General features: G+C 36.7%; 3 protein-coding genes and 1 non-coding gene across 53 annotated transcripts; 1 reads left to right on the top strand and 3 right to left on the bottom strand.

Moving 5' to 3' along the window:
- Positions 1 to 10890: 10890 nt before the first annotated feature.
- On the bottom strand, positions 10891 to 11340 carry LOC146907367 (uncharacterized). Its single transcript, XM_085729091.1, has one exon. It carries the CDS (start codon positions 11338 to 11340, stop codon positions 10891 to 10893), a length of 450 nt encoding a protein of 149 aa, XP_085585217.1.
- Positions 11341 to 17910: 6570 nt separating this feature from the next.
- LOC146907366 (small nucleolar RNA R71) lies at positions 17911 to 18017 on the top strand. The gene has a single exon (XR_015020831.1). It is a non-coding gene; the product is annotated as a small nucleolar RNA R71 (small nucleolar RNA).
- A 21381-nt stretch (positions 18018 to 39398) lies between these two features.
- LOC146907365 (microtubule-destabilizing protein 60-like) lies at positions 39399 to 47175 on the bottom strand. 50 transcript variants are annotated; one of them, XM_085722734.1, is made up of 14 exons: positions 47036 to 47175; positions 46537 to 46594; positions 46302 to 46449; positions 45884 to 45952; positions 44452 to 44508; positions 44220 to 44351; positions 44021 to 44130; positions 43172 to 43385; positions 42927 to 43004; positions 42240 to 42380; positions 40533 to 40631; positions 40391 to 40450; positions 40138 to 40232; positions 39399 to 39816 (listed from the first exon to the last, which is right to left on the bottom strand). In XM_085722734.1, the coding sequence occupies exons 8-14, from the start codon at positions 43205 to 43207 to the stop codon at positions 39702 to 39704; spliced, it is 624 nt and encodes a 207-aa protein (XP_085578860.1). In that variant the 5' UTR covers positions 43208 to 43385; positions 44021 to 44130; positions 44220 to 44351; positions 44452 to 44508; positions 45884 to 45952; positions 46302 to 46449; positions 46537 to 46594; positions 47036 to 47175; the 3' UTR covers positions 39399 to 39701. The 50 variants fall into 50 exon arrangements, with proteins under 50 accessions (XP_085578860.1, XP_085578853.1, XP_085578852.1 ...); XM_085722727.1 differs by having other exon boundaries at positions 43172 to 43739; positions 46537 to 46585; XM_085722726.1 differs by having other exon boundaries at positions 46537 to 46585.
- A 5946-nt stretch (positions 47176 to 53121) lies between these two features.
- Positions 53122 to 55741, bottom strand: LOC146907364 (uncharacterized). The gene is made up of 3 exons (XM_085729090.1): positions 54881 to 55741; positions 53548 to 54795; positions 53122 to 53466 (listed from the first exon to the last, which is right to left on the bottom strand). Exons 1-3 carry the CDS (start codon positions 55739 to 55741, stop codon positions 53122 to 53124), a joined length of 2454 nt encoding a protein of 817 aa, XP_085585216.1.
- Positions 55742 to 68083: the final 12342 nt, after the last annotated feature.

The raw sequence follows: 68083 nt of genomic DNA, 5'->3' as shown, positions 1-68083 counted from the left end.
TTACCCTCAATCTGTATGAACACTTTTCCTTCTCTCTCTTAAGCCTCTCTATTTGCATGAATGTAGGCATAATTGATTAGTTTTATGGTCAAGTTATGGTCTTGTGAAAATATGGATAAAAATTTCATATATAAAAAATTGAAAATTTGTGAATCAGTTTTATTTGTATAGACAAATGTTACTATATTAGTAACGGGTTTTGTTACAAGCCATCCTTTGGTGGTGTCTTTTAACAAGTCACACCTTAAGGTGTAATTTTCACTTTTTAGTTATAACTTTGCTAAAAGACACCTTCATAAAAGTAAGTTGGTGTCTTTTCGCAAATGCTCATAGAGTAACTTGATAAAAGACACCTTCATAAAAGGTGTCTTCTATCATAACCCATATATATATATATATATATATATATATATATATATATATATATATTTTTTTTTTGAAAGGAAAAGAGCATGCTTATAGCATTTCATTAATAATAAGAGAGTTTATACAACGAGGTACACGATAATAAATATTGGGACTAGCTGATAATGTGGCAACCCCAGCAAGGGTGTGAGCTACCTCATTTGCTTGTCTCCTGTTAAACTCGACCTTAGAGTTTGAGAAGTTTGTGTTAAAGAGACTCTGACATGCTGAAATCACTTGGCCAAATTCTGTAACATCAATCCAACGATGGTGAAAGGCATCTGTTGTAATCTTTGAATCCAAGACGAAATCGACGTTGTCAAATTGCATGTCACTTAGCCATTGTAAGGCATGGAATAAGCCTAGAGCTTCTCCTACGGCAACAGAACACATGGGAGAGATAGATACAGTTTTAGCCAGCACAAATGTTCCTTCGTCATCACGGACACATATGCCAATACCTGTTCTGTTTAACTGATCCGAAAACGAAGCATCAACATTACATTTCAGACGACCTCGTTGTGGCCGCTGCCACCTGACCGAAGCCATATCACTCGTTGTAGCAGAAGAATTTCGTGTTGTACCTGAACCACTTTGTCTTACCGGGATTGTTGTCGTCATCTGATCATTACGAACTGAATTTGTTGAAGTGTTGTTACGACTAGCTGCTGGAATAGTGGCGTTAGCTGCATACCAATCCTCCATAATATGACAAGCTCGATCGACTACATTAGCACAAGTTTCTGTGACATCTTGCCAAAGCTTGATATTTCTATGCTTCCAAAGGCTCCATAGGACAGCTGCAAATCGTTGACTAAATTCTCGTGAAAGTTGATGTAGCAATTCGAAGATGGCATCAGCTGCTGAATTCTTTTCAAGAAACACCTTATGAACTGTATTCCAAAGACCGGTTGTACGCCAAACCTGCACAGTAAAAGGACATTCGAAACAAATATGAGCAAGATCCTCATGTGGGCCATCACAACTCACACAACTTGTGGGACATTGCACTCCTTTATCTTGAAGTCGAACTCTGGTAGGTAAGCACCCACGACACATTCGCCAAAGTAAATTCTTTATTTTTGGCGGCACTTTTAGTCTCCAAATACCAGACCAATATCCCGGCCTCCGAAGGTGAGAAACATCCACCAATTCTTCCATACACAATCTGTAAGCACTCTTGACGGAATATAAACCATTCTTTTCAGCTTTCCATATTAACCTGTCATCCACCACCTGATCAAGTAACGGTGTTCGAAGAATAGAGTCGGCTATATCAGAACTAAAAACTTGTTGAATTACCTCCTGGTTCCAGCCTTTCGACGAGGTATTCATTAGACTACTCACAGAAAAATTTCTCACAAAGTTTGCCCCGACAATATGTCTGTCTATACGATCCCCATTCAGCAACCATGGTTCATCAAGTATAGATATACTGTGACCAGTACCAACACACCAACGCGCCCCACCGCGTACTATGAAGCGCGCCTTCAAAATACTTCTCCATACATAGCTAGGATTGTGACCCAAATTTGCTGTCAAGTAACTACATGAAGGAAAATACCGAGCCTTGTAAATACGAGAGACAAGAGAATCAGGTTCTGTCTGAAATTTCCAACCTTGTTTTCCTAACATAGCCAGATTAAAAGCAGTCAAATCTTTGAATCCCATACCGCCATGGTTTTTATGCATTGACAGCTTCTCCCAAGACATCCAATGGATACCCCGATTATTGGGCCCCCCATGACCCCACCAAAATGAGTTCATCATCTTCTCAATAGTAGAAATAATAGAAGACGGTAATAGAAAGATACTCATAACATACGACGGTATAGCCTGCAACACAGATTTGATCATGACCTCACGACCTGCTTTAGATAAACATTTACTGCTCCAAGAATTTATCTTATGCCAGACACGGTCCTTAATATATGAAAATACTGCCGTACGGTTCCTCCCGATCATCGAAGGAAGACCTAAGTACTTTCCTGTACCAAGTACAGCCTGAACTCCCAAAATATCAGTGATTGAATTTTTTAAAGCAACAGGAACATTTCTACTATAATATATCTCAGATTTAGGCAAACTAATAGCTTGACCAGATGCTGCTTCATACATTGTGAGAATATTCTGCATCACCTGAGCCTGACGCTCTTCTGCTTTAAAGAAAAGAAAACAATCATCAGCAAAAAGTAAATGAGACACTGGTGGCGCACCTCCACAAATGGTTGTACCCCTAATGTCTCCTCTAGACTCAGCAGTTCTGATAAGAGAGGAAAGGCCCTCCGCACAAATAATAAAAAGATAAGGAGAAAGAGGATCCCCTTGTCTCAAACCACGACCTGGAATAACAGGCCCCACCACTTCATTATTAACAAGAACCGAATAATCAGCCGTCTCAACACACATAGTCATCCAATGAATCCACTTATTATTGAACCCCATCTTAAGCATGACCTCCTTTAAATAATCCCAATCCATCATGTCATAAGCCTTACTAATATCAAGTTTAAGTGCAACACAACCATTTGTTCCCCTCGTCTTCGTCTTCATATAGTGAATAACCTCAATAGCTACCATGGCATTGTCCAGGATTGACCTACCCGGAACAAAAGCAGATTGGTTATCACAAATGCACTTAGGTAACACGACTTTCAGTCTATTAGCAAGCACTTTGGAGATAAGTTTATACAGTACGTTACACAAAGCTATAGGGCGCCAATCCTTCATAGTAGTCTGAATGTTACCCTTTGGAATGAGAGCTATATTTGTTGCATTCAAAGAAGCCGGAAACTGACCTGTTTCTAACCACTCACAACAATCCTTAAATATGTCTTCACTACAATTGGACCAGAAATGTTGATAGAACCCTGAGTTATAACCATCAGGACCAGGACATTTGTCTGGGTGCATCGAAAAAATTGCATCTCTAAATTCTTCCTTTGAGAAAGGTGCAGTAAGTAAAGCATTATCAGTGTCAGTAATAGAGTGTCGAATGACATCCACCACAGGTGTGGTATTACTGATCTTTTTTTGAAATAAATCCACAAAGTAGTTCTTTGCTAAATTACTCATTCCAGGATTATCAGTAACTTTGACACCTTGATCATTTTCTAGAGAGAGAATGTGATTTACCTTTTTTCTAGCAGTAGCAGAGGCATGAAAAAATTTTGTATTTCGGTCTCCTTCCTTATACCAATGAGTTTTTGCCCGTTGACGCCAATATGCATCCTCTTGCATTAGTAACTTGGCCATCTGTTTACGCAAGGACAACAACTGAACTTGATCTGCACCTGTGTTATTAATACGAGAAAGGCATAGCTTTTTGCGACAATCATCAATATCTTTCTTCAATTTGTTACAATGCTCCCGACTCCAAGAATGAATATCCTCTGCACACCTGTTGAGACGGGTAATGACCGTATGGTCATTATGCAACAACCAACTGTCTTTCAACATATCATCAAATCCTGGTTCAAGCTTCCAAGAATTTTCAAACCGAAAACTACGGTGACCACGAGGAGGCAGAACAACAGGAGAACGATCAAGTAGGATTGGGTAGTGATCCGATGCTGGAGCAGCAAGATTTTCTAGTTTGGCACTAGGGAAGAGGTCAAACCAAGCATTATTAGCTAGTGCTCTATCAAGTCTTTCTTCAACCGCACGAGGGGTGCCTAAACTCTTAAACCAAGTAAACGGATAACCCTCAACCGGAACATCAGATAAGCCAGAATCCATAACAGCCTGACGAAAGCCATTAATCAACCAGTTAGAACGATTCGTCCTACCACGTTTCTCACTCGCATCCATGATATCGTTGAAATCACCAAAAATGCACCAAGGACGAGAGGACTGTTGAGACAACTGCCGAAGAAAATCCCAAGCAGCCCGTCTCCTACCCCCATTAGGATAACCATAGTAACCTGTCAGTTGCCAACTGCCTTTTTCATCATCTAAAATTTCAACAGTAATATGATTGTTCGAATAATCAATGACTTGACAATTAACAGAAGATCGCCAATAAAGAGCCAAACCACCACCTCTACCAATACGATCAACAGAAAAACAAGCATCAAAACCAAGAAGGTAGCGAAATTCTTCAATTTTATTTCGGTGTACTAGTGTCTCACTTAAGAAGAGGATAGTCGGATTGTAGTACCGAACAAGATATTTTATGTTAGGAACTGCGTTCGGGTTACCCAATCCCCGGCAGTTCCAACTAATGACACTCATAATTCACCCCAAAAAATAGAAATCACCCTTTTTCCCCAAGGCAAAACTTAACAGCAACCGTTAACACAATGGATGAAACAAACAAGCAAAGGAAGGAATGCCGTAATCAACAACCGTTATCACAAAGTTGATAACCCAAAGGAAGCAAATAAATGTATCAAAGTGCCTAAAGGTAACAATTGATGCAATATTGTAAAAGTCAAAACGGTGATGTAATGATGATAATGATAGGAGATCAAAACAAATGGAAAAAGGGTGTAATTAAATTGAAACAACAAACTAGGAATGGTAGAGAGATTGATTATACAAAAATCAAAAAGGGGAAGACATAAACACCAGAAAACTAACGTTCAGGATAAGTATCTCACTGAACGAACGCAACAACACTCACAAGGGCGGCGACAAGGAGAGTAACCATGGGAGAGAAAAAAAGGTGTTCGATAACTTATTTGACTACACTAAATTGGAAGCCATGGAATCAGAAGAAAAAACTTCTCACAAGGAGAGAATAACAATAACTACTTCTCACCAAATATGGGAGAGAATAACAATAACTACTTCTCACCAAAGATGGGAGAGAATCAACAAAAAGAAACCAGCGTGAAAGAGGGTTGAATCGGCGGTGAAACGAAGTGAACAGAAGCAAGAAGGAATGAAAACTGGATGAAAGGAGGCGACTCTGAAACCTAGCCGGGAAGAGTTTTCAATCGCATGGCAGAAAGGTTTTCAATCGCATCTTAATACTTTAAGCAAATAATAGTTTATTGTATATATATATATATATATATATATATATATATATATATATACATATATATACACACACATACATACATACATACATATATATATATATATATATATATATGTATGTATGTATGTGTGTGTATGTATTGTTTATGGAGTAATCTATGTGGTGTTTGATTATAAATTAAAAGAAATGCATATAAGGTTGAACTTGTTTGAAAATTGCACTTTAGGTTTTCAAAATTTCTCCCAGACATTTGAAAAAAGACCAAAACACCTTCAATAATAGTCAACCATCGTTCGTTGTTGAACGACAGTTGATTGCCGTTCCAACAGTACTTAAGTGTCGTCGGGGTGTTCAGGAGAAATTTTGGAAGTCTTAAGAGCAATTTCCAACTTGTTTTATTCATGTGAAGCTTTTGCTTTTTGTCCACAAGCACTCGTCTGTTCAGTTCTTCATGATTTGGTCCATATTGTGAGATGAAACTTCAGTTGCTTGTATTTACACTCTCATTTTTAATACAAAAATTTTCAGAATTTTACTGAAGGATAATTTATTTGATAATTTCTCAATCTGCCCCCTATATTCTCATATGCCATTCAAATAAAGGATCATAAGGGTTCTCTCGTTTCGATAGCTAATGAGGAGCAAACTGAGAAATTATTAATTAATTTTATTCGAAAATAAGTACGAAAAAATCCAATAGGTTCTGTATCCTCAACCAAAGGCTCAATTGTTCAAATACTCAGTTAAGTGATAGTTTAAGGAATCAACAATAACTCGAGTGTTTCAATCTTTTGACCATTGCAAAAATTGCAAGGGTCAACAAATTTCACATCAGACTAATTTGCTCAGCAGATTAAGTATAAGAATGCCTTAATGGCCATCAAGTGTTGCTAAGGACTCGTTAAGAAGTCTTCGAGTTACTTCTCTCCTGAAATGTAAAGATAGGTCAGGAAAGACTAATGACAATAATGTAATAAAACTTCGTATTGATTATGTACAAGCAAGCATTATATAAAAGAGGCAGTACCTATAAAATCTAGAAAAAGAGGGGAGGGAAAGTGCACCAACAATAAAATCTTACAAATTAGACCAATCAAGATTCAAATGAAGGTTGTCAAGCTGGGAGGATTCTCTCACAAATGAAGGTTATTTGAAGGTGACATGTGTTTGAAGGTGAGAAAAACACAAGAAGGGGGGTTGAATTGTGTTAGATTTTTCTTCGTTTGTCCTATCTGAAAACACTGATCAGAAGCAATTAGAGTACTGCTTCTGAAGTGATGTTCAGAACTAAAATGCAGCGGATAAAACAGAGAGAGAGAGAGAGAGAGAGAGAGAGAGAGAGAGAGAGAGAGAGAGAGAGAGAGAGAGAGAGAGAGAGAGAGAAGAAAGACACAAAGCAATTATACATGTTCCTTCCACAAACCGGAAGTAGTCCTGTCCCCCTTGCACTTCCAAGGAGAGTTCACTAAAATGTAATATCTGATTACAATTGCTCAAGCACACAGCAAGAGACTTCCTTTGCTCAAGCACACTTTGCAAGAGTCTTCCTATGCTCAAGAACACAATCAAGAGACTTCTATGCTCAAGCACAACTGCAAGAGACTTCTAAACAAACAAGATTACAAAGAATATGTTTGAGTTTTAACACTTGATATACAATCAGGGGTGCTCACAATACAAATCAGATACAAACTCTTAAGACTTTAGAATTTCAATGATATGAACTTGAAAACAGAAATTCTAAGTGAACTTTTGAATGCAGAACAATTTCAGCAGAGTTTTGGCACTTGTAAGTTGTAGAGTCTTATTGGAAATTGTTGCCATTCTCTAAGTCTTCATCCTTTATATAGAGGTGTGAAAGAGACGTTGTGAAATTACCAGCACATCAAAATAGAGTCGTTTGAAGCTTGATCAATCAGCAATGATCTTTTGCCTGATTTGGTTATTGTCTTATGAAGGATCAATTTTAAATCCATTCCCATTGTGAAGGAACATCTTTGCAGGCAAGGTTGTATCCAGTGCTGTTTTTCTTGTCTTGTAGCAAGGACACTGCAGAGTAGTGGAGATAGTGGTTGTACACTTCGTACAATTGTACCATATCAACGCTTTTTGAAGATAAGCATCTAATGCCTTCAAATCCTTTCAAAATGACCGTTGCTTCACATTCCAAGTCTTCTGCCATGCTTTCGAATCCATTAAATAGCTTTTGAAGCTTTAATTCTTTCATCTTGATGAATTACAACTTCTGGTGATTTCCAGCTTCTGATGAGGTTGCTTCTGATGAACTTGCTTCTGATGAACTTCATCTTCTGATGACGTCATCTTTTCAGGAGCACTATTGTCTTCAGGAGTGCTTTTTCGTCAGATGCTTTAAGCTTCATTTTTGTTGATTTCTTAGCTCTCTTTTGTTCATCCAGAACCTTTGTATGATATAAATTTTTGTCTATGGTCCTGTACACTTGAACAAATATTAGCTAGTCCAATTGACAATTTTTAATACCTTGTTATCATCAAAACTCCCAAGGTTCATTGTTAAACACATTTTGTTCCAACAATCTCCCCCTTTTTTGATGATGACAAACAATAGTATTTAAAACTTGATCAATTGTTGTTATTCTAATTAACAAGTTGACTTTGGGGTTCTGAGGTTTGTAAGCTCAGAGTCTGATGTTTGTAAGCTCTGACTCCCCCTGAGTCTGATAGTCTTTAAGGTGAGGTTTGTAAGCTCCCCCTAAGTTCTATCCGGGTTAATTAAATCCATTTAACGCATAATAATATTTCAAAATGAAAAGTGGATTATAGATGAGAAGAATGATTCAATTAATTTTATTTGAAATTTGATACTCCTTCTTCCGTTCAGAGCTTATACCTTTCAGGTAATAAAGATAGATGTTTTTCAAAGTAATTTTAAAATAACATTAATGGGGCTCAGAGCCTTTAAATACTATCACATATACTCCCCCTTTTGTCATTAATAAAAAGAAATAAACAAAAAGAAGAGATGAGAAAAACATAGAGTAAAAAAGGTTTAGAGTAATATAAGCACATAATCAGAGCATATTAACCTTTTTCAAAGTAAAAACATAAATGCAAGATTAATCAGAGCATATCTTAAGAACAATATTAATCAAAGCATAACCAAACATGCGATGATATACAATATTAATCAGAAACAAAAATAGAGTTCAGAGCTAAGATAAGTTTCAGAAGCATAAAACAAATAGCATCATAAAACAACTAAGGTGTGCATCTAAGGGTTGGTTGTTGTGAATGTTGGATCAACACCATCATGCGAGTAATGTCCTCAGATTGCTTCTTCAGGAGCTCAGTTTGTTACTTAACAGTTTCCTCAAGAGCTAACTGTCTCTGAAGTAGCAAATCTTCCCTAGCCTTAGATTCTTCCTGTTGTTTTTCCAATTTCTGCTTCAGCATCTTGAAAACCTTTGCTTCTCTTGATACATACTCTGACTTTGAATAGAAGGGCTCATTTGCTAGATAAAAAATTGGACCTATAGCTTGCTCAGCTAAATGCATATTCTCCAAGTCACGTTTCACTGCAGCAGCTTGAATCCTAAGACATTTTTGGCTTACAACATCTAGCAGTTCAGAAGCTTTTCTCTTCAGAGATGTCCAACGATCCTCATAGTCAATAGATAGAGTTGGAACTCTTCTTAATTACACTAGAGTTTTCATTTCAGTGCTGATCTTTGATAACTAAGATTCAAAGTATTCATATTCTAGGATTTCTAAGGGTGGTTGTTAAAGAATCTGAATATCAGTTGAAGATGAAGGTTGGTCAGAAACACTAATGGTTTGGTTTTGAATTGGTGCAGAATCTGGGACAGACACAGAAGGTTCAACAACTGTCTCAATAACAGATTCTGGAATGGTCTCTAGTTGAATAGATTGTGGTATTTGTGGGGTTGGTGGTTGTTGTTGTGGGCTTTCTGAAGTGACTTCTTCATGAACAACTGCTTTATAAGTGACTTCATAGGCTCTTTGTAAGTTAACACCAGGGTTAGATGATGATGTTTCAACAGGAGTGTCAGATATGATCATGTTGAGAGGCTGAATGATTTGTGGTTGATCAGGATGGTTTGGGGGTAGTCTACTGCTTTTAAGCTTATGTAATTCTCCTATTCTTACTTGAATAGATGGATACGTTGGTTTAAAAGGAGAAACATGTTTTGAAGGCTTTTTATGGAGCTTGGATGATGATGACTGGCCTTTTGGAGTAGTTTTAAGAAGGGTGAGATGGAGATTGAGGGTTCTGAAATCTGAGTTACCTTGACTAAGTTAGCAGCCTCTGAGGTAGACTTTGGAGCAGCAACTTTTGAACCAGCAACATTGTCCTCCTGGACATCTTCAGTACCACTCTCCATCATCATTAAAGTCACAGCTTCTGAAGATGCTAGCTCCTGTAGATCTTCAGTGACTTTAACAGCCTCTTGAGCCAAACTACAAGCATTTTCTTGTACAATGCTTGAAGAAGGAACTTCTATACCTTTAGCAAGTTCCCTGATCTTGGCTAAGGTTAAAGGATCTGTAGATTTCTTCCTTCTTGCTTCTCTAGTTACGAACTCTGAAGCAATTTCAACTCCCTCAGATTCTTCAATCACATAGGTTGACTCCTTCAGCTTCCTTATTGCAGGCTTCCTCTTCCTTTTGGGCACTTGAGAACGCTCAGGAGCAGACACAGTTGAAGAGGCAGCAGCTTTGCCACTTCTTGTCTTCCTGTTCAGGACCACATCTGTGTGCAGGTCCTCAACCTCTTCCTCTATGGATGGCATTGCAGAACCACCAATCTTAAGCTTCTCAGAAGCTTTGTCATTCTTTGCTTTCTTGGAAGGTTTCTCAGCTTCCAAGTACTCTCCTTTAGAGGTTGCCTTCCTCTTTGATTTTCTGCTCTTAGCAACTGGCAGAGCACCACCATACATGGTTTCAGGAACATCTTCCAATCTGATCTTCTTGCCAGTGAGAGCAAAATGTTCTTGTATATAGTACATCTGAACATCCAGAGGCTCTTGCTTGCAGATAGGTGGGAATCCTTCCATCAGATTTGAAACAGCATCTGATTCCCTCAAATCTGTAGGAAACTCTATGAAACTGTCCTTGGGAATCAACAACATATTTCCAAGAGTCTTTCCATTGATGACTTTGCCTGTGACAGTTCGCAGATGACTGTCATTGTATATCTGAACTTCACTGATAGCACTCATAATTCCTCCTTGGTGAAGAATCTCTGAGATAAGTCTTCCATATGGCACCCATTGTCTGCCATTGTTCTGACTATTTAACAGCTCTTTAATCATGTGCCTGAAGATGTACTTAGGCACATTCACTCTAGTTTTGTTGATAAAGTGATGTAGAAACACACTATGCGCCGGAAAAGGTTGGTCACTACCTCCACCTTTTGGAAGTAGGTTTTCGTTTTGGATCTTCAGAAGCATCTTCTTTTCAATGCTAAGATCCGCATACTTACCTCCCTTGTTCTTTCCTTACAAGGTCTCATTCACAATTGGCTTCCATGGACTTGTCCTTGAATTGGGTATATCTGACCCATCAAATCTACCAGAAGTATCTCTTCTGAGTACTGTAACAACAACATTCTCAGAGATGAATACTGGGATCCCCAACACATTTGACCTTATCTCTAGACACGTATAGGGTTCCAAACCCATTTCCTCTCTTATTTTAGCATCCAACATAGGGTCTAAAAGAATCTTCTGCTTCTCTTCAGCTTCAGAAGCAGCCTTGATGTAGAGTGAGGCTCTAACCCAAAAGTGCCTTACCAACGCTTCATATGTTGGCCCATTCAACATATTGAAGTAGTCCATTAAATCCTGTGACACATAATAGCTTCTAATGTCGCACCCATGATATGCTAGAGAAATAAAATCAACTGGATTTTCTGTTTGAATAGTCAAATCCCACTCTTCCAACTTCATCGTTCTTCTAGCAATCTCATAAGCATGAGCTTCTTGTGAAGATGATTATGGAGCACCTCTCTTGTTGCGAACTAGATGATGCCATTAATGATGATGAATATTTAGGGTTCTAGGGTTTGATAGATAGATGGCGCTTACTTCGCAAAGAAAAGGTTGAAAGGAGAAAATGTTTGTTGTGAAGTGAGTATTGTGTGAATTGACTAAGTGTTTTGAGAAAAATCTTTGCAATTCAAAAACGACAAACAAACATAGCATTAATGACATTCAGGGGAGCGTGTTTAGTACATTCAAGACTATAAATCATCATTGCCCTCTTAAGTTATAGACTAATACAAATAAGCCACGTCAGAAGTTCTCAGAGTAACTGCCAAGTTAGTGGGCCAAGTGCAACCAAAAAGTAACTTCTAGCGTTTCCACTAACTCTGCTATTCAGAAGCACACAATCTAGCTTCTGGACTTCAGATGCCGACGTCATCATCAGAAGCATATTTTTCTCACAACCTCAATAAAGAGCTTCTGATGAACCACAACTTCTGAACTGACTTCAGAACTGATAGGGCCAAACCGCAAGTGCACGGCCTATCGCAGTAATAGTAGTAAGTAGAGTTATCGTTCCGCTAGGGAGTTGGTCAATCTAATTAACTTTTAGAAAATGATTAGAGGAGAAAGAAATAAGAAGTTGGATAGTGCAGTTTTTGAAAGTAAATAACAATAATATTAAAAAGCCTCGGGATCATTGGTTCATCATAATAACGAATCTTTTCACAAGCAAGCCTTAAACTTATAATTATACGTTAATCTTAATTACTAAGGACAAGTTTCTCTTTAGCATATCACAGCTCCTCTCGAAGTCAGTGAGTGTATCCCTCCAACAACCACACCTATTCTCATGGGTGATTGCCTTTGGGACCCTTGAAGATCGAAACTTTATGTGTCCCAAGGTTTGCTAGACTATTCTCATGTTTTGCAAACCTTGTCTAAATTCACTTGATCGGATATCAAAGCTCTGCGTTCGCTTTATGAATTGATATCTGTGATGATGAATTAACCATTATCAAACCCTCCGCGTTCGCTTCCACAGTTTGATAATAATTAATTCATGTTAAAACGGTGAATTTAGATTAGGAATTAAGGTAACAAATAATTAGGGTTTAAGGGTTGGCTTGATCCGGATTACGTCATTAGACTTATCCAACGATCCCAAGACAAAGAAGTCTACTCACTCATGTTCATCGTAGACATGGGGGAAGAAGAGAGAATGCGATAAAAGTAAATTGCAAAGGAAGTAAAAGGAAATAAAGACTTTTTATTGAAATAATACTTGAATTAAACAAATTAAAAGGTGAATGTTTATGGTGGAGAGCTACTCTATTTATAGCTTTACAATCGACTTAGAAACTAAGCAACTAAAAGGGTAAAACAGTAAAGCTGCAACAGGGTAACTTGGGCCCGAAGAAAAAGCAGCAAAAGAGGCTCCTGGAGGTGGCACGGCCGTGCCACATGTTGGCACTGGCCGTGCCAAGCTTCTGACTTGGTGGGAACATATTTTTGTTCCGTATCTTCGTATTTTTGCATTGTATTTGCTCCAGTCCTCTTTCTTTTACTCCAAGACACCTTCCACCATATATTCGTTCCTAAAATAAAATAAAAGACAATTTAAAGTAAAATATTCTAAAAGGAAATAAAATGCAATATAATTAAATCAAATCTTATTTAAAACTAAACTAAATAAAGCATTAAATTAGACTATCTATGACTCATCAAACTCCCCCACACTTGAATCTTTGCTTGTCCTCAAGCAAAAGGCAACAGACATAGCAGCAACAAAAGATTATTATGGCAATATTAAGAACACATGTCTCAAAAGAAAGGCTTTGCTTCAAGTACACTAATTACAATTTCAAATGCTCCTCATGAACCTATTCTACCCAACATCAAGTCTCAAGTGAGTGTGTGTGTGCAGTCCAACCCTTTTATTGCTCTTGTATAAGATAGATATTATGAGGAATAGGTTCTATCCTTAGTGGTAAAGTAACCGAGAAAAGTCTTTCTTCATTTCATATAAGAGTGATGGGAATTTAAGTTAAAATTAGATTAGATTAACAATTAAGCACAAGGGGCTGCAGATGCTTAGGGGCTATCTATCATCGTAGGAAGTCTTCTCGGATGTAATTGTCCTTTCCTCCTAGATTCAAAATCACCCTAAGTAGTGCTGCAAAATTATTATTTGTTTCATCTCCGCGTAGGAAGTCTTTTTGGATGTAATTGTCCTTTCCCCCTAGCATTGATGAATTTGTTTCACTTTTAAGTTCAAATTAGGGAGTCACCACCACAATTAGGAAGTTAGGGATTGTCCTTTCCCCCACATGTTGGTGCCATTCTCCCGCCCCATTATAACTTTAACAATTAAGAATATAACAATTAAGGACATTTGATTAATTTCCCACACAAACTTATATTACTTTTACTCTTAAGACTTTAAAGGGTCTAAGTTAACACTAAAGCTTGAGCGTGTTCCTTAAAATACCTATTCATACATTTGCTCAAGGATTGCAACCGGGTGCTTTTCTCATTGGAGAATTTCACAATAAAACAAGACATGGGTATAGCAAGAACATAAGAAAAACAAGAAACTACTTTTATGTACAAGAAGCGACCTTTAAGGAAGAGACAAAACAAAAAATTTTATGCCATATTTTACATTAGAAACAAGCTACTAGTCATGCCTCTTGCTATAAAAACAAAACAAAAGAATAAAGTTCAAGGGAGTTTGGAACACTACGACTCCAGACACTTTATTAGCCCCCCCCCCCCCCCCCCCCCCCCACACACTTAGGGGAAGCATTGTCCTCAATGATTCAAAAGAAAAAGAAATTAAAAAGAAGAAGAAGAAGAAGAAGAAAGAAAGAGTAGAAGAAGAGTAGTAGAGAGAGAGGAGAGAAGGGAAGAGAGGAAGAGGAAAGCTCACAATTTATTGAGGTCCATATGGAGGACCTTGAAGATTGAATTGGTGCATTATTCTTCGGAGCATTTCATTGTTTTCTTCCGACAAGCGGTTGCCCCTTTGGACATCATTTCTCAGCCCCAAAAGTTCTACACCTTGCCTTTGTTGCTCGGTGCTTATCCTCTCTACCTCGGTTCGCATCCATGCCCATTTTTCATCATCATTGAGCTCTCCGGTATCATGGTCATGGTGCTCCTCCTCAGGGTGCAAGTTAGCACCTTCTCCTTCGTCATGTTGCTCATGTACTTGTTCATTATCAAGATACAACCAATTCTCCTCCACCTCGGTGTTAGTCCGAGATGGGTTAGGAAGCAAAAACAGAATAGGCACATTAAGTTTAAGGGCATATTGCATTGGTGGATGATGTGTAATGAATTTCATAGAGATTAATGTCTCTATGTTAAGCCTATCGTTGCCCTGAATTTCATTTATCCCTTCCTCCTCGCTCACTCCAAACTTCCTAGCAATGAATGTGATAACACCCCCTACTACTATGTCAGCTACAAGATTAGGCTTAGTTCCTATTGAAGCAAGGTAGCCAAGCATGTAAAAACAAGTATTCACGGGATTATTAGTAAGCATAGCCCAAAGCATAAAGATTTCATCTGTCCTACATGTTCCTACTTCTTTTCTACCCCAAATGGTACAAGCCGTTACTCTCTGAAGGTACCTAAGAACCGGGTTGTGGATGTTACTAGCCTTGTTGGATAGTGAAACATATTGGTCTCGACCGGTGATGCGTGTCCAAAAGGCAGCAGGGTTATATGCTTCCGGCTTTAAAGCTTGATTCCAAGAGTCATGGATGAACCCCGCATTCGCGAAGCCCATTTCAGTACAAAAGTTTTCAAGGGACATCTCGTAATCAATATTCAAAAGCCGGAAGGAGACTCTATGATCGGGGTCATCTAAACTCAACTTATCTTTCGTGAATTGGATTGAACTTAAAAACTCATAAGTAAAATTTTCATACCCCCTCATAGGACTAAGCATCTCACCCCATCCTAATCTATGCAGCAATTTAAAAGCATTGTCCCTAATCCCTAATATATTCATAGTATAAGAATGAGGGTACCTACAAGGATGCAAAGGTTTAGTGATAAGGATTTTGTACCTTTCTTTTTGGTTGTTATCCTTGAAGCTGATTCCATGATTCTTTGCTGGTGCCCTTTTCTTTGATGGTGGTCCTCTGGAAGATGTTGCCGGTTCTTTGCCACTCCTTCTTGAAGCCATTAGACCATTGACCTTGGTTTGACTTTGTGGTTTTGGTGAAGGTTTGGGTTTTGATGATAATTTTAGTGGGAAGGGTTGGTTTTGGATTGGGGTTGATGTTTAAGTGAGGTTTATGGTTTTAGATGTGGAGATTGGTTAAGGTTTTGTGGTTTTTGGGTTAGGGTTAATGGAGATAAGGGTTTGGTGAATTATGTGTTTGAGTGGGTGAAAGATGTTTTTGATGGGTTATTTGTGTTTGGAATGAGGTTTAGAATTGATTGGGGGAAAGAATTGAGTGATTTGGTTAAGTTTTGAAGGAGATATGAAGGTTTGAAGATTTGAGGGTTATGGAGGTTTAGAGAGAGATTTAGAAGATGAAAGAGGGTTGTGAATGAGGAAGAAGGAAGGAAAAAAAATTGAAGGTTATAAGGTGTAGAAATCGGGCACGGCCGTGCCACCTATTGGCACGGGCCGTGCCATCTTCCTGACTTCATGCCCATTTTTTTCTTTAAAAACTTGGCACGGCCGTGCCAATGCTAGCACGGGCCGTGCCACCTCTCTGGTCTTGAGGGCTTCAAAATTCTTCAATTTCTTGATTTTTTTCGAACTACACTTGGACAATTACCTACAAAACAACTTAAAACAAAGAAAAACAAAACAAAAGCAATTAAATGCGTGGGTTGCCTCCCACGAAGCGCTCTTTTAATGTCATTAGCTTGACGGTTAGAAAGAGTCCTTAGAATGGATCAAAGATATCATATTGTGTAGATGACGCTATAAAACGTTCTTTCACAACATGATCGTTAAGCATGCAACAAGAGTAAAGAGCGGGACCCTTCATAACATTTTCCAACTTGTATCCTACCATTTGATCACTCACTTGAAAGACTATCCTACCAAGTTTAACATCAATTAGAGCTCCCGCAGTTGCGAGGAAAGGTCTACCTAGGATTATAGGGACGTCATCGTCCTCTTCAATGTCAACGACTACAAAATCAGTGGGGATGTATATCCCCTCTATCTTAACAGTTATGTCCTAGACAAATCCTACAAGTTTCATGGTAGAACGGTCAGCTAACTTTAATTCCATTTCGGTAGGTTTCAACTCTCCTATCCCTATCCTTTTAAGAAGAGACAAAGGCAGCAAACTAACACTAGCTCCTAAGTCACATAAGGCTTTGTTTATTGTTTCATTCCCAATTTCACATGGTATGGCAAAGCTACCTGGATCTCTAAGCTTAGGGGGTGCTTCTTGGATGATTGTACTAGTTTCCTTGGCCAAGGCTATTGTCTCATTATGCTCTATAGCCCTTTTCTTTGAAAAAATTTCCTTTAAAAACTTGGCATATAGAGGCATCCTAGACAAAGCTTCAGCAAAGGGAAGTTTAATACAAATCTTCCTAAGTATGTTGACAAATTTTTCAAACTTACCCTCTAGTTTAAGCTTTTCAGGATTTAAGGGGGATGGAGTTTTGTTTTCTTCAAGTGGTTTTGCTTTTTCTATCACAACTTTATCACCTAAGGGCTTGACATTTTCTTTCCCAATGTTTTTAACCTTAGCAAAAGTTTCGCCTAACTTACTACCCCCAAAAGATATGACATTAACTTGGGCTTTGGGATTGGCTTCGGTTTGACCAAGGAAGATTCCCGGTGTTTGGGAAGAGGTAGCCACTTGTTGGGCTATTTGAGCGATTTGAGTTTCAAGCATTTTAGAGTGAGTAGCAATAGAATCAACCTTGGTATTGAGCTTGGAAAGAGAATCATTCAGAAATCCAGTTTGGTTTTTAAGTTCTTGAAGTTGTTTGGTTTGGTTGGCAATAGAGTTTTCCAACAAAATTTCCAAATTGGATTTCTGAGTGAATCTTTGGTTGTTTGCATAACCGGGTGGTGCTACTTGTCCATAGGGATTTTGGTTTTTATAAAAATTTTGATTTTGTCTCATCCCTTGGTTGTATTGAGCATAATTCATTTGCTCAACACCATTAATAGCACTACCTAGTTGGCAATCAACACCAGCATGACCGGTTATACCACATATTTCACAAGAAGGAGTAGAAGTAGAATTGATAGCACTAACATTGAGTTTTTCAAGTTTTTCGGTTAGTGTATCAATTTTAGAAGCGAGGTGGTCATAGTTAGAGACTTCGTACATACCTGCCTCCTTTTTGGAGGATGAAGAACTAGTGGTGGATCTCTCGTCGGTCCATTTGTAATGATTCTGAGTCATGTCTTCAATCAAGGCATACGCCTCCATGTAGTTCTTATTCATAAGTGCTCCACCTGCAGCTGCATCAACAGACATCTTAGTGGTATAAGACAAGCCATTATAAAAAGTGTGGACTATAAGCCACTTCTCTAGGCCATGGTGGGGACAAAGTCTTAGCATTTCTTTGAAACGCTCCCACGCATCGTAGAGAGATTCCCCATCTTTTTGGTTGAACCGCGTGATTTGGTCTCTAAGTTTAGCGGTTTTAGATGGTGGAAAGAAACGGGCAAGGAATGCTTGCCTCATCTGATCCCATGAAGTAATGGAACCGACTTCGAGGGAATGGAACCAAGCGCTAGCTCTATCCTTTAAGGAAAAGGGAAAGAGATGAAGTCTTACGGCTTCTTGGTTCTCCTTCATGGTTCCACTAATTCGTAAGAAAACAGAGATGTGAAGATTGGGATCCTCAGTGGGGGATCCCGAGAATTGGTTTTGCTGCACCAAGTTAAGTAGGGCAGGCTTAATTTCAAAATTGTCATCCTCAACCGTTGGGTACACAATAACAGCTTGTGGCTCAGCCGTAGACGGCGTTGCATACTCTTTGAGAGTGCGATTGGCCATGGCGGTGTTATTTTGTGCTGCTCTCTTTCTTCTATGTAAGAACCTTTCGATCTCGGGTATGAATACCGTTTGATTTCTAGTTCTTTGCATAAAAGGTTGAGAACCCAAGAAGTTAACGATAACAGAAAAATAAAAAAAGAAAAGAGAAAGAAGAGAGAATTCTAATCACTAAGAAAAAGCTAATTAAATTAGTTAACTCCCCGGCAACGGCGCCAAAAACTTGATAGGGCCAAACCGCAAGTGCACGGCCTATCGAAGTAATAGTAGTAAGTAGAGTTATCGTTCCGCTAGGGAGTTGGTCAATCAAATTAACTTTTAGAAAATGATTAGAGGAGAAAGAAATAAGAAGTTGGATAGTGCAATTTTTGAAAGTAAATAACAATAATATTAAAAAGCCTCGGGATCATTGGTTCATCATAATAACGAATCTTTTCACAAGGAAGCCTTAAACTTATAATTATACGTTAATCTTAATTACTAAGGACAAGTTTCTCTTTAGCATATCAGAGCTCCTCTCGAAGTCAGTGAGTGTATCCCTCCAACAACCACACCTATTCTCATGGGTGGTTGCCTTTGGGACCCTTGAAGATCGAAACTTTATGTGTCCCAAGGTTTGCTAGACTATTCTCATGTTTTGCAAACCTTGTCTAAATTCACTTGATCGGATATCAAAGCTCCGTGTTCGCTTTATGAATTGATATCTGTGATGATGAATTAACCATTATCAAACCCTCCGCGTTCGCTTCCACAGTTTGATAATAATTAATTCATGTTAAAACGGTGAATTTAGATTAGGAATTAAGGTAACAAATAATTAGGGTTTAATGCTTGGCTTGATCCGGATTACATCATTAGACTTATCCAACGATCCCAAGACAAAGAAGTTTACTCACTCATGTTCATCGTAGACATGGGGGAAGAAGAGAGAATGCGATAAAAGTAAATTGCAAAGGAAGTAAAAGGAAATAAAGACTTTTTATTGAAATAATACTTGAATTAAACAAAGTAAAAGGTGAATGTTTATGGTGGAGAGCTACTCTATTTATAGCTTTACAATCGACTTAGAAACTAAGCAACTAAAAGGGTAAAACAGTAAAGCTGCAACAGGGTAACTTGGGTCCGAATAAAAAGCAGCAAAAGAGGCTCTTGGAGGTGGCACGGCCGTGCCACATGTTAGCACTGGCCGTGCCAAGCTTCTGACTTGGTGGGAACATATTTTTGTTCCGTATCTTCGTATTTTTGCACTGTATTTGCTCCAGTCCTCTTTCTTTTGCTCCAAGACACCTTCCACCATATATTCGTTCCTAAAATAAAATAAAAGACAATTTAAAGTAAAATATTCTAAAAGGAAATAAAATGCAATATAATTAAATCAAATCTTATTTAAAACTAAACTAAATAAAGCATTAAATTAGACTATCTATGACTCATCAAGAACCTAAAATCCTATTTAGGAGCAAGCAAGTTTTAGTCAGACACAAAGTGCATGTTCAAATTTTTCTTTATAAAATCAAATCTTTCAACAGTTAAAGGCTTAGTAAATATATCAGCCCATTGATTCTCAGTATCAATGAATTGTATATCTAAAATTCCTTTTTGAACATAGTCTCTGATAAAATGGTGTTTGATTTCAATATGCTTAGCTCTTGAATGCAAAATTGGACTTTTAGACAAACAAATAGCAGCAGTATTATCACAATAAAGGGGAATACTGTTAGCAATAATCTGATAGTCTTCCAACTGATTTTCATCCAAAGTAGTTGTGTACAACAACTTGCAGCTGAAATGTATTCTGCTTCTGCTGTAGATATAACAATAGTTGCTTGTCTTTTGCTAGCCCATGATATAAGATTATCACCCAAAAATTGACAATTGCCACTGGTTGACTTTCTTTCAATCCTATCACCAGCATAATCAGCATCACAAAATCCAACCAACTTATAATCTAAAGATTTCCTATAGAGGAGTCCAAGATTAGTTGTTCCTTTCAAATACCTAAAGATTCTCTTAACAGCAGTTAAATGAGATTCTCTGGGATCTGATTGGAATCTTGCACACAAGCATACACTTAATAAAATATCTGGCCTAGATGCAGTGAGGTATAATAGAGAAGCAATCATACCTCTGTACAGTTTCTGGTCGACTTTTGTTTCAATATCTTCTTTGCTTAAAGTGCAGGTTGGATGCATTGGAGTGTTCATCACTTTACAGTCTTCAAGCTTGAACTTCTTCAGAAGCTCCTTTGTATACTTTGTTTGATGAACATAGACTCCATCCTTGCTTTGATTAATTTGAATTCCAAGGAAGAACTTCAGCTCTCCCATCATACTCATTTCAAATTCATCCTGCATTAACTTAGAAAATTCCTTGCAAAAAGATGCCTTAGTAGAACCAAATATTATATCATCAACATATATTTGCACAACAAGAATATCTTACTCAAGATTCTTTATGAAGAGTGTTGTGACAACCTGACCTCATTTAAAATCATTTTTGATCAGTAAATTACTTAGTCTATCATACCAAGCTCTGGGAGCTTGTTTCAAGCCATATAGTGATTTCTTAAGTTTGTAAACATAGTCAGGATGCTTAAGATCCTCAAAACCAGGAGGTTGCTTGACAAACACTTCTTCTATGACTCCATTTAGAAATGCACTCTTGACATCCATTTGATATAATATTATGCCATGATTAACTGCATAGGAAAGAATTAACCTGATTACTTCCAATCTTGCAACTGGAGCAAACGTTTTAGTATAATCAATGCCTTCTTGTTGACTGTAACCTTGTGCAACAAGTCTTGCTTTGTTTCTTGTTACTTCACCTTATTCATTCAACTTGTTTCTGAATACCCATTTTGTTCCAATAATGTTCTTATGCTGAGGTTTGGGTACCAGATCCCACACATCATTCCTTTGAAACTGATTGAGCTCTTCTTGCATAGCTAGTATCCAACCATCATCTGAAAGTGCTTCATCAACTGTAGCAGGTTCAATCACTGATAACAATCCTATCATAGACTCTTCTTGTCTAAAATGTGATCTTGTTCTTCTGGGACCATCTTTGTTTCCAATGATCAGATCCTCAGGATGTGAAGACTTGTGCTTGAATTTACTCTTCGGTTGAGTAGCTTGCTGAGAGCCATCTTGAGTTTCATCAGAAGCAACTTCATCTTGTGCTTCTGAGGTGGGTTCAATTTCTGGACTGTCTTCATATTCAGCTATCTGATCAGGTTCTGGAGTATCTACAGGAACCTATATCTCTGCAAAACTTTCATCTTGCTCTGGAATTTCACTTCCAGGCTCTTTGTCATCAAATTTTATGTGCATTCATTCTTCAACACAAAGTGTTTCTGAATTATACACTTTGTATACCTTTGACCTTTCAGAGTAATCTAAGAAGATCCCTCTTTCGGTCTTGGCATCAAATTTCTTTAGGTAGAGCTTATTATTTAGAATGTAACATGTACATCCAAATTGATGAAAGTAAGAGATATTGGGTCTTCTTCCCTTAAAGAGTTTATATGCTATTTTCTCCAAGATAGGTCTGATATAGATTCTATTTTGGACATAACATGTTGTATTCACTACTTCTGCCCAGAAATTTTTAGCCAAATTGTTTTCATGAATCATGGTTCTAGCCATCTCTTGTAAAGTTCTTTTCTTTCTTTCTACAACCCTATTTTGTTGTGGAGTTCTAGGAGAAGAGAATTCATGAACGATTCCAAGTTTTTCACAAAAGATTTCAAATGACTCATTTTCAAATTCTCCACCATGATCACTTCCAACTTTTAAAATTTTCATTTCTTTTTCAAACTGAATTTAAGTGCAGAAGTTACTGAATACATCATAAGCATGATCCTTACTTTTCTGGAATTTTACCCAAGTTCATCTGTTGTAATCATCAACAATAACCAATCCATATTTACTTCCATATAAAGATGCAGTACTAACTGGCCCAAATAAATCAATATGGAGTAATTCTAAGGGTCTAGAGGTTGAACCAATGTCTTTTGATTTAAAAGATAATTTCATAATCTTTCCCTTCTGGCATGCACCGCACAGTGTATCTGAATGATAGTCAATGTCTGGAAGGCCTTCGACAAGTTGTAACTTGCTAAGCTTAGAGATTAACCTCCAGTTAGCATGTCCCAACCTTCTATGCCACATCCATTTCTTATCATTCACTGATAGAGGGCAAATCACCTTCTGGTAAACCAGTTCAGAGAAATTAATTTTATAGACATTTTCCATTCTCTTTCCCTTGAATATTATGGATTTGTTTTCTTTGTTGATTATAGTGCAGTTGGTCTTTTCAAACATCACATCATAACCATTGTCATAAAATTGACTAATGCTCAATAGTTTATGTTCAAGACCATCTACCAACCACACATTATTAATTGAGATAGAGGAGTTACCAATAGTTTTCGTATCAATGATCTTGCCAGATTGGTTGCCTCCAAACTTCACACTTCCTCCTTCCTTCATAGTGAGGGTGAGGAACATAGACTTCTCTCCTGTTATATGTGTTATACCCTAATTTTGGACATAAAAATACTTGTTCAAAATTTTCTTTCATCTTTGATACATGTCTATCACTCTTGAAGAATTGCCAATTTGATATTGTTTTGCACTGACATTTTACTCTGCTTCATCTCTCAATTCAGCTTTAAAAATCTTTTCAACTGTGTATTTGTCTATGTTTTCTTGTATTTCAAGTCATCCAAAAAAATTTTCTTGCATTTCAAGTCATTTGAATTTGTCTTTGATCAATTACATATTCCTCTGCATCTTATTACAATATTATTTGCAAATTCATGAAAAAGGGTATTTTAGTCATTTCCTGCATTCAAACTCATTTTAGTCTTTGAAAATTGTTTAAGTGTTTTCCATTGGTTTGTATAAGTCCTTGTTTCATTTCTGTGTCAAAACCATTCCAAAAGTTACATTTGAAGTCATTTTGAGTCAGTTTAGCCCCTAGGGGCATTTTAGTCATTTCATATGTTGAGGGTCCTTTTAATCTTTGAAAATTGTCTCTGAGTCTTTTCAGTTGATTTGTAAATCTTTGCTTAAATTCCATGTCAAAATTCATTTCAAAAATTGCAACTGAGACATTTTGAGTCAGTTTAGTCCCTAGGGGCATTTTGGTCATTTCACACAAAATTTTGACAGAGAGAGGTTACTTTAAAGTACCTCATTTAAGTAATTGGTTCATTTTAGTCCGTTTTGTTATTTTTATCGTTTCACTTTACGTTATTTTCCATTTACCAAATTTTAATTCAATTTTATTTCTAATTTTTTCATTTTAGTCCTAAAAACCCTAAAAATTGCACTTTAGTCCTTCAATTTCTAACATTTTCATTTTAGTCCTTTTTGTTATTTTTCTTTTAGTCCTTTAATTTTTAATAATTGCAGAGTAGTCCCTATTTCGTGTCAAATTTGTTTTTGTCCTTTTTATCAATTTTTGCAGGCCAGTCCCTTAATTTCCAGAAATTGCACAAAGGTCCTCAAGGTTAAGAACTCAGCCAAGGCCGAATTCCTCAAGTCCAGTACAGGTGTCAGATTGCAATTGGTTCAGTGGTACACATGTGAAGCTATATAAGGGCCAACTCATCAATGCAACAGTACCAATCACCATTCCAGAAACGACACATCATCACAGAGAAAGCCCTAACAACTTTCTCTCTCTTCTCCAAACCCTAACCACCGTAACAGAATCATGAACCACCCTAACTACCTCAAATCACCACTGCAAACCCTCTAATTCACCACCGAATCAATCCTCCATCAAATTCATCATCAAACATACGAAATCAATACGAATTTCCAGAGAATCAAAGCTGAAATGTTCAATTCGAAAAATCCTATTGAAATTAAGGAAGTTCTCAGTGATTTTCTGTGAAAATCATCATCATCGAATCTTCACCTTCGCAATTCAAGCAAGAATTCGTCAATTGCAAGGACGTATTCCTTGCGATCACGAAGGATTTGGGGAAAGAGAGAAGAAGAGAGGCTGAATTCGAAGAGAACCAGAGAAGAAGAAGAAGAACAACAACGAAACTTACCAGAAGCTTGCAAGGATCTTTCTGTTCGAAATCTCCGATTAAAACCAGGTATTCATCAAAAACTCCCTCGTTTTTCATCGCAAAAAACTCAACGAAGGTCTAATAACACAAATAAACGGTGAATCAGAATAGATCGGTGACATAGAAACACTTTCCTTCAAAAGAACTTTGAAAAGATTCGAAAAAGTTTTAAACCGAACCCTAAAACATAGATCTATGAAGATTCACCGTTTATTTTTCAGAACTGAGTTCATATTCGTAATCTGTGGGAAAAACAAGTGGATTAGGTTTAGATCTATACAAACCGTGTTGTTTGAGGCGTTGCCGGAATCTGGAATTCACGGCGGTGATGATGAAGATTCCGATGAATCTTCATCTTCCCCAGCCGTTCTTTTCCAGAAGACGGCGCAGGGAAGGACGCCGGTGAAGAGAGAAGTGAGAGCTTCCCTCACTAGATTTGAGAGAAGAGAGAGAAAGAGAGGAGTGAAATGACCTTGGACCGGTCTGTTGTACTTATATAAGTGCATGAACCAGACCGGTTCGTTTGAACCAGTCTGGTTCACCCCTGGGCCTTGAATCTCCACCGTTAGATCTAGGGTTAGGCTTCCTGGATCAATCCTACGTTCCACAGACTTCCTTGTGACCCAGGATCCATATGTGTGTGGGCTTGGGCCTGCTTTTTGCACTGGATTTCGTTTTGCCTGTTTTCTTGCTATTTTAACACTACATATTGTTGTTTGCACCCCTGTTTCACTTGAAAACTTTGATAAACTTCCCAAAAAATTTCCTAGTTATTTTCTTGTATTTTTTTTTGTAATTCTTGATCTGTTTTACATAATAAATCTTGATTAAAAATATGTGTGGAATTTTCTTGTTAATTGTTTACTACTTTTGTCAAAATTTGTGAAATTTTACGTGTTCTTGAGTCTAAAAATCCTTTTAAAAATCCTAAAAAATTTCATGTATGTTTCTTGTTAGTGTTGTGACATTTTTGTGATGATTTTTCATATTAAGAATTGATAAAAGATAATGCAATGCTTTTCTTGCTATTTTGTGATGTTTTGTATTAAAAAACTTGTGAAAAGTGCATGTTCTTGACCTATAATCATGAGGTATGATATTGATTTGTGAAGTGTGAACTTGTAATGAGTTTCTTGCTGTTTGGATGTGTTTCTTGCTGCATGAGAATAAGTGTGTATTACTTGCTTTACAAGGCAACTTAATGTTTGTTTGTAAAAATAAAGTGCCAAATATGCCTAAAGCATATCATAATTCTTGACTTGAATGTGTTCTCACAATTCTCACATAATTGAGTGTGATAAAACCTTTAGAAAATTGTCATGATATGAGGATTATAGGTCATATACTTGTCTTGAAGTTATGGTAAATTTTTTTAGGTGAATTTTGCTACTTTTAGGTTAAAAATTTCATTACCTTTTGTCAAGTTTTTTAGTGTTTTCTTTTGCTTATGGTTTCTATTCTATCATGCCATATTCTACTAACCATTCCATTTCATGTTTCATTCATTCATAAGCATTCCTCATCTCACTTCATTTCTATGGCTTTAATTCCCATGACAAGACTTAGTATGTAAAATCTAGGGATTTTGTAATTTTCTTTATGTTTAAATTCTTGCAAGACCATAGAATGTATTTAGGCCAATGATGTAAAGGACAATGGACTCTAATGATGTACACCGACATAAGCACCGACACATGCACACACATCACATAGATACTTAGATGTATGTTTAGGATATGCATGCCTTAGATGTATGTTTAGGGAATGTATGCTTAGATGTATGTCTAGGTACTTTGAAACTTAGAAAAATCCTTTTTTTCCAAAAAACATGAACAACATCACTCAAATCATTTTCTAAATAAACCTTGGGATCAAAATCCCATTGATTTTTCCCTTTTCTTTTCTTAAACAAAAATCTTAATGAATTTTAATCATACTTAGGCTTTCTTTTGCAAAATAACTAATACCACCTCACATTTTCACAACCTTATGCCCTTGAGGCCTCTCTCTCATTCTTCAAAATTCCAATTTTTAAACTTAAAATCAACCAACAAAAACAAAAACATTTTTGGAAGAGAACTACGGCGGATTTGATCCCTTAAAAGGGTACGTAGGCAAGGAATCAAAATTCCTTCAATTCAAATAAAATAAAAATTCAAACATTCTTCTCCCTCCAATTCTTCACTTAGTAAACCCTTAGGTGTAAATATCACTTTCAAATAGCATTTAAAAATAAAGCGCACGCGTAGAAAGTAAAGACGGTTCCTATAGGATACTATAGTCGTTATGGGTGCCTAACACCTTCCCATAACGAAAACAACTCCCGAACCTCGATTCTCAAGGGTTTTTCTTATTTTTCCCTTCCCAAGAAAAAATGAGATATCAAAGGTTAGAAAGGTTCAAACTTAATCAATGTTTGACACCCAAAAACCAAGATAAAACAGCTGGCGACTTCACTGGGGAGATTTGAGAGTTACGCCTAGTCTTTATTTTTACGCTTGCGCTTGTATTTTTACTTACTTTTTTACTTGCTTTCTCATGTGAATAAATGTACAATTTTTGCAAACATGTGGGGGTGAGAATATCAAAGCCCTACACCCGGGCTGAGTGAACTTAGGATCTAGGGGGGATATAATCGACAATTCAATCCGGGGGTTGCCTCGTGTATTGGATTATGCGATCAATCCCACATAGCTGAGGCATTTTGGGGGTGATGTTGTCGGCGCGTGTTTGTTGCGTTTAGGCACTTTACTTCCAATTGTTCTATGACGCTATGAACCGTAGATAACCAATCCCATCCATGGCCATTTTCTAGGATGTAGTGCGGAGGCTAAACCGAGTGTTGTCTCGAATTTTAGTCGTCACGCGATACTACACTCAAGTTAGACCTTCTTACGGATAATCATGGAGCGAGTGTTGTCTCGTGGCACCATGATATACGTGAGAGAGGTTGCGACTTAGGAACCTTTTTAGAACCCGGTTACTATCTCCTAAAGCCCTAGTTTCACCGGACACCGTGGCCACCCTTGACTCCTTGACTTTGAATCTTAACCCTCCATGTTTTCTCCGTACTTGAATGTGATCATGCATACATGCATAAACCTTTTCCCATGCATTTATCGAGGGGCTTAGACAAATTGAATTTGTAAACATTGTAGGAATGGGGAAGACTAAGTCCTACAAGTTCATGGAGGTTGATTTGGCTAGTTTGAGGGATTTGGCACTCAAGATTGAGGATCCAACCGGTTTCCGACACTGTTATGGGGACTTACTCACTTTGCTCCGGACCAATGTGGATGAGAAGCTTGTGCATACTCTAGTGCAATTTTATGATCGGGAATATCGATGCTTCACATTTCCGGACTTTCAGTTGGTACCTACTCTTGAGGCTTATTCTTCCTTGACCGGTTTACCTATAGCCAAGGGAACACCTTTCACGGGTCTTGAGCATCCTCCTACTCCTTTGGTTATTGCTAAGGATCTCCATCTTATGACCTCCGATTTTTCCAAGAATCTTGTCACTAAGGCATCCGAGGGTTCACTTCGAAGTATCTACTTGAGAAAGCCAATCTCAAAGTCACTTGTCAGGACACTCTTGAGGCTATCCTTGCACTACTCATCTATGGGCTTATTCTCTTTCCAAACCTTGACAACTTTGTGGATATGAATGCTATCATGATCTTCCGCTCCAAGAATCTGGTTCCTACTTTGTTAGCTGACACATACCATGCTATTCATGATCGATCCGGCAAGGGTCGTGGATACATCTTTTGCTGCATATCTCTCTTATATAGGTGGTTTATTTCGCACCTTCCAAAGTCTTTCCATGATAATCCGGAGAATTGGTCTATTTCGCAGCGGATTATGGCTCTCACTCCTAATGAAGTAGTTTGGCTCACTCCCGCAGCTAAGGTCAAAGAAATTATCTTCGGTGGTGGAAAGTTTCTTAATGTACCTCTTCTTGGTACCCGGGGTGGAATCAACTATAACCCGGAGCTCGCCTTGCGACAATTTGGTTTCCCGATGAAAGAAAAACCCATCAATCTTGCTACATCTCCTTATTTCTTTCATTACTCCAATGCTCCTATCGGGATAAGAGAAGATTTCATAGATGCTTGGTCTAAGATTCGGAAGAAAGATGTGAAACATATGGGTGTAAGATCCGGTATTGCTCATGAGGCCTACACTCAGTGGGTGATAAACCAAGCTGAGAAGATTGGCATGCCTTACCCTGCTATGAGATATGTGTCTGCGTCTACTCCATCCATGCCTTTGCCTTTGCCTTTGCCTGCTCAGGAGATGTATCAGGAGCATCTAGCTATGGAGAGCCGAGAGAAGCATCAATGGAAGTCTAGATACTATGAGGCTGAGAACCTAATCATGACTTTGGGCGGAAAGGATGAGCAGAAAACTCATGAAGTCTTGACATTGAAGAGGGAGTTAGCTAAGGCTAGAAAAGAAATTGAGGAAAAGGATAGGTTGCTTATGAGGGATTCCAAGAGGGCTAGAGGTGCCTATGACTTCTATGCCCGATGTTGCAGCTATGAGTCTGAGTCTGAGCCTGAGGATGATCCTTCTACTTCCTATGCTTGAGGATTTCTGTTTTCGGTTGTTGTTTCCAGTTGTTGTTTATGTTGTTTACATTTTAAAGTCTATCCCTTGGCTTAGCATTTCAAAGGGAATCGTCTTGTAAAACTATATATTGGTTGTTTGTTTCTCGTTTATGTTGTTTAGTAATGTTTACAAACTTCTAATTTGTCTAAAACCCTTCGATAACACAAAAAAAGAGTCTTTTGCATATGCATTTACACATATCATGCATCATACATTGGCTACTAAAGTCACAAAACTTCCCTTGTGCTCATTACCTCCTGGTTCTTCTGCCGCAGTCTGAAAGGTGGCTCGTGCTCGCAAGGTTTACCAACCAGATAGAATTCATCAAACAAGATTGCACAAGAGAAGGAATATGGCTAATGTTGAGGAAGAGAATGCTCAGCTCCGCGACGAATTGGCTGCTATGAAAGAAGACTTGGCTAAGGCTCATGACACTATGTCTGCCTTACTAGCTGCACAAGAACAACCAGCTACATCTGTTCCGGCTTCTACTGAAGGGATTCCATCTATCCCACTGTCTACTGTGGCTTCTGATGCTCGCTTTGTTATGCCCAATGGGCGTCCCTATGGACTCTCAGCTTTCTATGCTCCAAATACCACAGCCGGTGCTTCTGGTGTTGCCAATCAAGGACAAAATCCTGCAACAAACTTTGCTTCTGCAAACGCTTCCATGCCTCAAGTGACTGCTGTTTTTACCAATCCTGTTGTACACACCGTACCTCAGGTAATTGAAGTTGACACTCCACGCGGACAGGACTCCGTAATGGAGGCAATGAAGGAACAGTTGAAAGAGCTAGCTGGAGAGCTCCGTGAGGTCAAGGCTAGCCGTGGGAACGGTGTTTCTGCTAAGGCTCGTGATCTATGCTTGGTATCCCGATTTGAGATTCCTAAGAAGTTCAAGATGCCAGACTTTGACAAATACAATGGATCCACTTGTCCACATAGCCATGTCATTCGGTACGTCCGGAAGATGGCCAACTACGTAGACAATGATGCACTGATGATCCATTGCTTTCAGGATAGTCTGACTGATGATGCGGCAGACTGGCACACTAGTTTGAGCAAAGATAATATCCATGCCTTTGAGGAACTTGCTGCGGCTTTTGAAAGTCATTATGAGTTTAACACCCTCTTGAAGCCGAATATGGATTCTCTTAAGGCTTTGTCTCAGAAGTCAGATGAAACTTTCCATGAATATGCCCAAAGATGGAGAGAGGCAGCTGCCCGTGTGTCACCTCGGCTTGATGAGGAAGAATTGACACAGACATTCCTGAAAACTTTGAAGAAGGAGTACATGGAGAGAATGATAGTCTCTGCACCAAATAATTTCTCCGACATGGTTACCATGGGAACTCGTCTAGAGGAAGCTGTCAGAGAAGGCATCATTGTTCTTGAGAAGGGTGAATCCTCAGCCAGTGCGCCGAAGAAGTACTGTAATGGTCATCATAAGAAAAAGGAATCTGAAGTAGGGATGGTATCCGGTAACCAGCCTACAGCTGCTGTTGCTCCTAATGCTGCTCAATTACCTTTACCTTATCACTACATGCAGTACTCTCAACATCCTTTCTTCGCACCGTTCTTCCAGCAATATCCTCTGCCACCGGATCAACCACCAGCACCCGTTAATGTCGTTGCTCAGTAGGTACAACAACAACCATCTGCTCAACAACAACAGCAACAGCCACAACAACAGGGCCCTCGGCCCCGAACTTGTTTTCCACCGATACCAATGCGGTATGCTGATCTACTTCCAACATTACTTGCTAAGGGACATTGTGTCACTAGACCAGGCAAACCTCCGCCTAACCCACTGCCTCCCAGGTTCCGACAAGATCTCAAATGTGAATTCCATCAGGGCGCTCAAAGCCATGATGTTGAGGGGTGCTATGCTCTGAAATATGTTGTGAAAGATCTAATGGACAGGGGATGGTTGACTTTCGAAAACAGTGTCCCGCACGTCCTTGACCACCCACTTCCAGATCATGGGGCTGTTAACATGATTGAGGCTTTTGAAAGAATCTGTGACTTTGATGAAGTTGAGATGCCCGGGGTGACCCCCACTTTAGATGTCCGTAATGTTGTTACTCCTCTGGTCCCGCTACACGTCAAACTCTGCAAGGCTTCTTTGTTTAGTCATGATCATGCTTCTTGTTCAGAATGTCTTCAGAATCCTATGGGTTGTTGTACTGTGCAGGGTGACATACAGTGCTTAATGGATAACAAACACTTGATCGTCGGCGACGTTTGTATGATTGTGCCGGTGTTTCATGATTCCCCTGTCAAGAATGTGCCTCAGACTAGGAAGGTCGAACCTTTGGTGATCAGACTACCTGGCCCGGTATCTTATGCCTCTACTAAAGCCATCCCTTATAAATATGGTGCAACTATGATTGAGAATGGGGTAGAAGTGCCTTTGGTATCCCCAGCTACGGTTAGTAACATAGCCGAAGCAACCACAACTCTGAGAAGTGGAAGGGTCCGTCCACCTTTGTTCCAGAAGAAAGTTGTTACACCTACTGCCGCAGTAACTCCACCAGTTGCTCCTCCTGTTTACCAAAATGCCAGCCCGTCAGGCCAATCTATTGAAGAATCTAATCTGGATGAGATCTTGAGGCTCATCAAAAGGAGCGATTATAAGATTGTAGACCAGCTGCTGCAAACTCCATCAAAGATATCCATTTTGTCCCTGCTCCTGAGCTCGGAAGCTCACAGGAAAGTGTTGATGAAAGTACTGGAACAAGCCTACGTTGATCATGAAGTTTCCGTGGATCAATTCGATGGAATCATGGGTAACATCACTGCTTGTAATAACCTGTGGTTTGGTGACGATGAACTCCCCGAAGCAGGGAAACACCACAACTTAGTTTTACACATCTCTGTGCAATGTAAGTCTGATATGTTATCCAATGTGTTGGTGGACACTGGATCATCCTTGAATGTAATGCCTGAGTCTACACTGAGACAGTTGAGTCATCATGGGATTTCCCTAAGGGGAATCAGTTACTTGGTTAAGGCTTTTGACGGGTCTCGTAAGGATGTCCTCGGTGAGGTAGATCTGCCGATCACCATTGGTCCTGAGACATTCCAGATCACTTTCCAGGTCATGGACATCAATGCTTCTTATAGCTGCCTCCTTGGAAGACCGTGGATTCACGACGCCGGGGCAGTAACTTCCACTCTGCATCAAAAGCTCAAGTTTGTGAGGAATGGTAAGCTCGTCACTGTACATGGTGAAGAAGCGTATCTGGTTAGCCAAGTGTCATCTTTCTCTTGTGTTGAAGCAGGGACCGCTGAAGGGATGTCATTTCAAGGATTGACTATTGAAGGTGCGGAGCCTCGGAGGGCAAGTGCTACTATGGCCTCATTGAAAGACGCCCAGAAGGCTGTTCAGGAAGGGCAAGCTACTGGCTGGGGCAAAGTAATACAGATTCTGGAGAATAAGCGCAAAGAGGGCCTTGGATTCTCCCTAACCTCAGGCATTTCAACAGGAACTTTCTACAGTGCTGGGTTTATCAATGCTATAGATGCTGCTGAGAGTAGTCACGTGCCTGCGTTTGTTGTACCAGGAGGCACTGTGAGAAATTGGGAGGCCATTGACATTCCTTTAGTCATGCATGCTTCCGTGTAATGTGTCTTGCTGCTCATGTTTTTTGTTTTCAAAATAACAATCATTTCGCTCTGCCCAAGGCAAAAGTGATATCTTTGTAAGGGCATGTTTGTTTTGGCATTGCCGTTATTAATAAAAATTGTCGTTTTTCCACGACTCTTTGTTTTACTTTTTAGTGCCTTTTCCTTGGAAATAATGGTAATGCCAGAAAAAACCAAAACGTCTTTATTTTCTTATTAATTTCAAAAATCTGCATGGAAAAAACTTTTCTAAAATCATTCCAATCATATTATGCAGATTGAACCATAATAAACCCGTTGAGCACGGTAACCCAACGTTTCCTCCAAATTTTGAATTCCCAGTATATGAAGCTGAAGATGAAGATGATAATGAGGAGATACCGTATGAGATCACTCGACTGCTTGAGCAAGAAAGAAGAGCCATTCAGCCTCACCAGGAAGAGATTGAGCTTATCAACCTGGGTACCAAAGAAAACAAGCGGGAAATCAAGATTGGTGCTGCACTTGAGCCAGAAGTAAAGAGGAAGATTATTCAGCTTCTTCGTGATTATCCAGATGTCTTTGCATGGTCCTATGAAGATATGTCGGGTCTAGATCCCAAGATTGTGGAACATAGAATACCGACAAGACCCGAATGTCCTCCTGTCAAGCAGAAATTGAGAAGGTCCCGTCCAAACATGGCTCTTAAGATCAAGGCTGAGGTGCAAAAGCAAATTGATGCGGGTTTCCTCATGACGGCTGAATATCCTGAGTGGATTGCCAACATTGTCCCGGTGCCAAAGAAGGATGGGAAAGTTCTAATGTGTGTTGATTACAGAGATTTGAATAAAGCCAGTCCGAAGGACAACTTTCCCTTGCCTCATATTGATGTGCTTGTTGATAGTACTGCTCAGTCTAAAGTGTTCTCCTTTATGGATGGTTTCTCCGGCTATAACCAGATACGGATGTCACCTGAAGATAGAGAAAAGACATCCTTCATCACTCCATGGGGGACATTTTGTTACAAAGTTATGCCTTTTGGCTTGATAAATGGTGGTGCTACCTATCAAAGGGGTATGACCACTCTGTTTCATGATATGATTCACAGAGAAATTGAAGTATATGTTGATGACATGACTGTGAAGTCAATTGATGAAGATCAGCATGTTGTATACTTGAAAAAGATGTTTGAAAGACTGAGAAAGTACAAACTGCGGTTGAATCCCAACAAAGGTACGTTCGGCGTAAGATCGGGAAAGCTGCTAGGCTTCTTTGTCAGCCAAAGAGGCATTGAAGTTGATCCTGACAAAGTCTGAGCTATCCGAGAGATGCCGGCTCCTCAAACTGAAAAACAGGTCAGAGGTTTCCTCGGACGCCTGAATTACATTTCAAGATTTATATCTCACATGACCGCTACCTGCGGACCAATTTTCAAATTGCTCAGAAAGAATCAGCCTGTTGTATGGAATGATGAATGCCAGGAAGCCTTTGATATCATCAAAGAATACCTGTTAGAACCACCTATCCTTGAGAGAAGAGAGAGAAAGAGAGGAGTGAAATGACCTTGGACCGGTCTGTTGTACTTATATAAGTGCATGAACCAGACCGGTTCGTTTGAACCAGTCTGGTTCACCCCTGGGCCTTGAATCTCTACCGTTAGATCTAGGGTTAGGCTTCCTGGATCAATCCTACGTTCCACAGACTTCCTTGTGACCCAGGATCCATATGTGTGTGGGCTTGGGCCTGCTTTTTGCATTGGATTTCGTTTTGCCTGTTTTCTTGCTATTTTAACACTGCATATTGTTGTTTGCACCCCTGTTTCACTTGAAAACTTTGATAAACTTCCCAAAAAATTTCCTAGTTATTTTCTTGTATTTTTTTTGTAATTCTTGGTTTGTTTTACATAATAAATCTTGATTAAAAATATGTGTGGAATTTTCTTGTTAATTGTTTACTACTTTTGTCAAAATTTGTGAAGTTTTACGTGTTCTTGAGTCTAAAATCCCTTTTAAAAATCCTAAAAAATTTCATGTATGTTTCTTGTTAGTGTTGTGACATTTTTGTGATGATTTTTCATATTAAGAATTGATAAAAGATAATGCAATGCTTTTCTTGCTATTTTGTGATGTTTTGTATTAAAAAACTTGTGAAAAGTGCATGTTCTTGACCTATAATCATGAGGTATGATATTGATTTGTGAAGTGTGAACTTGTAATGAGTTTCTTGCTGTTTGGATGTGTTTCTTGCTGCATGAGAATAAGTGTGGTTAATTACTTGCTTTACAAGGCAACTTAATGTTTGTTTGTAAAAACTAGTTACAAACCCGTGCTTCGCACGGGGGTTCAGTAACGTATTTGACAAAATATTATATTGGAAGGATAGATTGCGAAATGACAGATAATTATAAACCATAATACAATATTTAGAGTACTCTTGCATTACGGATTACAAAATTAAATCTTCAAAATGGCTTGATCACGAGTAACAAATGAAAACATATTTAGTCAGCGGTAGAAACACTTTTCCAGTAATAATTGATATCTATCTATAACCAATGAAAATCCTATTACTAAAGCTACCTGATTTATATCATTTTGACTTTCAGTTTCAACGTATATAAATCCTTTCACATGATCTACAACAAAGGCAGATATTAACTGCAATTTAGTATCCAGTTCTTTCAGGTGAACAAACTTCTGCATCAGACAGATAGCTGAAAGCCTCTCTACCTGATTTATGTCATTTTGTGTTTTAGCTTCAACGTATATAAATCTTTTCACATGATCTACAACAAAGGCTAGGGATGTCAATGGATACCCATGGGTACGGATAATATGATACTGGTCCCCGCCCCGTTGGATAAATATGATACTTGTGCCCGCCCCGTATCCTCGTGGGTACCCACTATACGGGTACCCGTGGGTATTGAGGTATCCATGGGTACCCATGGAGTTTTGAATTTATTTACTTTTTTGGTACAAATAATAACATTTTTTAATTACCAAAAAACTTCAACTTTTAAACATCCATACATAATCCACTCAAAATTTCATAAATCATATATAATTCATAGAAAATTCATGATTCTTATATAATCTATATGTTTTATGATGTGAATGAAGTGGAAATGGTGAACTTAATAAGATGAATTAAAAAAATTTAAAATAAAAATAGGTTATTATTGAGGATTTTTAGGTGGGCGGTAAAATTTTCTTCAATAAGGTATCAACTTTAAGTAATAAGATATGATATATAAAGATATATTAGTAATTTACTTAAATTATTATCAGGTAAGGGTACCCGTGGGTATGGATACAATCCAATCCGTGTCTGTGTCCATATAATAATGGGTAGTCAAATACCCGTTTATTATACCCGTGGGTACCCGTTTAGCTACCCGCTCCATGCCCGTGACGGATTTTACCCACGGGTACCCGCGGGCATGGGTATTTTTGCCACCCCTAGCAAAGGCAGATATTAACTGCAATTTAGTACCACGTATATAAATCATTTCACATGATCTACAGCAAAGGTAGATATTAACTACAATTTAGTATCCAGTCCTTTCAGGTGAACAAACTTCTGAATCAGAAAGATAGTTGAATGCCTCTCTACTTGATTTATATCATTTTGTCTTTCAGTTTCAACGTATATAAATCATTTCACGTGATCTACAACAAAGGCAGGTATTAATTGCACTTTAGTATCGAGTCCTTTCATGTGAATTATACTTACTTTTTAAAAACTTGTTTTAAAGGAGAGATGTTCAAATTACGGAATATTACCATTCTTAGTAAATTTGAGAATGAAGGTCGCATAATCCAAATATTTGTGATGCATGGTCTAAGGCATGGGGTTCAGTAACGTATTTTGTAAAAAAAATTGTTCTAAAGGAAAAATGAGTAAAGTAAGGGAGATAACCGCATTTTTTTAAGAGATTTTTGTCCTTTATAAATGTGAAAATGAAGCAAGCATATTGCACAAACATTAGAAATATGCATCTTTCCAAAATATTTATCAAAGCATTACAAAGCCTTAATTCATGAAAAGAGCATATATTTTGTTCATGAGAAATGTGCAAATTACGGAAAACTAAAAAAATTAATTTTTAGTTGAAATTCGAGAAACTTATCTAAACTTTTCCGTTAAAGGATGAAAGTTTTAGGACAAAACTTTTTGTAAGGTTCAATCCCTTCAGAATTTGGTAACATCAGAGAGCCTAATTTGCTCATATTTCAAGGGAGAAAGCTGAATTCTTCTATTCATGGTTCACTTTCATATTTTGAGCCACTCAACCTTCATGATCTTTCCAATAATCCCTTCATTATTCCTCCTAGTTTGTGTGTGATGCTAGTATATGTCAATTCATATGATCAAGTGATAAGTGAAAGTCCACATGGAATAAAATTATTTAAACTTTATGGTAAGAAAAACCAAAATACAAATGCAAAACTTCATTTGCAACATTTTATTACTAAATTACATAATACTGCTGAAATAATTAATTTTCAGTTCATATACTTCAAAAAAGGGTTCATATAGTTATATAGAAGAGTAATATTTTATATTTTCAAGTGAGCCTTAGAATGAGTAAAAGAAAAAAGGGTGCCTAAGAAGGAATATGAGTAGAAGCAACATTAAAAAATTCTTAAAATTATACAGACATGCTTATAATTTCTATTGAAAGTACCTCATTGAATGAGATGTGTTTATACGTAGTGGTCAATCATCGCCTTACATGCAAATTTTGTAGAAATAAGATTCAATCCAAATTTTAATCTGTGTTATATCCACAAATTATTCGAACTTTCAAAATTAAAATGACCTGTTTAGAATCTAGAGATTTAAGAAATTACAAATAAATCTAATAGACTTATAAGATTAACTTGTTTTTTCAAACTCCACAGGAGTATAGCTAAAAGTAGATACCATGATTTTGTTTGGCACATATACGGTATTCTTATAATAATGTAAATTGAGCAAAATAAAATCTTTTATCATAAGCTTTCAAGTCAGTATTTGACAAAGAGACATAAAGTCACATATATACTTTAAAATTAATAGTTATATTCATCCGTTGAATATAATTATTTGTTACTTTAAAAGTCAATAAGAAGTCAGTATTTGACAAAGAGAACATAAAATCACATATATGTTTCTTACTACCAACTTTTTAAATGTAGTTGTTTACTCTCCTTAAAAATGTAGAGAAATTTGAAAAAAGTCGGGTCAAACGATACCTTAATCTCCCACAACGGCAATGTAGAAACAACTGAATTTGGGAGAAAAAAATTGAAAAATAGTTAAAAATATAAAAATTGGAAAATAATTAAAAGTTATTAAAAATATAAGAATTAGAAAATAATTAAAAAAAATTAGTTAGGGGCAAAAATGGAAATTCATAGGGCAACCCTAAAAAAAACTCCAATAATTGATTTACCAAAATGCCCTTCATAAGTTTAAAAGTAAACTGATTCGAAATTTAGATATTACATGCTATAAATATAAAAAACCATGATCCATAACATATCAAATCTTAGATAGGTCTACCATAAACGAAACCATTGCAAAAAAAATGTTTCAAAGAAAAAAATGAGCAAATGAACAATCTTTATCAAAATATTAATGAAAGTTTGGTTTTCATTAGAACTATTTCACTACAATTTACTCCGGTTAAAGTAGCCATTATGAGGGTGTAACTTATTCGGGAAGTAGGTCAGATTGTGGCAAACATTGAATAACTTAATTATTAGGACAATATGTGTCTCCCACAATCGAGTTTCTGCCACAACTGTGAGTAGGAGATGATTCAACTTCAATTTCACATTGAGGATTAGAAATTGATATCATCTTGCCAATAGGAGAAGCATTGATTCCACAATCTCTTGGTTTTGGCTGTCAAAGATTCAGCACAAGCTTTTTGCGGCTTTACCATCATTACTGAATAAGGTAATGTTATGACAAAAGTAAGTTCATAGGAAAACATGGTAGATGTGGTGCTGGAAGGAGAGTCGATCCTTCTTCCCTCTTCATTTTATGTTCTTAGCTTCTTGTGCATGAGTAACAGTATTGATTAAAACATAAACAATCCTTAAACAGACCATAATGTAAATCACTGAAGTACCATAAATGTTATAACTTACATCATAAGCCTCATTATTGTTGTCCTTCGCACGTGTTGAATAACGTATTTTTAAAAAAAAATTGCTCTGAAGGAGAAATGTGCAAATTACGAATTGTTGTCCTTCATAAATGTGATGATCAAAGCTGCATAAACCGAATTGTTTCATGGTTTAAAAATGTCAAATCCTGCCTCAATCATCATTTGTTAGGACTACTTGGAGTCAGATCCTTAGCTTGGGTGTGGCATTTCGTTATAAGAATACCATACAGAAGAACACCCAACATACAGATGCACATAAAGTGTTACTCTAAACGCTAATGTGTGTGTGTGTGTGTGTGTGTGTGTTTGCGAGGTTGAAGAAAGGAAATAAAAATATTTCGTATCATTAAATGACATCGTGAATAAAAATATTTGTGAGGTTGATTTTTGCAAATGTGACGGAACATAGCGAACATTAAGGAAAACTCTTTTTGATAGATTAAGGAAAACAATTATTTTGATTGAATTTGAAAATTTAATATGTTACAAAGATGTATGAAAATTATCCAACTTTTAAGAATCATAATTATGCATAGAAAATATGACATTGTGATAAATGAAGACTTGTAGTTATTATATAATGAGATTGAAAAGTAACAATGAATTCACATCCCAAAAAAAAGTAAGTTCATTTCATTTCAATGAAAAGAAGATACCTTTTGCCTTAATCCATCTGCTTATGTCTAGCAGTACAAAATTATTGCACTACAATTGATACAATTGATCAAAGGTAAAACCAAAATTTGCAACTAATATTGCTTGTCCATATACAAATTGAATATTTCTCTTCACATAAGCAAATGACCTCTTGAATCATCAACATTCACATCAGTAAAAGTCCTTTGAATTCTCAGTTAAAGCATGAAGAGTATGATCTCATTTCATTCAATGTCAAGCACTTGATCTTCTTATGGTGAGGTATGTGAAACTTCGATTCTTTTGGTATAGTTGGATTCTTCATTGACCTTTAAATCAAAATATACAAATGAGACAGAAAGATGCACAAAATAATGGATCCAGATTCACTGTAGTGCACACATTAACTGATTCCGGGAATCAATTAAAAATCGATCGGTTCACATTACACCTTTCATCAAATAAACTTTAAATAATCTTTGCCATTGATTTTGTAATCGAATGACCAAGATGGATAATTGTGTCATGCAGACATGCAGTAACTGCACGATATCCGAATCACAAAATGATATGCCAAGAAACTATTAAAAATATACTATAATTCATAACATTTTTTAATAGTGTTCATTATGATATTGATCATCCATTACCTCCTTGGAATAAACGGTCTGTCAAAATAAGGCATTGGTTGCGCCTTAGGAATGACTTCCTTCCTCAATCTCCTAATCTCTTCCTCTTCAGCCAACTGTAAGGGAATATATACAGACATCAACATTTTAGATAAAGGAAAACATGGTAACTAAAAATTAGGACACACTGATTTGAGATGTGAAAGTTGGAAAACACAGTAACTCAAAATCAGAAGTTATTGATTTGAGATGTGACAGTTGGTAAACATGGTACCTTTTGTTGTCTTTCCAATTCCATTTTCTGTTGTTCTATCAAACTCAATTTTTCAAACACCTACACAGTTAAGCATTCATCAATTTTACATTTCATGATGTGTAAAACTAAAGGGGAAAGAAAGAGTAGATGAAATATGCACCCGACGATAAAATTCAGCGCGACCAATTGCCCTCGAATCACTATGAAGCTTCACGTCAATAGGCTTTGTGCTTTCTTCCACTGGAGGTTTTAGCAAGCACTGTAACAAAAGAATGCTTAGACAAATGGACAAGCAGAAGCTACTGACAGAATTATCATAGATACATTCATCCTCATCTTAGGATTAAGCTGATTCATTCAATCCCAGGCTAATGAAGGTTCAATGCAGTTAGGATTAAGTTGATTCATTCATCTTCATATTATGCGTAGGCTAATGGACAAGCAGAGACTACCAACAAAATTATCGTAGATTTGATAAAGAAAAACACCGAGGACAAACTCAGAAAATGGCATGAAACGGTGAGATATTCTGAGCTATAAGGATTTCTAATTCCACTGAAACTGAATTTACTCCATATCAACTGATATACGGTCAAGACAATGTTTTACCATTGGAGATTAACCTAACCTCATTAAGGGCAGCCAAACAACCAGCAAGAGCAAAAATGATCATATAGAATTATTTTAGATTAAATTATGAGATGATATACAATGCTTGTCGTAATGTACTGTCCTAAATCCTAATTGGGAATTGCTATCTCCTTGCCATGTTATGCTAGGATATTAAATATAAGGCTGCTTTATAACACAATTCAGTTCAAAGTTTTGAAGCAATATCATATAACCATTTACGGATTTAATTCATATACACCGTCAATGTAAAGAATTTTTAAACCATCAATTAATCATAACCATCAAATAAACAGAAACTTTTGACTTTATAATAACTACTTCTAGAGTCATACCCAAGATCAGTTGCAAAAATTCAGGTCCTTGATATAATCATAGTCCCTAAACATTGAAAACACTGTATAAAAAAATACCAATTCATCATAAGACCACTTTGTAATACCTCATTGAGATTTTTGATTACATTGCTAATTGAATATTTGTCGACTATTCTTGTTAGAGAATATAGAGAAAGTATTATCTTTGATTCTTCATCGTCTAATGCTAATGAAGGTTACAACAATAGAAGTTATTATCTTTGGTTCCTCGCTGTCTAATGCTAGTTTAGTGCGGGAAAAAAGCCTTCCAAGAAAAATAGTGCAAAGAGATATGTGAAGAGGAACATTTCTTTAACAAAATCACCACGACCAAATAGTGCAAATATTATGTAATCTAATTGTCACAATATACTTTTGATTTTTTTTCTTCATCAAGACACCTCAACATATAAGACTCATGTACATTTGAAAAAAAACAATATATAAGCCTCAATTTGTAATCATCTTTCCTGGTATAGAATAAACAATACAAATCCTACTTCGGAAACCAATAACTTATGGAAACTGAAATATAATTCATAAACTCAAATGAAGCAAGCTCAAACTCAACTCTAATTGTCACAATATACTTTTGATTTTTTTCTTCATCAACTCACTTCAACATATAAGACTCATGTACATTTAAAAAATAACAATATATAAGGCATCCAAGTTGTATATCGTAATCAACCAAGCCAAGACAAATTAATCCCTATAATATATTTTTTTATAGGTTGAAAGCAGAACCTCGAATAGGCAAATAGAGAAACATCATGGAATGCCTCAACTAAATAACTAAAAGTAATTATAAATTAATCTAGAAATACCAGACCAAACACCAAATTAATAATAATAAAGAAAATTGAACATCAAGATATCACCTCATAAAGTCTACGATTAGCAAATAAGCTGTAGAATTGGATGCCATAATTATCTGTTTGTAGAGCCATTAAATCAGAAGAGCGGTCAACGGCTGCTTGGCTAGAAATACTTTCACATATTTCTTGAGAAGACAAAGGAGGCTGGAAAAAAGCGAATGTCAGGTTCTTATCAAACCTTCAACAAATGCATTTCTTATGCATGTTATCAAAATAAACATGTAATGTATAGATAAATAAAAATCAGTTTTCCCATTGTTCTTGCAAGATCATTTTCAAAAGGCAAATGTCCATTTAGCATAACAGTCTATATATTCTCAACAAAGTTGGTTGTGGAAGTGAATTAAAAACACTCTTCATATCAAATATGGTGTTTAAAATTATGAGACTTAAAATTGTAAGACCAAATAAGGATACGTGGCATACAGTTTTTATATATTCTCATCATGTTAGTTGTGGAAGTGAATTACAAAGTCACTCTTAATATCAAACATGGTGTTTAAAGTTGACCGACGTGATGCAAGTTTTCATGCCTAATTAAGTAGAAAATTTATAATGATGGTGGATAGACATTTGAGACTTTAAAATTGTAAGACTAAACAATGATGTGTCATGCCAAATATATTTCAAGACGCACTGATGATCGATCCCATAAACAATATTATGAATAGACCAAATAAAGGAACTAACCTTGATCCCTGAAATAGACCTCATTATCTCCATAGAAGAGATCTTTAATATATGAATTTGGTTATCGGCACAAGAAATCTGCAAACCCTTGATTAGTTTAAAACATTATAAAGAGCTAGTTTGTTGTTGGGACATAACCACATACTAACAATCATATATTCAAATCATTCTATATGATCACATTTCACCACTCATATTAAATACATAGAGAAGGGATCCTATTTGTTTGTGTGTTTGGAATTTACCTCTTCACCACTCATCATCAACATACTTTGAACCATTATCGAACTTCTCAAATTTTGAATTTAACTTTCATTTTCATATCTTTGTTCTTCACCTGCACTTAGTAACAACAAAAGGGATTGTAAATGTCCCAATAAAATCAATCAATGTAAAGAAATAAATCTAAGACCAAAATTGCATCTCATCCCATGAGTCATATCGAAGTAGATGAACTTGCTGCAAAGAAATATCAAAATGATCAAATGGAATACCACCAGAACTTAAAATTTGAATAAAAGAATATCATCCATTTCAAAGTTGTCGGAAAACAATTTTCAAGTAAATAGAGTATAAATGATAACAGAATTTTGAAGTAACATAATTGAATTGGATTATTAGAGCTGACATAAATATGATAACCTAACTTTGGCAAAACAATCTTGAAGCAAAAGACTTGAATTGGATTATCAGAAATGACATAAATATGATAACTTGACTTTGGCGAAACAATCTTGAAGCAAAAGACTTGAATTGGAACTGAATAGCCATCTCCCAAAATTCATTCACCAAAACAAACAGCACTCAACTTTTCTGGAGAAACACAATTTCATCATGACAGCACTCAACTTTTTTGGAGAAACACAATCTACTCTCTATCTATCAAAATTCATTCTTTATGAATTCCCAATTTTTCGGATATTGAGTTTGACAACTACAAAATATATTTTAAAACATCACATACCCACAAAACTTCCATCAAGGTTCCATGTGACACGACTAACAGAAGGTGTAAATTAAATTCTCAACTATAAGACTCCAATGGTTTTTAATATTGCACAGTATGAGAACTCATTAACAAATGAAATTCAAACCTGAAATGGTAATGAGCATGCTTATATGTCCCATATCTTGAATGGTTTTGACACCAGCCTTTCTCGCATCCCAAGTTCCTAAAGTGAAATTTCACCATTATTTGAACCAACTGCTCAATGGAAAAATGCATTCTTATAATACTTGTCAGGATTTTAGTAATGAAACATTATACATGTGTATAAAATTTTTAGGAAATACCAAGGAGTAAGGTTTGGTGAGAAGGATGAAAATCCATGCTTGCACAGAGGACCTTTGATGCAAAGACATAGCTACTGTTCGTGGAAGATCATCCAGCGACCAAGAGGCTTGTCGAGCTGAAGGATAAGAAACCTAAGATAAAAAAAATGAACATTAGTGATGAGTCAGACAAATTACTCGCATAAAGAAATCCAATCTGATGATATCCTAAACAGATGATTATTGGTATTACCTCCTCCACAAAAGGAGCAGGCCGGAGTATTTTCATTTGTTGTTCATGATCAGCACTCTGATACTCAACCATATTTTCTTATTTTGAGATCAAAACTAACAATATCATCCATTTTCTTATTGAGACATTTTCTCAAACACTTTGTGAGTACAAAGACAAATTCAAATTGAATAAAATATAAATACTACAAAAATAAGACAAATTCAAAACCAATTCCACAAAAGTACAAAGACCTTTTAAAATAATGATATAACCAAACATATAGCATCACAACAATAAAGATGACAATGCAACAGAAAATATGACTTTGAAATGGCTACAATAGTGCATAGGATACAAATGTACATAGAAGAACAAACAGGTCTCAATTTTTCACAGGATCTATTAACTATAGAAGGAAAAAAATCCTGCAGATTCATCAAAAAGAATGGGAAATTAAGGGAAATAATCAGGTAAGTATGATGATGAATATGACATTAGTATTGCTTTTTGATCTTCCTGCATTATTTGATAGATAAGCTCTAATGTCATAAGTTAAATGCACATGCCTCAGTTACTATCTTCCCAAGGTTTCTGCTATCATACATAAGCTTTAATGTCATAAGTTAAATGCAGAATCTAAAATAAACAAACAGAGAAATAGCAGGGAATTCCCCCGATTAAATAACTAAGATTGTTAAAGCTTTTTCTCTCCTCTATCACAACTGAAAGATAAAATCCAGAATTTATAGTACTTTTTAAACCAATTGCAGTGTATGCACAATCCAAACAAATAGACCAAACAGTTCTTACCTCAAATATACAAATTCCAGTGACAGATCTCCAATATATACATGTACAAATTTGTCATATTCTCTATAATATTCTCTTTATAGTAACAAACAAAGAACCAACATCTAGAATTATTTATTCATTCCAACCACATTAGAGCATGTTTTTTATTCAACAACTGAAACTTGTAACTCAGTTTTCTCCATCATAACATAATTGAATTAAGCAATTCCAAAGCCTATTTCAAGTTAATTTCCGTCTTCTTTCTAATGGTATAAGTCACATTTCAAACTGGTGCATGAATAGAGAGATATGACAGGACATTCCAACAACAACAGTTCAGATTTTTACTTCAGCTGCTCAAACTTCTAACTCAATTCTCAGTCATAGAATAACAAAATTAAGTTCTTCCAGAGCCTATTTCGTGTTAAATTTTGTCATTTTCCAATGGTTCAATTTTCACTCAAAAACAATGAAGGATAGCTCAGAGATAACTGTAAACCTTTCTCATTTTATGTTCTTAGCTTCTTGTGCATGAGTAACAGTATTGATTAAAACATAAACAATGCCTTAAACAGACCAGAATGTAAATCACTGAAGTACCATAAATGTTATAACTTAATCAGCTATCGTCAGAATGTTTTAATTTAGGAAAACTCACATCATAAGCCTCATTGATCAAGTAAAACTGCGCCCCACAATCTCTTCCTTTGCACTCATCTGGATGGTACTGAAACAAAAACAAAACCCAAATATTCATCAAGAAAAACCTAAAACAAATCCAATTACGATGCCACATTTTTATATCTATTTAGAAAATGTGCAACTGCAGCCTATAAAAACAAATCAACATCAAACTCAACAATCAAAACAAAAGCATCAGTTAGTGCTTTCATTCATTTCTGTACATTGCACCTACAAAAGCATCAGTCATTCATTTATGGTGTTCAAGTTAAATGGCAACCATCTTATATGCCTAGTCATACTTTCTATAGACATCAACTATGGTTTTTGAGCCGGCAGCACTACTTAGCCTAATTGTTTACATCAAAACATGACAGTAGAATTTGTATGCTCACCAAATCATCGATAGTAGAATATATCACACACCCCTTGTCTCTAGCAAGCAGAAGCAGAAAAAAAAATCCCAGCTTTACAATGTATTTAGCTTTTAGCTTCTTCACTTGCTATAACCAATCCTTGTATGCACTTTACATTTCAGATAATCTGCAGAAATGACAATAAATGCCTTACCACAAATTTACAATTACAGATAAGCTGAGCATTTAAAATCTCTGGAAAATGAACTCTTACCCAATAGCATAGTCAGAAATCCAAACCATCTCTATCATAGGATCACTATCTACAACAACTACTTGTCAATAAACAATTTAAGCATAATCACTTATACAATGAAAAAGAAGCATAATCATGAATTCATGTTTTGGGACATATATTACTTTACTGTTTATTACTCAATTTCATAAAACCATAAAAATTCCCTTTTCCCCCAAATGAAAACCTAACTCTAAATTCATCAAATTTCTACATGCATGAGGGAAAGGAAACCAAAAACAACAAAAACAAAAACATAATCACACCAAAAACAGAATCAACAACAAAAAAAAACCAGAATCACCAAAATACAAAAGCTAAAACAAAAATAAAACAGATTACACACAAAATTCATTCTATCTGAGACATGCATGGCATTAGATTGCTGAAAAACTAAATAAATTAATCAACCCCAGAAATTAACTTTGATGAAGAAGAAAATGAAAATTAAAAACAAAAGAAGAAGGGTTGTTACTACCTTTGATGAAGCAGAAATGAAAACGGAAGAAGGAAGAAGAAGGAAGAACATGAGTTTTAGGGAGAGAAATCGTTTCTCTCTTTCTCTCATCCCCTTTCTTTCTCTGCTTCCCGACCCTCTCTCTCTTTTCCCTTTTTTCTGTTTTTTTTTTCTCTTTACACATATATATAGGGCAAGCAAGGCAAATAATTATTTTACCAAAATACCCTCAATAAGGGCAAAATGGTAATTGGCACGGACATTCATTTTTCTATCTAGTTTAGTAGATAAAGTGCCGAATATGCCTAAAGCATATCATAATTCTTGACTTGAATGTGTTCTCACAATTCTCACATAATTGAGTGTGATAAAACCTTTATAAAATTGTCATGATATGAGGATTATAGGTCATATACTTGTCTTGATGTTATGGTAAATTTTTTTAGGTGAATTTTGCTACTTTTAGGTTAAAAATTTCATTACCTTTTGTCAAGTTTTTTAGTGTTTTCTTTTGCTTATGGTTTCTATTCTATCATGCCATATTCTACTAACCATTCCATTTCATGTTTCATTCATTCATAAGCATTCCTCATCTCACTTCATTTCTATGGCTTTAATTCCCATGACAAGACTTAGTATGTAAAATCTAGGGATTTTGTAATTTTCTTTATGTTTAAATTCTTGCAAGACCATAGAATGTATTTAGGCCAATGATGTAAAGGACAATGGACTCTAATGATGTACACCGACACAAGCACCGACACATGCACACACATCACATAGATACTTAGATGTATGTTTAGGATATGCATGCCTTAGATGTATGTTTAGGGAATGTATGCTTAGATGTATGTCTAGGTACTTTGAAACTAAGAAAAATCTTTTTTTTTTTCCAAAAAACATGAACAACATCACTCAAATCATTTTCTAAATAAACCTTGGGATCAAAATCCCATTGATTTTTCCCTTTTCTTTTCTTAAACAAAAATCTTAATGAATTTTAATCATACTTAGGCTTTCTTTTGCAAAATAACTAATACCACCTCACATTTTCACAACCTTATGCCCTTGAGGCCTCTCTCTCATTCTTCAAAATTCCAATTTTTAAACTTAAAACCAACCAACAAAAACAAAAACATTTTTGGAAGAGAACTACGGTGGATTTGATCCCTTAAAAGGGTACGTACGCAAGGAATCAAAATTCCTTCAATTCAAATAAAATAAAAATTCAAACATTCTTCTCCCTCCAATTCTTCACTTAGTAAACCCTTAGGTGTAAATATCACTTTCAAATAGTATTTAAAAATAAAGCGTGCGCGTAGAAAGTAAAGACGGTTCCTATAGGATACTATAGTCGTTATGGGTGCCTAACACCTTCCCATAACGAAAACAACTCCCGAACCTCGATTCTCAAGGGTTTTTCTTATTTTTCCCTTCCCAAGAAAAAATGAGATATCAAAGGTTAGAAAGGTTCAAACTTAATCAATGTTTGACACCCAAAAAACCAAGATAAAACAATATGCCTTGAGCAACCGCTGTCTAGGTACCATGACTTTTGTTTTATCTTTGCTCTTAGACATATCTGCAGTATTGACCAATTCAGATTTAGGTACCCATTGTTTTATGGGTCCTTTCAGGTTAGTACTGGAAGCTTTACTCTTCACTTCTTGTACCTTGTGCTGTAAAATTGGTTGCTTCTGGTTAACCATTACTTTAGGTTTGACAACCATTGGTTTTGGTACTCCAGGAGCACTAACTGCTTTGTTCTTCTGACCTCTAGACTCCAGGACCTCGGATTCAGGTTTAATCAGACTCTGAGGAATAGGTTCTGATCTCTTTAGAATCTTTATCTTTGAAGCCTTGGAATCAGAGTTTATCATTGCCTTTGGCTTAGAGTTCTTTGGCTTTGATGTAATCGTAGCCTTAGAGCTGGAAGCTTCAGGTGACTGAACAACAGTTTCATTCATAGCACCTTCAGGTACAAAGAAGGTTTTCAATCCTTCCTTGATGCATTCACAACATGCTTTGAGACTGATTTCATTAGGTTTCCCTCCTGAAAATCCAATCCCTTTACTATTGTTTCTGTAAATGCTATAAATCATTAAAGCAACTTTGCTTCTATCAATACCAGATATAATAAAGTCTTCAAGAGCTATCTCATGTTTACTTAAAGACTTTCCATTACATTTTTCTTTTAGCTTCTGACAAAGATACTTAAGCTTCTCTTCATAAGTTTTACAGATGAAGTCAAAGCCTCTAAGTCCTTCTTTAGAAGCTTTTAGATCCAATAGAGTTGATTCTTGTTGTTTCATTAAAATAACATATTTTTCTTTTTAATTTTTCAACTCATTGGTTCTCAGCTCAAAAAGTGTAAGGAGTTCTTTAAGTGACTCAACAAGTTCTTCTCTGGGAATTTTAGAATATACCTCATTTTCATCTTCAGAGTCTGAATCAGGTTCTGTTCTGAAGTCATAGTAGCTACTAACCCAATAGCTACCTTAGCATCATCATCAACTTCTTCCTTTTCAGATCCAGATTCACTATTTAAATTTTCCCAGGTTGCCATTAAACTCTCCTTGATCTGCTTTCTGAATTTCCTTGTGTTGAAGCTTGATTTCTTTGACTTGTCCTTTTATTTCTCCTTCTGAAGATCAGGGCAATTAGCAATGAAGTGCCCAGGCTTCTTACAGTTGAAGCAACCCTTCTGATATTCTCTTTTGAAGTTCTTCCTACCACTTCTCTTAATCAGAAACTTTCTGTTCTTTCTTGCTAGATACTCAAGCTTGTTGGAAAGCATAGCCATCTTCTCTGCAGGATCTTCACTAGAGTCTTCATCAGATGACTCTTATTCAAATTAAACCACCTTCAGAGCTTTTGATGACTTCCCTTTAGATGGTAGAGAAATAGATTTACTCTTCCTGGCAGGTTCATGTTCATTAAGTCTAATCTCATGAACTTTGAGAGAGCTGATAAGATCTTCAAAACTTAAAGTGTTTAAATCTTTAGCTTCCTCAATAACAGTAACCTTAGGCCTCCATCTAACAGGAAAGCTTCTTAGTATCTTGCTAACATGGTCAGAAGAAACATAACTCTTCTTCAGTATTTGTAGTCCAGAGACTAATGTTTGTAACCTTGATTACATCTCCTCAATAGTTTCATCATCCTTCATCTTGAACAACTCATACTGATGAACAAGCATAAACGCCTTTGCTTCTCTAACTTTCTTGTTGTCTTCATAGTTAGCACAGAGAGAAGCAAACATTGCTTTTACTTTTGACTTGTCACTCATCTTCATATACTCTACTTTAGGAATAGCAATGACAAGTGCTCCTCTTATAATATGATGCTTCTTGTAGATCTTCTTCTGAGTAGGAGTATGTTTCTTTCTATCCATAGCAGCTCCTTCATCATCAAGAACCAAGTCACCAACACCATCTTCAAGTATGTCCCATAGTTCTTCATCTAAACCCATGAAATAGCTGTAGAAGTTGGTTTTCCACCAAGAAAATTCTTTTGGATCTCCATTGAACTTTGGAACTTTTCCCGAGTTAAATTTCTTGTTGTCACCATAATCATATGGAACATCATTGTGACCAGATCCTGAACTAGAAGTATCACCAGACATATTTTTCTTAGATCTTTTTTTGTTACACTGTTAAGTGTTAAGACAACATACCAAGGCTCTAGATACCAATTGAAGGTGATAAAAACACAAGAAAGGGGGTTGAATTGTGTTAGATTTTTCTTCATTTTCTCCTATCTGAAAATACTGATCAGAAGCAATTAGAGTAGTGCTTCTAAAGTGATGTTCAGAACTAAAATGCAGAGTATAAAATAGAGAGAGAGAGAGAGAGAGAGAGAGAGAGAGAGAGAGAGAGAGAGAGAGAGAGAAGAAGAAAGACACAAAGCAATTATACAAGTTCCTTCCACAGACCGGAAGTAGTCTTGTCCCCCTTTCACTTCCAAGGAGAGTTCACTAAAATGTAATATCTGATTACAATTGCTCAAGCACACAGCAAGAGACTTCCTTTGCTCAAGCACACTTTGCAAGAGTCTTCCTATGCTCAATAACACAATCAAGAGACTTCTATGCTCAAGCACAACTGCAAGAGACTTCTAAACAAACAAGATTACAAAGAATATGTTTGAGTTCGAACACTTGATATACAATCAGGGGTGCTCACAATACAAATCAGATACATACTCTTAAGACTTTAGAATTTCAAAGATATGAACTTGAAAACAAAAATTCTAAGTGAACTTTTGAATGTAGAACAATTTCAGCAGAGTTTTGGCACTTGTAAGTTGTAGAGTCTTATTGGAAATTGTTGTCATTCTCTAAGTCTTCACTCCTTTATATAGAGGTCTGAAAGAGACGTTGTGAAATTGCCAGCACATCAAAATAGAGTCGTTTGAAGCTTGATCAATCACCAATGATCTTTTGCCTGATTTGGCTGTTGTCCTATGAATGATCAATTTCAAATTCATTCCCATTGTGAAGGAACATCTTTGCAGGCAAACTGTATCCAGAGCTGTTTTTATTGTCTTGTAGCAAGGACACTGCAAGTAGTGGAGATAGTGGTTGTACGCTTCGTACAATTGTACCATGTCAACGCTTTTTGAAGATAAGCATCCAATGCCTCCAAATCCTTTCAAAATGACTATTTCTTCACATTCCAAGTCTTCTGCCTTGCTTTTGAATCCATTAAACATCTTTTGAAGCTTTAATTCTTTCATCTTGATGAATTATAGCTTCTGATGAGGTTGCTTCTGATGAACTTGCTTCTGATGAACTTCAGCTTCTGATGATGTCATCTTTTCAGGAGCACTATTGTCTTCAGGGGTGCTTTCTCTTCAGATGCTTTAAGCTTCCTTTTTGTTGATTTCTTAGCTCTCTTTTGTTCATCCAGAACCTTTGTATGATATAAATTTTTGTCTATGGTCCTGTACACTTGAACAAATATTAGCTAGTCCAATTGACAATTTTTAATACCTTGTTATCATAAAAAATCTCAAGGTTCATTGTTAAATACATTTTGTTCCAACAATCTCCCCCTTTTTGATGATGACAAACAATATGATTTAAAACTTGATCAATTGTTGTTAATCTAATTAACAAGTTGATTTTGGGGTTCTGAGGTTTGTAAGCTCAGAGTCTGAGGTTTGTAAGCTCTGACTCCCCCTGAGTCTGACAAAACGGCTCCATCGAAGACGAAGAAAATCTTATTTCTTATCTTTTTCCGAAAAAAGATAAGACTTTGGACAACATTGAGCAAGATAATAATATCTTCGCATTGGAAAAACCACTTGTAACGACTCTTTTCGATTATCAAAGATGGAATAGGCCATTGCGATATATAAAAAACGATCACTTTGAAAGAGTCGTACGAGATGAAAATTCACAGTTTTTTTTTTCATATATGTCAAAGTGATGGAAAGTAATAATATTTAAAGCGTAATAATATTTCAAAATGAAAAGTAGATTATAGATGAGAAGAATTGTTCAATTAATTTTATTTGAAATTTGATACTCCTTCTTCCGTTCAGAGCTTATACCTTTCAGGTAATAAAGATAGATGTTTTTCAAAGTAATTTTCAAATAACATTAATGGGGCTCAGAGCCTTTAAATACTATCACATATACTCCCCCTTTTGTCATTAACAAAAAGAAATAAACAAAAAGAAGAGATGAGAAAAACATATAGTAAAAAAGGTTCAGAGCAATATAAGCACATAATCAGAGCATATTAACCTTTTTCAGAGTAAAAACATAAATGCAAGATTAATCAGAGCATATCTTAAGAACAATATTAATCAGAGCATAACCAAACATGCGATGATATACAATATTAACAGAAACAAAAATAGAGTTCAGAGCTAAGATAAGTTTCAGAAGCATAAAACAAATAGCATCACAAAACAACTAAGGTGTGCATCTAAGGGTTGGGTTGTTGTGAATGTTGGATCAACGCCATCATGCGAGTAATGTCCTCAGATTGCTTCTTCAGGAGCTCAGTTTGCTTAACAGTTTCCTCAAGAGCTAACTGTCTCTGAAGTAGCGAATCTTCCCTAGCCTTAGATTCTTCCTGTTGTTTTGCCAGTTTCTGCTACAACATCTTGAAAACCTTTGGTTCTCTTGATACATACTCTGACTTTAAATAGAAGGGCTCATTTGCTAGATACAAAATTGGACATGTAGCTTGCTCAGCTAAAAGCATATTCTCCAAGTGACGTTTCACTGCAGCAGCTTGAATCCTAAGACATTTTTGGCTTACAACATCTAGCAGTTCAAAAGTTTTGCTCTTCAGAGATGTCCAACGATCCTCATAGTCAATAGATAGAGTTGGAACTCTTCTTAATTGCACTAGAGTTTTCATTTCAGTGTTGATCTTTGATAACTCAGATTCAAAGTACTCAGATTTCAGGATGTCTAAGGGTGGTTGTACAAGAATCTGAATATCAGTTTAAGATAAAGGTTGGTTAAAAACACTAATGGTTTGGTTTCGAATTGGTTCAGAATCTGAGACAGACACAGAAGGTTCAACAACTGTCTCAATAACAGATTCTGGAATGGTCTCTAGTTGAATAGGTTGTGGTATTTGTGGGGTTGGTGGTTGTTGTTGTGGGCTTTCTAAAGTGACTTCTTCATAAGCAACTGCTTCAGAAGTGACTTCATAGGCTTTTTGTAAGTTAACACCTATGTTAGATGATGAAGTTTCAACAGGAGTGTCAGGTATGATCATGTTGAGAGGCTGAATGATTTGTGGTTGATCAGGATGGTTTGGGGGGAGTCTACTACTTTTAAGCTCAAGTAATTCTCCTATTCTTACTTGAATAGATGGATACGTTGGTTTAAAAGGAGAAACAGGTTTTAAAGGCTTTTTATGGAGCTTGGATGACGATGACTGGCCTTTTGAAGTAGTTTTAAGAAGGGTATATATGGTTATGTCATCACTATCAGTGGATGATGATGAAGGTGAGATGGAGATTGAGGGTTCTGAAATCTGAGTTCCCTTGACCGAGTTATCAGCCTCTGAGGTAGACTCTGGAGCAGCAGGTTTTGAACCAGCAGCAATGTCCTCCCGGACATCTTCAGTACCAGTCTCCATCATCATTAAATTCATAGCTTCTGAAGATGCTAGCTCTTGTAGATCTTCAGTGACTTTAACAGCCTCTTGAGCCAAACTACTAGCATTTTCTTGTACAATGCATGAAGAATGAACTTCTATACCTTTAACAAGTTCCCTGATCTTGGCTAAGGTTAAAGGATCTGCAGACCTCTTCCTTCTTGCTTCTCTAGTTACCAACTCTGAAGCAGTTTCAACTCCCTCAGATTCTTCAATCACATAGGTTGACTCCTTCAGCTTCCTTATTACAGGCTTCCTATTCCTTTTGGGCACTTGAGAACGCTCAGGAGCAGACACAGTTGAAGAGGCAGCAGTTTTGCCACTTCTTGTCTTCCTATTCAGGACCACATCTGTGTCCAGGTCCTCAACCTCTTCCTCTATTGATGGCATTGCACAACCACCAATCTTAAGCTTCTCAGAAGCTTTGCCATTCTTTGCTTTCTTAGAAGGTTTCTCAGCTTCCGAGTACTCTTCTTTAAAGGTTGCCTTCCTCTTCGATTTTATGCTCTTAGCAACTGGCAGAGCACCACCATATATGGTTTTAGGAACATCTTCCAATCTGATCTTCTTTCCAGTGAGAGCAAAATGTTCTTGTATATAGTACATCTGAACATCCAGAGGCTCTTGCTTGCAGATAGGTGGGAATCCTTCCATCTGATTCCCTCAAATCTATAGGTAGCTCTATGAAACTGTCCTTGGGAATCAACATCATATTTCCAAGAGTCTTTCCATTGATGACTTTGCCTATGACAGTTCTCAGATGACTGTCATTGTATATCTGAACTTCACTGATACCTCTCAGAATTCCTCCTTGGTGAAGAATCTCTGAGATAAGTCTTCCATATAGCACCCATTGTCTGCCATTGTCTTGAATATTTAACAGCTCTTTGATCATGTGCCTGATGATGTACTTAGGCACATTCACTCTGGTTTTGTTGATAAAGTGATGTAGAAACACTTTATGCGCCAGAGAAGGTTGGTCATTACCTCCACCTTTTGGAAGTAGGTTTTCGTTTTGGATCTTCAGAAGCGTCTTCTTTTCAATGCTAAGATCCGCATACTTGCCTCCCTTCTTCTTTCCATACAAGGTCTCATTCACAATTGGCTTCCATGGACTTGTCCTTGAATTGGGTATATCTGACCCATCAAATCTACCAGAAGTATCTTTTCTGAGTACTGTAGCACCAACATTCTCAAAGATGAATACTGGGATCCCCAACACATTTGACCTTATCTCCAGACACGTATAGGGTTCCAAACCCATTTCCTCTCTTGTTTTACCAGCCAAAGTAGGGTCTAAAAGAATCTTCTGCTTCTCTTCAGCTTCAGAAGCAGCCTTGATGTAGAGTGAGGCTCTAACCCAGAAGTGCCTTACCAACGCTTCATATGTTGGCCCGTTCAACATATTGAAGTAGTCCATTAAATCTTGTGCTTCATAATAGCTTCTGATGTCGTACCCATGATGTGCTAGAGAAATAAAATCAACTGGATTTTCTGTTTGAATAGTCAAATCCCACTCTTTCAACTTCATCGTTCTTCCAGCAATCTCAAAAGCATGAGCTTCTTGTGAAGATGATTCTGGAGCACCTTGTTGTTGCATGTTGGATGTTGATTCTGGTATATCTTGTTACGAACTAGATGATGCCATTGATGATGATGAAGATTTAGGGTTTTAGGGTTTGATAGATAGATGGCACTTATTTCTCAAAGAAAAGGTTGAAAGAAGAAAGTGTTTGTTGTGAAGTGAGTAGTGTGTAAATTGACTAAGTGTTTTGAGTAAAAACGTTTGCAATTCAAAAACGACAAACAAACATAGCATTAATGACATTCGGGGGCGCGTTTTTAGTACATTTAAAGCTATAAATCATTATTGCCCTCTTAAGTTATACACTAATACAAATAAGCCACGTCAGCCCAGGTGCTACCAAGAAGTAACTTCTAGCGTTTCCACTAACTCTGCTATTCAGAAGCACAAAATCCAGCTTTTGGACTTCAGATGCTGATGTCATCATCAGAAGCATATTTTCCTCAGAACCTCAATAAAGAGCTTCTGATGGACCACAACTTCTGAACTGACTTCAGAACCTAAAATCCTATTTAGGAGCAAGCAAGCTTTAATCAGACACAAAGTGCATGTTCAAATTTTTCTTTATAAAACCAAATCTTTCAACAGTTAAAGGCTTAGTAAATATATCAGCCCATTGATTCTCAGTATCAATGAATTGTATATCTAAAACTCGTTTTTGAACATAGTCTCTGATAAAATGGTGTTTGATTTCAATATGCTTAGCTCTTGAATGCAAAATTGGATTTTTAGACAAACAAATAGTAGCAGTATTATCACAATAAATGGGAATACTGTTAGCAATAATCTGATAGTCTTCCAACTGATGTTTCATTCAAAGTAGTTGTGTACAACAACTTGCAGCTGAAATGTATTATACTTCTGCTGTAGACATAGCAATAGTTGCTTGTCTTTTGCTAGCCCAAGATATAAGATTATCACCCAGAAATTGACAATTGCCACTGGTTGACTTTCTTTCAATCCTATCACCAGCATAATCAGCATCACAAAATCCAACCAACTTATAATCTAAAGATTTCCTATAGAGGAGTCCAAGATTAGTTGTTCCTTTCAAATACCTGGAGATTCTCTTAACAGTAGTTAAATGAGATTCTCTGGGATATGATTCGAATCTTGCACACAAGCATACACTGAATAAAATATCTGACCAAGATGCAGTGAGGTATAACAGAGAACCAATCATACCTCTGTACAGTTTCTGGTCTACTTTTGTTTCAGTATCTTCTTTGCTTAAAGTGCAGGTTGGATGCATTGGAGTGTTCCTTACTTTACAATCTTCAAGCTTGAACTACTTTAGAAGCTCCTTTGTATACTTTGTTTGATGAACATAGACTCCATCCTTGCTTTGATTAATTTGAATTCCAAGGAAGAACTTCAACTCTCCCATCATAGTCATTTCAAATTCATCCTTCATTAACTTAGAAAATTCCTTGCAAAGAGATGCAGTAGTAGAACTAAATATTATATCATCAACATATATTTGCACAACAAGAATATCTTTCTCAAGAGTCCTTCTAAAGAGTATTGTGTCAACCTGACCTCGTTTAAAATCATTTTTGATTTGGAAATTACTTAGTCTATCATACCAAGCTCTGGGAGCTTTTTTCAAGCCATATAGTGATTTCTTAGGTTTGTAAACATAGTCTGGATGCTTAAGATCCTCAAAACTAGGAGGTTGCTTGACAAACACTTCTTCTTCTATGACTCCATTTAGAAATGCACTCTTGACATCCATTTGATATAATATTATGCCATGATTAACTGCATATGAAAGAAGTAACCTGATTGCTTCCAATCTTGCAACTTGAGCAAACATTTCAGTATAATCAATGCCTTCTTGTTGACTGTAACCTTGTGCAACAAGTCTTTCTTTGTTTCTTGTTACTTCACCTTGTTCATTCAACTTATTTCTGAATACCCATTTTGTTCCAATAATGTTCTTATGCTGAGGTTTGGGTACCAGATCCCACACATCATTCCTTTGAAACTGATTGGGCTCTTCTTGCATAACTAGCATCCAATCATCATTTAAAAGTGCTTCATCAACTGTAGCAGGATCAATCATTGATAACAATCCTATCATAGACTCTTCTTGTCTAAAATGTGATCTTGTTCTTCAAGGACTATCTTTATTTTCCAATGATCAGATCCTCAGGATGTGAAGACTTGTGCTTGAATTTACTATTTGGTTGAGTAGCTTGCTGAGAGCCATCTTGAGCTTCATCAGAAGCAACTTCATCTTGTGCTTCTGAGGTGGGTTCAGTTTCTGGACTGTCTTCAGATTCAGCTATCTGATCAGGTTATGGAGTATCTTCGGGAAACTGTATCTCTGCAAAACTTTCATCTTGGTCTGGAATTTCACTTCCAAACTCTTTGTCATCATATTTGACGTGCATTGATTCTTTAACACAAAGTGTTTATGAATTATACACTCTGTATGACTTTGACCTTTCAGAGTAACCTAAGAAGATCCCTCTTTGGGCCTTGGCATCAAATTCCTTTAGGTAGAGATTATTATTTAGAATGTAACATGTGTTTTATCTTGGTTTTCGGGTGTCAAACATTGATTACGTTTGAACCTTTTTAACCGGTGATATCTCATTTTTTCTTGGGAAGGGAAAAAGTAAGCAAAACCCTTGAGAATCGAGGTCCGGGAGTTGTTTTCGCTACGGGAAGGTGTTAGGCACCCATAACGACTATAGTATCCTATAGGAACCGTCTTTAATTTCTACGCGCGCGCTTTATTTTTAAATGCTATTTTGAAAGATGATATTAAGCCTAAAGGTGTTCTAAGTGAAGAATTGGAGGGAGAAGAATGTGTTTGAATTTTATTTTAATTGAATTGAAGGAATTTTGTTCCTTGCCTACGTACCCGTTTAAGGGATCAAATCCACCGTAGTTCTCTTCCAAAAATGTTTTTGTTTTTGTTGGTTGATTTTAAGTTTGAAAATTGGATTTTGAAGAATGGAGATTGAGAGGCCTCAAGGGCATGAGATTTATGAAATTGTGAGGTTTGATTAGTTATTTTGCAAAAGAAGTCAAGTATGATTATTTTCATTGAATTTTGATTAAGAAAATGAAAAGGGAAAATACAATGGGATTTTGATCCCAAGGTTTATTTTGAAAATGATTTAGGTGAAGTTTGTTCAAGTTTTTTGGAAAATGATTTTTCTAAGTATAAAGCCTAAACATTCATCTAAACATACAATCCTAAACATACATCTAAACATGCATATTCTAGCTATATACCTAAAGTGGTGTGTGTGCATGTGTCGGTGCTTGTGCCGGTGTACATCATTAGAGTCCATTGTCCTTATTACATCATGCCCTAATTACATGCTATGGTCTTGCAAGAAATTTAAAGGCATAAGAAGAATATTACAAAATTTCCTAAGCTTTACATTCTAACTTTGCATGAAAATTAAAGTGCAAGAAATAAAGAGGAAATGGAGGATAGGATGCTTAAGAAACATGAAACAAAAGGGTTAGTGGCACATGATAATATCAAGAAGTAAAAGCAAGTAAAGATTACTATAACAAAAGCAAGAAAAATACTACAAAACATAGCGAAAATGATGCAAAATAGAGCTAAAATCCTACTACAAAATGCAAGGTTCACATGACTTATAATCCTCATATTTTAACACATTTTAAAGACATGAACTCAGATTGTAAAATGGGAATCAAAGGGATGTGATAGACCATGCATTTTAATAGTGAATTTAAGCATATTTTACATTATTTATTCACGAACAAATCTTGCAAAGCAAGCAACTAGGCACAATACACAAACATACAACAAAAACACATTCAAACAGCAGAAAAACCTTCACAAAAATTATATATCATGAATCAAGAATATCCATCAAGAATTGGCATCGAAGTCATATAATTTTCATAGGTTTTTTACATAAAGTCTCACAATTAAAGCAAGAAAGCACCATACTATTTTTATATCAATTTTCCAACACAACTACTATCATAAAAGAGTCACAAAAAATAAAGAAACACACAGGAATTTTTATAGAATTTTTTCAAGAAATTATGGGCATGGCAGGGGTGCATACAGCAGCACTGGGGGGTGCAAACAACAAAACTGAATACACACACAGCTGGGCCTAGCAGAATTGAAAACAGGCTGGGTTGAAAAAGCTGGATCGGTTTGGATCCATGGGTTAATGGGTTAAAAAAAAATAGATAAAGTTGGTTTGAAGGACAAAAAGCAGTTTCACGTTAAAAAAAAAAAACAAATTGCTCTCCTTTCTTCATTGCAAGCACAACAGCGGCCATCATCAAGCTCACTTCGCCGGAAAAATTTCTCCGGCACGGTGGTCGGTGGTGCTCCACCGTGCTGGAGTTCCAAAACAACTCTGTTTTCAGAAACAAATACGCATTCCCACGTCGTTTTTTACACTGATAACAGATCCGGTCTCAAAAATCTTCAACATCTCACCGCAAGCTTCCATACAATAATGAAAATACAAAGATTGAAACCTTACCTTCGTTCTTCGATCTGGTTCCGACTTAGCTTTGTTGAGATTGAAACCGGTTCCGATTCGAATCTGTTTATCGCTCGCATTTGTTCTTGCGGTATGAGGTTCCCCTTTGAATCCGCCGCCGGTTTGTCACCGCAGAATCTGAACTCGGTTTCGTTCTTCACGACTCGATATCATTCCAGATTGCTCGCGTTCGATTCAGTTGTTGAAGCTTCGGATAGTTCAGCGTTTGTTCGGATTCATCCCTCCATGTTTGAACGCGATTGCTTTGATCTGAGCTGAAAACGTTGTTGTTGTTGCGACATTGGAGCTTCTTCCTCTTCCTTGATTTCGAAAACGCTTGTTTGTGATGTGATGAATTTCGAGAATGATCGGGGAAGTTGCGATTCGGCTTTGGTTATGGATGTTGAATTGTTATTTTCCGTGAATAATTGTGGTGAAAGGTTGTTGGAGAGAGGTTGAAGATGAATTTGTGGTGGTTATGGAGGTTGAAGGTGGTGGTTGTGGAGGATTGGTGAGGGTTTTGGCTATGGTGGAAAGTTAGTTAGAGGTGAAGATGGAGGTGGTTAGAGTTTGTTAGGGTGGTGATGGAGGGGGTTAGAGTTTGTTAGGGTGGTGAAGGAGGTGGAGGAAATTAGTTAGAAGGGAGGAAAAAATTGAGGGAAAATAATTATGAATTTTTGGATTTTTGTGGAGTTTTTGTGAAAAATCATTGGTGAAATGATTAATTGACCCTTTGACCAATTTATAGGCTAAGTCATTGGCCTTGGACCAATAGGATAGAGACATGTGGCACTTGGACTCTAACAAACTTTTATGGACCAATAGCATTTGGACACATGGCACTTGGACTCTAACAAACTTAAAAAGGGATTAAAATGCAAATAACAAAAGTACAAGGACAAATATGAAGATTAAAACTAAAATTGAATTGAAAAAGTAAATTGAAAATTAACGTAAAGCGAGACGATTAAAAACAACGAAGCCGACAAGAGTTTTTATGTGAAATGACCAAAACGCCCCTAGGGACTAAAACGACTAAAAACGACTCAAATGCAATTTTAAAAGGATTTTTTAACAAGGGATTAAAGAAAGAGTTCATAAAAGCGAATTAAAAGACTCAGAGACAATTTTTAGAATTTAAACAGGGTTTTAACACATGAAAAGACTAAAATGCCCCTAGGGGCAAAACTGACTCAAAATGACTTCAAATGCAGTTTTTTTAAAATGGACTTTGACATAGAATTGAAGTAGAAACCTATCAAACTATTTGAAAGGACTCAAACCAATTTTCAAAGATTGAAAGAAATTTTAACATGGGAAATGACTAAAATGGCCCTAGGGGCTAAACTGACTAAAAATGACTCAACTGATATTTTTTTGAAATGAATTTTGACATGAAATTGAAACAAGGATTTATACAAACCAATTTGAAAGACTCAAACAATTTTCAAGGATTAAAATGAGTTTGAATGCAGGAAATGACTAAAATACCCTTCTATGTGAATTTTGCAAATAACATTGAAATAAAATGCAGAGAGAGATGTAATTGATCAGAGCCAGCTCAAATGGCTTGTAATGCAAGAAAAGAAGAATTGAACAAGTATTTTTAGGTCCAAAATTAGGGTATAACAGCTGCCCCTATTTAAGTTTCTTTGTTCGGAGAGTCAAGAGACGAAGTCTTAGAGTTGACAGGACAGAGATACTTAAATATTAACATTTGCACTGCTTTTGGACGTAAAAATACGCTTTCAGATTTTCAAAAATATGAATGCCATGCAATATTTTGATTATGAATGCAAGACAAACGACTGGAGTCCATGGAACATGTCATGTCACTGGGGATTCAGGTGGACATTGACAGGGTGGACAAACCAAGGAATAAGGTACAAGTTGTTCTTTGGATCGAACTAGCCACTTGACCAAGGAATACAGAACAAGAGATAGGTACAAGCTGTTCTTGGGATCGAACTTGGCACTTGACCGGAAACATAGACATATAGGCAGATACAAGCTGTTCTTTGGATCGAACTTGACACTTGATTGAAGATACAAACAAATAGACAGACACAAACTGTTCTTTGGATCGAACTGGCTGTTTGGCTGGAGATATAAACAACAGGGTAGATGCAAACCGTTCTTTGGATCGAACTTGCTGTTGGATCATCACCTCATCATGTCGGTAGGTGCAAACTGTTCTTTTAGATCGAACTTGCCGTTTGACTGATGACAAAGCATAAGCTGGGTACAAACTGTTCTTTGGATCGAACTTGTCGTTTGTCCGGAGGTATAGGTATATAAGCAGGTACAAGTGGTTCTTTTTGGATCGAACCTGGCACTTGACCAGTAACAAGATACAAATTGAAAGTCTGGTTTAACAAGATACCAATTGAGGGTAAATTGTCATTGACTTGATTTGAAAATAGACATGACCATTTTTGTTGGCCCAAGAGTAAATTGAGAGTGGATTAGCATTGATTTGAAAGTTGACATTGAAAGAGGGATTGAAAGTTGAGATTGAGCAGAGACATAGACATTGAATTGAGAATTGAAATTGAATTGAATTGGATATTGGAATTGAATTGAAAATTGACATTGACATTGACATTGAGATTGGACTGGAATTGAATTGAAAATTGACATTGACATTACATTGAGATTGGATTGAAATTGGAGATTGACATTGAAATTGAAATTGAGATTGCTTCGAATTTGGATTGAATTGAAATTGAGATTGGAAATTTCTTCGAATTGACATTGAATTGAAATTGAGATTGCTTCGAATTTGACATCGAATTGGAATTGAAATTGAGATTGCTTCGAATTTGACAGTTGAAACTTGAATTGAGATTGGGAATTGAGAGTTGAGATTGCATCGAATTTGACAGTTGAAATGATTTGAAATTGAGATTGGAGAGTTGAGATTGCATCGAATTTGACAGTTGAAATTGAAATGAATTTGACAGTTGGAATTGAAATTGAAATTGAAATTGAGTTTGACAGTTGAAATTTGGATTAAATTTGACAGTTGAGAGTTGGATATGCAACATGTATGTATGATATAGCAAGATTATTGGATGTATGAGCACATAAAATGCATGATTATGCATGTATGAATGCTTGAAATGCATGATTGGTTTGTAATTTGGCAGAGAAGCTTCGCAGAGATAGACAAAACATTAGAAGGTTGGGCACGTAGTGGCTCGTGCTGCAACATATTCACAGGGGAAAACCTCTTTTGGAGAGACCGTCGTTGAGAGACGTATTGAAACCATGGCTGAGGGCAATAAAATTTGTAAAGGAGGGACCCTTGGAAGGTGTTATACCCTAATTTTGGACCTAAAAATACTAACTCAATTCCTCTTTTCTTGCATTATAAGTCATTTGAACTATCCTCGATCAATTGCATCTTTCTCTGCATTTTATTTCAATGTTATTTGCAAAATTTACATGCAAGGGTATTTTAGTCATTTCCTATGTCAAATTTCTCTCAGTCTTTCAAAAATTTGGTTGAGTCCTTTCAAATAGTTTGAATAAGTCTTCATTTCAATTCTAGGTCAAAATCCATTCCAAAATTTGCATTTGAAGTCATTTTGAGTCAGTTATGCCCCTAGGGGCATTTTGGTCATTTCAAGTGTCAAGTCACTGTTTAAATCATAAATTTGTCTCTGAGTCTGTTAATTTTGCTTGTATAAGTCTTTGCTTTAAACCCTTGTTAAAAAATCCATTTTAAAATTCGCATCTGAGTCATTTTCAGTCGTTTTAGCCCTAGGGGCATTTTGGTCATTTCACACGAAATTTCGGCAGAGAGGTACTTTAAAGTACCTCATTTAGGCCATTGGTTCGTTTTAGTCCGTTTTGTCAATTTTAATCGTTTCACTTTACGTTATTTTCCAATTACCAATTTTAATTCATTTTATTTTTATTTTTAGTCCTAAAATTCCTAAAAATTGTATTTTAGTCCTTTTGTCCAAGTCGTCAGGTCTGTACACGTGTCAGTTTCTCATTTGTCCATCTGTCCAAAAGTTTGTTACAAGGTCCAGCGCCACATGGCAGTTTGTTATTGGTCCAGGCAGTTACACAGTCAGCTATAAAAGCCAACTCACTGGTCAAAGGTCAAATTGACCAATCATTTTCTGCACAATCATCACAAACAGATTCTCTTTTCTCTCTCTCTCTGCATTTTCAGATCAAAACACAAAAAACTCTTGATGAACACTCATCAAGAACATCAAGAACAATCACAACAATTTTTTCCAGAAATTCAATCCAAACACATCACACCGCCACTGATTCAACACTGATTTCACCAATTCCGTTCACAACACAGATCAAGAAACGAAAACCAGCAACCAATTCTCAAGAACTCGCAGCAAATTCTGGAATCTTCATCAATTTCATTCGACGAAAATACCAGAATTTCGCCACAAATCACAACAACAACAGAATCAAGAGCAAGAACACAAGTCCAAATTCGTTCTCAGCACTGAATCGAACAAAGGGAGACAGAATCGAAGCTCAACATCACAAGACAAGGATGAGAAGTAAATGCAGAATCAAAGTTGAAGAACGAAAACAACAAGTGGCGAATTGAAACCAGAGAAGTGTGAAATAGATCCATTCGTGTTCTTCCTTTGAAATCCAGCACCATTCCGATCGTCCTTCAAAGCAGTTCCGTTGAAAATCAAGAACGTCGTCGGAGCGCGTAGGATCTCTTGGAAACTCTATTTTGCCAATTTGAGCAGCAAGGAGGAGTGAAAGGTCCAGAAACGAACTCAATCAGAACAGAACCGAATCAGCATCCTCATCAGATTCGAAAGCTCCAGGAGAAGGTAATTTCTCATCTTCGTTCTTGGGACGTGTCGTTAGATCTAGCTTCATGTGATTTCGTTTTAGAACTTTTGAATTGAGATTTGAATAGAGGGGAAGAAGAGCTTTGTTTTGATATATTGATCTTTAAAAATGGAGGTGCCTAGAGGTTTTCCGGCGGCGGCGCCGCCACCTTGTGGTGGCCGGCCACCGCGTCGGATACTTGGAGAAGATGAGTGTTCATCTTTTTGTTCATCTGTTCTTTTCTGGGATGTTTAGAGAGAGATAGGCTTAGAGAGAGGGAAGTATGTGTGAAAAGAGAAGAAGAAACCAACACAAACCCTTTTATACTTCACCCAACCGAGTTGGGTTCTCTGCGACCCATGGATCTGTTCCTGACCCGCTTCCATAACCTAGCTCTCTCCCTCTAGCTTGTTTCTTCTGCGGCCCATCTTCCTTATGTCTTGCTGATTGCTACGCGCACCCCCTCTTTTCCCTGAGTTTCTTGCAATTTCTTGCTGTTTACACCCCTGCTTGACTGAAAACCTCTTGAAAAATTCTATAAAAATTCCTGTGTGTTTCTTTATTTTTTGTGACTCTTTTATGATAGTAGTTGTGTTGGAAAATTGATAGAAAATAGTGTGGATTTTTCTTGCTTTAATTGTAAGATTTTATGTTAAAAACTTGTGGTTTTCTTGCCTAGTTTCAATTCCATTTCTTGATAGATGCTAGTAAATCATGATATGAGATGTTGTGAGGATTTTTGCCACTGTGAGTATGTCTTTTGTTGAATGTGTGTCTTGTGCCTAGTTGCTTGCTTTGCAAGATTCGTTTGTGAATAAATAATGTAAAATATGCTTAAATTCACTATTAAAATGCATGGACTATCACATCCCTTTGATCCCCATTTTACAATCTGAGTTCATGTCTTTAAAATGTGTTAAAATGTGAGGATTATAAGTCATGTGAATCTTTGCATTTTGTAGTAGGATTTTAGCTCTATTTTGCATCATTTTCGCTATGTTTTTTTTTTTTTTTGTGGTAATTTCTTTGCTTTTGTTATAGTAATTTTTACTTGATTTTACTTCTTGATATTGTCGTGTACTACTAACCCTTTTGTTTCTTGTTTCATGTATCCCATAAGCTCATCTCATTTCATATTCTAGCTTAACTTTCTTGCAATTTATATTTCATACCAAAATTAGAATGTAACACTTAGGAGTTTTGTAATATTTTTTCCTTTATACACTTTTAATTTTCTTGGCAAAGAGGCCATAGAATGTATCTAGGATATGATGTAAAGGACAATGGACTCTAATGATGTACACCGACACAAGCACCGACACATGCACACACATCACTATATAGCTAGAATATGCATGTTTAGATGTATGTTTAGGATTGTATGTTTAGATGAATGCCTAGGGTTTATACTTAGAAAAAACCAATTTTCCAAACAAATGTGAACAACTTCACTCAAACCTTTTCCAAATAAACCTTGGGATCCAACATCCCATTGTATTTTCTTTTCCATTTTCTTAATCAAATTTCAATGAAAATAATCAAACTTTGACTTCTTTTGCAAATCACTAATCAAACCTCACAATTTCCTAATCTCATGCCCTTGAGGCCTCTTTCTATTCTTCAAAATCCCATTTTCAAACTTAAAATCAACCAACAAAAACAAAAACATTTTTTGGAAGAGAACTACGGTGGATTTGATCCCTTAATCGGGTACGTAGGCAAGGAACAAAATTCCTTCAATTCAACTAAAATAAAAATCCAAAAACATTCTTCTCCCTCCAATTCTTCATTTAGTAACTCTTAGGTGTAAATATCATTTCAAAATAGCATTTAAAAATAAAGCGCGCGCGTAGAAATTAAAGACGGTTCCTATAGGATACTATAGTCGTTATGGGTGCCTAACACCTTCCCGTAGCGAAAACAACTCCCGGACCTCGATTCTCAAGGGTTTTGCTTACTTTTTCCCTTCCCAAGAAAAAATAAGATATCACCGGTTTAAAAGGTTCAAACGTAATCAATGTTTGACACCCGAAAACCAAGATAAAACAGCTGGCGACTTCACTGGGGAGATTCGAGAGTTACGCCTAGTCTTTATTTTTACGCTTGCGCTTGTATTTTTACTTGCTTCCTTTACTTGCTTTCCTATGTGAATAAATGTTTAATTTCTTGCAAACGTGTGGGGTGAGAATATCAAAAGTCCTGCACCCGGGCTGAGTGAACTTAGGATTTAGGAGGGATATAATCGACAATTCATTCCGGGGGTTGCCTCGTGTTTTGGATTATGCGATCAATCCCACATAGCTGAGGCATTTTGGGGGTGATGTTGTCGGCGCGAGTTGTCGCGTTTAGGCACTTTGCTTCTAATTGTTCTATGACGCTATGAACCGTAGATAACCAAACCATCCATGGCCATTTTCTAGGATGTAGTGCGGAGGCTAAACCGAGTGTCGTCTCGAGTTTTAGTCGTCACGCGATACTACACTCAAGTTAGACCTTCCACGTATAATCATGGAGCGAGTGTTGTCTCGTGACACCATGAGATACGTCGGAGAGGTTGCAACTTGGGAACCTTTTTAGAACCCGGTTACTATTATCCTAAAGCCCTAGTTTCACCGGACACCGTGTCCACCCATGACTCCTCGACTTTGAACTTCAACCCACCATGTTTTCTCCGAACTTGAACATAATCATGCATACATGCATACATGCATAAAATTTTTCCCATGCATTTATCGGAGGACTTAGACAAGTCATCTTTTGAACATCACGGATGTGAACACCAAGTGATACCGTCTCAACTAAACTTCTAGTTTTGCTCAAGATCTTCAAATAAAACCGTGTTTCTCCGTGATGTTCATAGCCACTTTGACAAAGTCCTCTGACAAAAAAGAGTCTTTTCGCATTTGCATATCATGCATCATATGCATCATTCATCAGTCACAAATGGCTTCCCGTGCTCATTGTCTCCTGGTTCTTCTGCCGCAGTCTGAAAGGTGGCTCGTGCTCGCAAGATTCACCAACCAGATAG

The sequence above is a fragment of the Medicago sativa genome, chromosome 7, assembly GCF_051527215.1.
Source record: "Medicago sativa cultivar Bolivia chromosome 7, Bolivia_mono, whole genome shotgun sequence".
NCBI classification, from domain to species: domain Eukaryota; kingdom Viridiplantae; phylum Streptophyta; class Magnoliopsida; order Fabales; family Fabaceae; genus Medicago; species Medicago sativa.
Note: the sequence above shows the minus strand (reverse complement) of the source record. Positions and strands in the feature narration are given on the sequence as shown.

What these genes read in the sequence shown, in the direction of transcription:
- LOC146907367 (XM_085729091.1), bottom strand. Translation starts at nt 11,340, where the DNA reads ATGAAGTTGGAAGAGTGGGATTTGACTATTCAAACAGAAAATCCAGTT.
- LOC146907364 (XM_085729090.1), bottom strand. Translation starts at nt 55,741, where the DNA reads ATGCAACAACAAGGTGCTCCAGAATCATCTTCACAAGAAGCTCATGCT. An exon ending in TGAGAACTGTCATAGGCAAA is followed by an intron (nt 54,796 to 54,880) that starts GTCATCAATGGA and finishes TGAGGGAATCAG; the next exon opens with ATGGAAGGATTCCCACCTAT. An exon ending in AGACAGTTGTTGAACCTTCT is followed by an intron (nt 53,467 to 53,547) that starts GTGTCTGTCTCA and finishes ACTGATATTCAG; the next exon opens with ATTCTTGTACAACCACCCTT.
- LOC146907365 (XM_085722692.1), bottom strand. Translation starts at nt 43,207, where the DNA reads ATGGTTCAAAGTATGTTGATGATGAGTGGTGAAGAG. An exon ending in AATTGGAAAGACAACAAAAG is followed by an intron (nt 40,233 to 40,390) that starts GTACCATGTTTA and finishes ATTCCCTTACAG; the next exon opens with TTGGCTGAAGAGGAAGAGAT. An exon ending in AGACCGTTTATTCCAAGGAG is followed by an intron (nt 39,817 to 40,137) that starts GTAATGGATGAT and finishes TTTGATTTAAAG; the next exon opens with GTCAATGAAGAATCCAACTA.